Genomic DNA, 72089 nt, shown 5'->3' with positions numbered 1-72089 from the left:
GCTGTGATGGCAGATCTCTGATGTTGATTTAATCCATAATACACATGCCATGGCAGTCCTTAACATACGACTAATCAACATTATATCACTAGCATTAATGTTTTTATTGTTATAGCTTAACAGACTGCAGCTAACGTTTGCTAGCTATCTAACCTATTATAATAATGTCATTCCATTATTGCGCAGTGTTGCCATATGGCAACACAGACATTTTCTCGATTTACCAAAAACTAATTTCATAAAAACTTTTTTGAGTGGTGAATATGTCATCATACCTTACCTGAGATAATGTTAACATTTTTTTTTGTGAATGTGACATGGGCAGGTCCTTGTTTGTTACTGACGTTTTAGTTTGCTTTCAGCAACTACCGACAAGAGACAGCAGTCTGTCAGATATCGCGTCACAGAAAAAAAATGCATGTCATGTGACTTAACCAAAGCACATCATTGGCTAAATTAAGGTCTTCTCTTACCAATAAAAAAAAAAAAAACTAGAATGTTCTCTTAAAGAGACGGTGGCAAGGAAATGAACATAAAGAGTATGTTGCCATATGGCAACACTATGCCATAGAGGGTTAATAGTTAATAACAAATGAGATTTCGTTGATATTTTGACCACTCAAATAGGAAATGTCCCAGGTTTCCATTTCAGAAATCTGGTCACCTTAGCATGTACGCGAAATAAATAAAAAAAAAAAAAAACAAAAAAAAACAAGCAATTTTGTGGTGGGAAATAATAATTTTAAAGTTGAGGCAGTAATGGATATTTTGTTCATAAGTGCACTTTCTTTGCATATTTTGTTGTATGCATTGTACTTTGTTGGCATGAAAAACACATATAATGTTAATAAAATGATCAAATGCATTCAGTGGCACTCATAATTTCTCTTATTTTCACCAGAAAATAAATTTGGCTAGTGGAAATTCTGATTGGCTGGTAACTTTAGAAAGTTACCAGCCACAATGGCTGGTGATCAAAAAAGTTAATTTAGAACCCTGGTTCTAAGGTGTACAATTATTTTCAAGGAAACAAACAGCTAAAGTAGTTCTAGTCAGGTCTTGACCGCATTGCAGTTCCATATCACTTCGGCAAATGATTTCAGTTATTTCAATAGGTCCTTACAGCCTACAACCACAAAAGAAACAAAACCCACAACACCGACCAAGCAACTAAATACAGTAAACAACAGGATACAAACGTCAAATTATTGTCATGGTTTTTGCCACAAAATACATTTTATTGTGTCCTGAAATTCTCTAAGCTGCTCTCTCTCTCTCTTTCACACACACAGAAACATTTTGTCAGCGCTGCTCTGACGAATTAATCAGTAAAATAGTTAACTTATAAGCTACATGATATTTCTCACCAGCGAGGTAATAACTGTGTGGATCTTGAGATAAACTTATAGATTCAATATTTAGTAGAGACACTGCTGCTGTGAACGTGTGAGTGAGAGCGCTGCTGTGGTGAGAGTGAATCTTTTTTCTCTTTTATTCCTGCTTTTCCTAGCTGTTTTTTCATAAGTGTTTTAGTATTGGTTGTTTTAACGTGTTGGTATAATTTTGTAGAGGAATAATTATTGTGTGAGGCATATAGTGAGAGGACGCCGTAGGCCGGCGTTTGCCGGGTTATTATGGCGGCGCCGGTGGCGCCTGGTCAAAGTTTTGACCACCTTTCACGCCGGCATGGCATTAAAGTTGTGCCGGTTTTTAATTGTTCGGTTGAAGATTGTGCTTTGGCTGTTGGGAAGGCTGTTGGTTATGATAGTATTGTGTCTGCCTCCCGAATGAATAGCGCTGTAGTTATTTTTTTGGATGCTATAGAGAAAGTGAATAGTGTGGTGCAAAGTGGAGTTGTGATCCAAGATACACTGGTTTCTGTTGTACCGCTAAATCAACCAGCGAAAAGAATAATCCTCTCCAATGTCCCACCTTTTATTAAGGATGAGTTGCTAGTAGCAGAGTTGTCTCGGCATGGCAAGATCATGTCGCAAATGAAAAAAATACCACTCGGTTGTAAGTCTCCATTGCTCAAACATGTTGTTTGTTTTAGACGGCAAGTGTATATGGTTTTAAACAAGGCCGATGATGAATTGAATGTGGCGTTCAAATTTCGAATCGACGGATTTGATTATGTAATTTTTGTATCTTCTGACACAATGAAGTGTTTTGAGTGTGGCAAAGAAGGTCACACCAAACGAGCGTGCCCTGTGAGGGTTGAGGATAATACAGAGGCTGGTGTGATGACAAATGAAAATGCCGGTAGTAACAATGTGGAGCAGACTATTGTTAACGTTACGATGAATGCGCAAAAGCAGCGCGGAGATGGTGAAAACAGTAAGAGTGTTGACGTTGGAGAGGTTGAGGGTGAGGATATGGAGGTTGTTTCAGGAGTTACAGAAAATGAGGATGAAAGTGAAACTGATGTGACTACTGATACTGTTATAGCTGTAGCTGAATGTATTGTGGCTGAGGAGAAAAAAAGTATTGAGTTTGAAAAAGATGAGGCTTTATTTAAAGCTCCTTCTAGTAAGAGGAAACGTGTTAGGAAATCCCCAAGAAAAATAACTGATGAAATGGTGATGAATAAACAAGCTTGCAAGAGTGATGAGACTGAACATAGTACAATGGATGATTCTGATAGTGAAGCTGTAGATGATAACAATGAGAAAGGCCAACAAAGCTATTATTTTGCAAAAGTGAGAAGTTTTCTACAAAAGACAAAGAATATGAAGAATGTCCAGGTTGTAGATTATTTTCAAGACCGGAAAGCATTCATTGATTCAGTTGTGATGTTGATGAGGGGAGAAGGTGAAGAACAATTCACTGTACAGGAGATATATAGACTGAAGAAATTTGTTTCTAAAGTGAAGTTGGAATTAAAGAATGAAGATGGATTTGAAACTACATAGGATTCTTTTTTTCAAGTGACTGTGTGTTTTTATATGTTGTTTAAAACTATTTAATCAAATGAGTGCAATAAAAGTGGGCACCCTTAATTTGAATGGTGCCAGAGATATTCAAAAAAGAGCACTATTATTTGAGTTAATTACTCAGAGAAATATTGATGTAACATTTATACAGGAAACACACAGTGATTGCTTGAATGAAATTGACTGGAGGAAAGAATGGAAAGGGGAAGTGTACCTCTCACATTTGAGCTCCATTAAAGGCGGAGTGGCCATTCTTTTTGCGCAAAGGTTTTTGCCAATTTCATGTGAAATAAAGCAAATTATACCTGGTAGGTTATTATTTTTACGAGCAAAATTTGAAAATTTTAATTTTGTTTTTCTAAATATATATGCTCCTACCAACAGTACTGAAAGAATTGCCTTTTTTAAAAATGTCAGTGGTTTTTTACAAAGTTGTAATTCAGATGATTATCTTTTTGTGGGGGGGGATTTTAACTGCACGGAAAATGATGCTCTTGATAGGAATCATTTGGAACCTCATGCTGCTTCAAGTTGTGTAATACGTGAATTGACTGAAACCCACAGTCTGTGTGATGTGTGGAGAGAATTGAACAGCAACAATAGGCAGTATACATGGACACATTCCAGAGATAATGTTATTTCAATGGCCAGACTTGATAGGTTTTATTGTTTTAGATATCATTTTAATATTGTTAAAAAGTGTTCAATTATGCCAGTTGGGTTTTCGGATCACTGTTTGGTTTTATGTGAAGTGTTTATAGCAAATGTTAAAATAAAGAGTGCTTATTGGCATTTTAATGCATCTTTGTTGGGTGACATGAATTTTAGGAATGTGTTTTGTAATTTTTTGGAAATTTTCAAAAATAGGAAAAATTGTTTTAGTGATTTAAGACAATGGTGGGATTGTGGGAAAGTGGAAATTAAAGCATTATGTCAACAGTACGCTTTCAATGTCTCTAGGGATATTACGCACTCAATGAGGAAACTTGAATCTGAGATTATTGACTTGCAAAAGTTGGTTGAAGTTACTGGGGAACAACAATGTCTTGATGCTCTTAAATCCAAGAAGTCATTTCTTACAGACCTGCTGGGTATAAAGACACAAGGGGCTCTGGTTAGATCACGTTATCAGATGCTCACACAAATGGATGCCCCATCAAGGTTTTTTTTTGGCTTAGAACGGAAAAATGGGCAGAGTCGATTTATTCACTCTATTCGAACAGAGAATGGGCAGGAATTGAAAGAGCCCACAAGTATTAGGAAAAGGGCTGTACAATTCTATGCTAAGTTATATAGTAGTGAATATAAACAGAATGATGAGTTATCTGCCAAATTTTATGATGGCTTGACAAAAATTACCTCTTACGGAGCAGGAGCTTTTTAATGCTTTGAAAGATATGAAAACTGGTAAAGCACCAGGTATTGATGGCCTCTCCATTGAGTTTTATAAGGCTTTTTGGGGTGTGATGGGCAAAGACCTTTTGGATGTTTTAAATGAAAGTTTGACTGTGGGTTCCCTCCCTCTAAGTTGTAGGAGGGCAGTGGTCACCTTACTGCCAAAGAAAGGTGACTTGCAGGAAATTAAGAATTGGCGACCTGTGAGTTTACTTTGTACAGATTTAAAAATTTTCTCTAAGGCTTTGGCTAATAGATTAAAAGATGTTATGGGACAAGTGGTTCATTCTGACCAGACCTATTGTATACCCGGAAGGTCGATTATGGATAATATTAATCTTATCAGAGATATTTTGGATGTCTCTGATTACCTTGATCTTGATATAGGGTTTATTTCAATTGATCAAGAAAAAGCTTTTGATCGAATAGAGCATCAATATCTTTGGAACACACTTGATTCTTTTGGCTTTGGGTCTAATTTTAGTGGAATGATTAAAGTATTGTACACAGACATTGAGAGCGTACTGAAGATCAATGGTGGTTTGAGTGCCCCTTTTAAAATTGGTAGAGGTATAAGGCAGGGATGTGCTCTCTCTGGAATGTTGTATTCCTTGGCAATAGAACCAATGTTAAATAAGTTGCGTTCCTGTATTCAAGGATTTAATTTAACGAATTACAGTGTTCAACATCAAATGTCTGCCTATGCGGATGATGTCATGATTTTAATCAATGGAAAAGATGATGTTATTAATTTGTCAGCAACTGTTAATGAATTTGGTGCAATTTCTGCTGCAAGAGTGAATTGGGAGAAAAGTGATGCACTGATTAAAGGTAAATGGAAGAATGGTTTACCGATTTTACCTGGTGGGTTGAAATGGAAAAGGGGAGGTCTTAAGTATTTGGGTGTGCATCTTGGAGATGAATCTGTGCAGCAGAAAAACTGGGATGGGATTATAGAAAAAATGGAAGGCAGACTAAAGAAATGGAAATGGATTCACTCCCAGTTATCTTTTAGAGGGAGAGTACTAATTCTGAATAACTTAATAGCCTCAACTATGTGGCATAAGCTCTCTTGTGTGGAACCCCCCACAGGACTATTATCACGTTTACAAACAATTTTAGTGGACTTCTTCTGGGACAAGCTGCACTGGGTCCCTCAAAGTATGCTTTTCTTGCCAGTGGAGGAGGGAGGACAAGGTTTGATGTCTCTGTCAAGCAGATATGCAACGTTTAGGTTACAGTTCATTCAGAAGTTTTTAACAGGCTCTGTGGATGTGATGTGGAGAGAAGTTGCGAAAAGCATTCTTCACAGAGTGGATGGACTTGGACTAGATTCTGCTTTGTTTTTAATGGATACCAAAAAGCTACGTTTGAGTGGACTATCTTCATTCTATCATGGATTGTTTAAAGTGTGGGGATCTTTCATCATTAAAAGACCAGAAAATACTACTTCTCTGTTCTGGTTGTTAGAAGAGCCTCTAGTTAAGGGGGCTCGTTTGGACATTACAGATCAAGTGCCAAATCTGTCTCAGAGATTGTGTGACACTCAGACTGTAAAACTTGGTCACATGATTAAAGTGGCCGGATCTGAGTTGAAAAACATTGTGGCTGTGGCATCTTTATTGGGACAAAAGTCCTTGCGACAAACCTCAACAATCATGGAGTTATGGAAAAAGAAACTGACAGTAGAGGAATTGTCATTTCTTAAAAGTTTTGAGGAAGGACATTTGCTTCCTGATTTGAGAGACCCTTTTCCTGAGCATTGGATTACACCAGATTTAAAGGAGATGTCTGGTATTTTGTTAAACTTGGATGGGCTTCAGGACTTATTATTAAAAGAAGTAAATGGAAAAGTGATTTATAAATGTTTTGTTAAGATATTGTACAAGTCCTCACTGTGTGATAAAACTGATAATGTTTGGAGGGAGAAATTTGACATTGGAAATGACGTTAAACCTTTTTGGAGGGTTTTATACAAACCACCATTGATGAAAAAATCAGGAGACCTTCAATGGAGGATCCTGAAGGGGGCTGTTGCTGTTAATGCTTTTGTTTCAATTATTAACTGCAATGTTAATGAAGGTTGTGTTTTTTGTGGGTTAAGAGAAACAATTTTTCATTGTTTTCTTGAATGTATTAGGCTTAAGCCTCTTTTTGTATTGTTAAAACAATTGTTTTTAGGCTTTAAGGAAAGTTTTACCCCTAAGGCTTTCATTTATGGGGCTGGATATACCCGCAATCAAAGATTTAAATGGCAGTTGATTAATTTTATGGTTGGCCAGGCAAAAATGGCCATATATATTTCAAGGAAAAACAAGATTAAAAGTATACATGGCCAAGATTGTGTATTGTTGTTTAAGGCATTTATTAGGTCTAGGATCTCAGTTGAGTTTAAATATTATAAAGAGATGCAGGATTTGGATACTTTTGTATTGCAGTGGTGTTTTAATGAGGTTTTTTGTACTGTGTTTGAGGGGGGGTTAATTTTTAGTCTTTTGTTGTGCTGATTGTTTTTGGTTTGTTTCTTTGTTATTGATGTAATAAAAGTGTGGGTTAAAAATCAAAATCTCTCTCTCTCTCTCTCAGCTGCATTAATAACTGTATCAACTGTATTATTCTGCTATCAATGGCTCAAGCCTCCATTACAAGTTCTGAAATGATGTTTTGGAATTATCAATGGAGGCTTGGGATGAGATGTGCTAGAAATTAGTCCCACAAACAAGACACGGGTGTGAATTATATAAGAATTCAACACCCCGTCATCAATTATTCCTTACTTAAAGGGGCTCTATGTAGGAATGACATTGGTCGAAACAGGTACTGCAGTCCAAATTCAAAATATTGTTTGCCCGCCCCCTCTTTCAAAAACACGGGTTGCCAGCTTGAGGACACGCAACAAGAGGGAGCGCGATTGACAATGAAAGCTGAGGAGACTTACACACTGTAAGCTGATGAGTTGATTTGTCTGTGTTTTAATATGCTGTCCTTCATAGAGATATTTAGATGGATGCAGAGGCTTTTTAGCTCAGGTAGAATCTGCAATTCTCTGACCCTGTTTGTTTGCTGATTTCCATGGCTGCAATACGCAGTGTTTTCCGCCAACTGGCAACCTGTGATGCCGAAATACAATTGGATAAACTGGCACACAGCACACAGTTTCACACAGACCAGAACAAAGACAGACATTCCGATACGGAACGCACATTTCAAAGTAGAATATCTGGCTGTAGCATTGTTTTTCTGAGAAACAAGTAGGTGAACTTAGCATGTTTCCTAAATATCTGCAAACATATTGGGTATTTTTATACTTTATTAAAGTGAAAATCTTACATATAGCCCCTTTAATTAATAGCCAAAATAAAGTGAAATATATAGCCTTAAATTCCTGTAAAGTGAACTTCCTGTAAAATTCCTGTACAGAAGTTTCACCTTTTGCATCAAAGTATCAATACTTATATTATCAACACCTGTTCATTTCCCTGCCATGCAAAAGAGCTTAAAATCTCTCGTTTGAAGGATTCTGGAAAAATATTTACAATGTTTAAAGCTGGCAATGGTTGATGTTATTTGGTTGGAGTTAGCATTGCCTGAGAAGAACCTCAAAGTTCCAGCAGCTAAAGAGGATGTGACACCAGCAAACAGTTCCCTTTTTGCTCTTTTCCTGGAGGCATGGCCATCAGGTGTCCACCTCCATAAACACTGATGCATAAACCACTGCTTCCTAGAAGAAAACTCTGCTTCAATCCTCTTTATGTCAAGTTGGGGCAACAGCCCCATTTATTTTCTTACCACTCTATTTCTCTTTATTTTTGTATGCCTACCTCACTTTCTTTTCCACGTTTGGTAGCAAGTAGTCTAAAAACTAGGTGTATAACAAGATCTAAGTCTACGAGATCTTGCGATATCAAAACGTGACGACATTTCTCATCGAGGTGAAAAGTTGTCTCGCAATATGAGCATGACAGAGGTGAGTTTGTGGCAAAACCTTTTACAGAGCTTGCATTGTGTTGTTCTCTTTTACTGCATATTCATACTCAGCAAGTAAAACTGAAGTGACATTGCTTTATTTAGAGTACATGTGTGCAGGTTATGCGTTTCTTCCAGCATCTCAGAGCGGCTCAATATTGACACGAGAGCTTAGTGAAGATCAGTTCTTGCAATATTTGAACCTTTTTTTTAACCAGCTTACAGTATATCTTTAACACCATAGTATGCCACGCACCTCAGTTCAGACAGAGCACTTTATTGTTAAAACACTTTACCTTTTTTCCTCACATTCTCTATCAAAGTTTCCAGCCACTTCATTTTAAGAGGTCTTGCCGGAGCTTTTGTTCTTACGTTAACCAATTAGAGTATTAGTCATGGCTCATATTCCAGCTCTGCTCGGAACAGGCACAGGAAGCAGCTGAAGTGCCAATTCAGCCACGTATTACTGGAGCTAAATGATTGGTCAGTGGAGACAGATGAAGATGAATGTCTTCCTTAGGCAAGATTGAAAGTAAAGAGATTGTATTTCATATCAATACAATAGTGCTAGTCTGACCTGCCCTTTGCTCGGCAACATGGGTGATTTCATTTAACAAGCAAAGGACATAGAAATGGAAGAATGACACTTAAAGGGTTAGTTCTCCCAAAAATGAAAATTGTGTCATTAATTACTCACCCTCACTCAACCTGTCATTCTAAACCTGTAAGACTTCCGTTCATCTTCGGAACACAAATCTTTTTGATTTTCTGTCCCTCCATAGACAGCTACGTAACTGAAACTTTGACGCTTCGTAAAGTTCATACAGAGATCGTAAAACTAATGCATACGAATCGAGTGGTTTAGTCCAAATTTTCTGAAGAGACTTGATTGCTTCAGATGATGAACAGATTGAATTTAGGCTTTTATTCACATATAAACATTGATCAGCGAACAAGAACAGAAGCTCAACCAAACCTGCTTGACCTGCAAAGACAATTTGAAGTTTGTCGTAAAAGAAATCACACTGCAGGACTGTGCGCCAAATCTTCTGACACTGCCAGAATTTCGTTGGAGGAAAAATGTCCATCATTAATCGGCTGTCGGTGAACACGTCAAACTAGTGATCAAAGACTACAGCTTTTAGCCTAGGATTACAGGAATCTTTTAGGATTCTCAAAATTTGTCTCAGACGACCAAATCGTGGCCAGTGTGCACCCGGCTGAACACGAGAATGAACCTGATTGGTTCTTGAGGAAGATCAAACGTGCTGCGTAATATGAGTACGAACCTCACTGGTTCTTGCCCGCCATGCAAACATGTTTGAGCTTCCGTTGGTTTACCACAACTCGTGTGTGTTGATGAATGTTAATGTGAATCATCATATAAAGCAATTGTATCTCTTTTGGACTAAACAGCTGAATTCACATGGATTAGTTTTACGATCTCTTGATGAACTTTTTGAAGCGTCAAAGTTTCAGTTGCGTAGTTGGAGTGACAGAAAGCTCTTAGATTTCATCAAAAAGATCTTCATTTGTGTTCCAGAGGTGAATAAAAGTCTTACGGGTTTGGAATGACATGAGGGTCAGTAATGAATGACAGAATTTTCATTTTTGGGTGAATTATCCTTTTAAATCCTTTAGTATGTGACTTCTGTAAACTTAAATTATTAAAAGTATCTAATTAAACAGGACTGGATGTACAACTTTCCCTTACTTTCCACAAAGATATAGTGGGCAGACAGTAAGAAAATAAGACAAATTAGAGCATTTAAATAAGATAGCTGAGATGTCTAAAGTCTATGGTAGTATCCCATAAAGGAGATTCTTTATTATCTAATAAGGTTTAAGAGCACTCAGTAACTGAGTACGGAGAGGCACAATGCTCATTAAACCTCTGAACCCTTTAGCATGAAATAGGAGTGCAAAAGTCAGTCCACATTTTCGGAAGTATGGGCCACATCCGTTTTGTCTACATGAAAATCTATTGATGTAAAAAGCATCCAAGGCTGCTATATGCTGTTTGGCATGTGGGTAATAGATGTACTTGCATAGCTCAATTGATTTTTGAAAGCACTGAAAGAAACAAAAAGCATTTGCCTGTTCTCACATTAGGCTTCAACAACAAGCAGAAAATGGAAGGAAGTTCTCTGGAGCTTGTTCCAGCATGCCTTTAAAATGTTCTTACCTTGTTTGGCCCATATCTATGTCTCTTGGCAGTGTCTAAAAGTGTTTATCTCACTGGAAATTCTGTGTTATTGAAGAGGATGCCAGTTTTCTTTTCACCCAGACTGGAATGACGTGCCTGCTGTGCAACTGACACGCCAGGACATGTTTCAGGTGTGTGAGTAACGGTCTCATCTGCCGCTAGACCACTTGTGGAGAGCAAGAGGACACATAAAGAGGACAAACTAATGCTGCTACACTGGTCCCTTTGGAGCCTGTCTGCTTTTCAGACTGAAGGACAGTCCTTTACACAGAAAAAAAATTAAATAAATAGAGAAAGGACAGGCGTGCCTCAGATGTGTCATGCATTATCATGCAATGGTTGAGCTAAACAATAGTGTTGAGCTTTCACACGGACTGGGTTTCAGTTTGTAGCTTTATACCGAAAATACAATTATTATTGTTTTTTTTGTTTTTTGTTTTTTTTTTTTTTTTTTTTTTGGGGGGGGGGGGGGGGGGGGTGATTATCAGGAATTAGTTATTATTAATTATTATAAATGTAATCATCAAATTTAAATGATGATCAGGGCACCATTTATGTCCAAATGGTAATTCATTTACACAAAATCCAAAACTCAAACTGGAACATAAATTGGCTAGATTCAGTCAGTTTTACTGAATAGACACTGTGGACCTTGCATCAAGCCTGAAGGACATTCAGCACACTAGATCTGATAACTAAATTTGGTCGTGTAAACACAGCAATGACTGCTTGTGCTGCACGGTACATCATAGGTAAACACTCACTTGCTAACAAGTTGACTACATTTCTGGATAACTAAACGACTAGTACATCCAACTTCTACATTTTCTTCAAATTCTTAATGGATTATCGCCTAGAAAGTTTGCATAAAAGCTGTCACTTTTATAGCTGATAAGCTATCACTCATCTTGATCATAAGCTATCACTCATCTTAATTAACTGTAATCTTACAGAGTTCTGATAATCGATTAAGCTGTACCATAAATACTGATTTGAGTGTGCACATCTCAGCACTGGACAAAAACTCTGCCGTTTTGAGTTATGAGGGGATTCTAACTTAAAGGGGGGGGAGGGGTGTAATGCTATTTCATGCATTCTGACTTATTTACACTGTTAAAGAATTGGAATCTCATGCTAAACATGGCCAAAGTTTCAAAACATGAGTTGGACATATAACTGTGCCAAAAATACTCTTCCGATTCCTCACAAACTTCAGACTTTTTTTTCGTGTATGTCATTTTATGTTGTAATAAAGGGCAGAAGTCCTTGTTGTCCTGGAAGAGCGAGCACACATTGACCAGAGTGAGAGAGCAAGAGCACGCCTATCAACTCGTGTCGTTCACCTTTATGGAATTTGTCGGCAGCCCTGCACAGGACTTGAGAGAGAGAGAGAATCGCCTACGGCCGCCGCACCTGGACCCATCCTATCAGTTCACTGCCCTTCCTTCACGTTTCCCTGGCACGACGAGCACAACAGGTCCCCTGCTTATTTGGCTTCGCTACACAAAAGCTGCGCGTGCTCGTCACTCTTTAGCTCCGCTCACACTGCACGCCTCCAGGAGCTCGGCTGTTTCCGGAAAGAGTCGTTACAGTGTATGTATCTGTTATAAGTATGATAAAACTAAAGGCTTTTTGGAGATATGAAGGATGCACTACTACTCTACAGGTACTCAAGATTAACAAACTGTATGCGATACCCTCCCTTTTAAACATGTCTGATTGGTCATTGCGTTCAAGAAATTATCAGATATTTTTGTGATTGGCTAATGGCTACATTGTTCAATGCTGCAAAAATACATTGTAAATAGAAAAACCTATTTATATTAGTTTCAACACTCTCAAGATCATGATCACCAAATCTGTTTATGTTTATCAGTTTATGATGAGAGTATTCACGAGAGTGCAGAATTCAGAGTTCAGTTCACGCACTGAATAAAATTCTGGTGTTCCAGCGATTACTAATCTTAACGTCTCTGATTGGCTATTGTAATTATAAGCTCAACAGAATTATGAGTGAGTATGCGAATGATTGAACGCATAAATATATGATGCAACATGAGCAGATCTAAATTTAATGCCACAATCAGCACTTTTCATTTCATTTTCATTTTCATTTTATTACTAGATTTAGTTTAAATGTGAAAGTGCATTTTTGGCCCAAAGTCCCCATTAATTTTTTACCCAAGGCCAGGGGAAGGCTAAGCCTATGGATGAGCATATGAGCATGCAACTTTCTGAGGCTTTTTTTCACTTATCATTAGAAAATGTTTTGATAATACAAAAGAAAAGTGATAAGGGAATGGATTTAGTTGTACATAAAAAAAAAAAGAAGCCAGATGCTTCAATTTCTAAATAATATCTAGTCAACGACAATCCTATATCATTTAGTAAAGTCACTTGATTTAATGAATGCTTACAATATTAAAAACCTCCAACTCAAAACCATAACAGGTAAAACATTATTAGCCACAGCTATTGGTCTTTGAGTTGGAACTGTTTTCATAGGGTTAGAATATGAAAGGAAAAAGGAAAAGAAGTAATGGAGATGTTAAAGACATCGCTGACAGCAGGTTTGTCCTCATCCTGGCACCCTCAACAGTGTCTTTGTTTTTCTGTGACACCAATGCAGTCAACCCAGACTGTCTCTTTGGCTATGGGTTCTTGAGTAATTAAAGTTTAAACTATACTTGTCAAGCTGTATGACGCTTATTGTGACTGACAGAAGACCACTAGAACAAATTGCTCTAGCAGGGTGACTTTGTTTCAGATCCAAACTGAGGCTTGGCTAAACCCCCCTCCTATCCAGAGACCCCTGCTTTCAGTCTCTCTGCTGCAGAGAGCTAATCCATCCAGGGAGAATGCTGTGAAATGTCTCTTGTCATTCCTCTCAGTGCTGCAGTAACACTGCATGCCTGTTAACTCACATTGCAGTGGAGAGAACCATTTGTGTCCCTATACCAGATAGACATCACAAGCATCATTGCACCATTCTAATTGAGGTTCCTTTTTCTAAATTAGGTTTAAATGAAAACCAGTCATTTTATTTATTCATTTGAAGAAAATGTGGATTGGAACTTGCCCATGCAAAACAATGCTAATGTTTAGTGGGGGTTTTCAGGGTGTTTCTTTGTGGTTGGTAATTATTTTAGTGTATTGCTGTATGGTTACTACAGTGTTCTGAATTGCTAACGTCATTTACTGACCATCCTGGCCATTTGCATATGCACTGCATATTCATTTCACGCATGAATTGGCATTTCTGAGTCCAGGCCTTAAATTCAAAAAAGAAAAAGTCTGTAAAGAAAGTCTTTGGGATGTGCTGAAGTAGACTTAGAGCGCACACCTCTTGCATTATCAATACAAGATCTTGCATCACTTTTTGGTCAATATCTTGTATTGACAATGCAAGAGGTGAGCACTCTGTAAAGTCTCCTCCAGCACATCCCAAAGACTTTTAATCAATAGAGGTGCCAATTCATGTGTGAAAATGATTCTTCATGCTCCCTCCCAACCATTCTTTCATAATTTGAGCCTGATGAATCTTGGCTTTGTCATCCTGGAATATGGCCATCATGTGTCTTTCTACATGGTTGTTTAAATGATTAGTTCACTTCAGAATTCAAATTTCCTGATCATTTACTCAACCCCATGTCATCCAAGATGTTTATTTTTTTCTTTCTTCAGTCGAAAAGAAAGGAAGGTTTTTGAGGAAAACATTCCAGGATTTTTCTCCATATAGTGGACTTCACTGGGGTTCAACGGGTTGAAGGTCCAAATGTCAGTTTCAGTGCAGCTTCAAAGAGCTCTACATGATCCCAGACGAGGAATAAGAGTCTCATCTAGAGAAACCATCGGCCATTTTCTTAAAAACATAAAAATGTATATACTTTTTAAGCACAAATGCTCATCTTGCACTGCTCTGCGATGCGCCACGCATTATGTAATCACGTTGGAAAGATCACGTGTGACGTAGACACAAATACCAATCCAGTGTCTACAAAGTGAACATGCAGAGACTAAGTCAAACGGCCATTACAAAAAAAAAAAAAAAAAAAAAAGTTAAAACAACAATGTCAGATGATTTTGAAGTTGGAGGAAAAAAATGAGATGGAGTTTTTCGCCCTACCGCGATATTCCCACCTACGTCATTTCTCTAGATGAGACTCTTATTCCTCGTCTGGGATCATGTAGAGCTCTTTGGAGCTGCACTGAAACTGACATTTGGACCTTCAACCCATTGAACCCCGGTGAAGTCCACTATATGGAGAAAAATCCTGGAATGTTTTCCTCAAAAACCTTCATTTCTTTTCGGCTGAACAAAGAAAGACATAAACATTTTGGATGACATGGAGGTGAGTAAATGATCAGGAAATTTTCATTCTGAAGTGAACTAATCCTTTAAGAAATGAAAAGGTACTCACTCAATCAGTTAGGGTTAGAAAAACTGTTGCCAAAAAATATAACATGCTAGAAGAAGAAGAATCACATCAATAATGATCAAGTCATTGTATTTGCAAATAAGTCCAAACAGCAACTTTTTTGGGGGGGCTGGGCAGTGTATATATTGTTCCATTAAACACTTTTGATGAGACACAGTGTCATAAACCCCTCAAAAACTGCAATGACAACAATTATTTTTACAGTTTTATTCAAAGTGCCTTGTGTCCTCTTTCCATGATTACTAATATTTAACAATACATTTAAATGACCTTGTAAACTGTGTATAGGTTTTTAACTATACACAGATCATGATCACCAAATCTGTTTATGTTTATCAGTTTATGATGAGAGTATTCACGAGAGTGCAGAATTCAGAGTTCAGTTCACGCACTGAATAAAATTCTGGTGTTCCAGCGATTACTAATCTTAACGTCTCTGATTGGCTATTGTAATTATAAGCTCAACAGAATTATGAGTGAGTATGCGAATGATTGAACGCATAAATATATGATGCAACATGAGCAGATCTAAATTTAATGCCACAATCAGCACTTTTCATTTCATTTTCATTTTCATTTTATTACTAGATTTAGTTTAAATGTGAAAGTGCATTTTTGGCCCAAAGTCCCCATTAATTTTTTACCCAAGGCCAGGGGAAGGCTAAGCCTATGGATGAGCATATGAGCATGCAACTTTCTGAGGCTTTTTTTCACTTATCATTAGAAAATGTTTTGATAATACAAAAGAAAAGTGATAAGGGAATGGATTTAGTTGTACATAAAAAAAAAAGAAGCCAGATGCTTCAATTTCTAAATAATATCTAGTCAACGACAATCCTATATCATTTAGTAAAGTCACTTGATTTAATGAATGCTTACAATATTAAAAACCTCCAACTCAAAACCATAACAGGTAAAACATTATTAGCCACAGCTATTGGTCTTTGAGTTGGAACTGTTTTCATAGGGTTAGAATATGAAAGGAAAAAGGAAAAGAAGTAATGGAGATGTTAAAGACATCGCTGACAGCAGGTTTGTCCTCATCCTGGCACCCTCAACAGTGTCTTTGTTTTTCTGTGACACCAATGCAGTCAACCCAGACTGTCTCTTTGGCTATGGGTTCTTGAGTAATTAAAGTTTAAACTATACTTGTCAAGCTGTATGACGCTTATTGTGACTGACAGAAGACCACTAGAACAAATTGCTCTAGCAGGGTGACTTTGTTTCAGATCCAAACTGAGGCTTGGCTAAACCCCCCTCCTATCCAGAGACCCCTGCTTTCAGTCTCTCTGCTGCAGAGAGCTAATCCATCCAGGGAGAATGCTGTGAAATGTCTCTTGTCATTCCTCTCAGTGCTGCAGTAACACTGCATGCCTGTTAACTCACATTGCAGTGGAGAGAACCATTTGTGTCCCTATACCAGATAGACATCACAAGCATCATTGCACCATTCTAATTGAGGTTCCTTTTTCTAAATTAGGTTTAAATGAAAACCAGTCATTTTATTTATTCATTTGAAGAAAATGTGGATTGGAACTTGCCCATGCAAAACAATGCTAATGTTTAGTGGGGGTTTTCAGGGTGTTTCTTTGTGGTTGGTAATTATTTTAGTGTATTGCTGTATGGTTACTACAGTGTTCTGAATTGCTAACGTCATTTACTGACCATCCTGGCCATTTGCATATGCACTGCATATTCATTTCACGCATGAATTGGCATTTCTGAGTCCAGGCCTTAAATTCAAAAAAGAAAAAGTCTGTAAAGAAAGTCTTTGGGATGTGCTGAAGTAGACTTAGAGCGCACACCTCTTGCATTATCAATACAAGATCTTGCATCACTTTTTGGTCAATATCTTGTATTGACAATGCAAGAGGTGAGCACTCTGTAAAGTCTCCTCCAGCACATCCCAAAGACTTTTAATCAATAGAGGTGCCAATTCATGTGTGAAAATGATTCTTCATGCTCCCTCCCAACCATTCTTTCATAATTTGAGCCTGATGAATCTTGGCTTTGTCATCCTGGAATATGGCCATCATGTGTCTTTCTACATGGTTGTTTAAATGATTAGTTCACTTCAGAATTCAAATTTCCTGATCATTTACTCAACCCCATGTCATCCAAGATGTTTATTTTTTTTCTTTCTTCAGTCGAAAAGAAAGGAAGGTTTTTGAGGAAAACATTCCAGGATTTTTCTCCATATAGTGGACTTCACTGGGGTTCAACGGGTTGAAGGTCCAAATGTCAGTTTCAGTGCAGCTTCAAAGAGCTCTACATGATCCCAGACGAGGAATAAGAGTCTCATCTAGAGAAACCATCGGCCATTTTCTTAAAAACATAAAAATGTATATACTTTTTAAGCACAAATGCTCATCTTGCACTGCTCTGCGATGCGCCACGCATTATGTAATCACGTTGGAAAGATCACGTGTGACGTAGACACAAATACCAATCCAGTGTCTACAAAGTGAACATGCAGAGACTAAGTCAAACGGCCATTACAAAAAAAAAAAAAAAAAAAAAAAGTTAAAACAACAATGTCAGATGATTTTGAAGTTGGAGGAAAAAAATGAGATGGAGTTTTTCGCCCTACCGCGATATTCCCACCTACGTCATTTCTCTAGATGAGACTCTTATTCCTCGTCTGGGATCATGTAGAGCTCTTTGGAGCTGCACTGAAACTGACATTTGGACCTTCAACCCATTGAACCCCGGTGAAGTCCACTATATGGAGAAAAATCCTGGAATGTTTTCCTCAAAAACCTTCATTTCTTTTCGGCTGAACAAAGAAAGACATAAACATTTTGGATGACATGGAGGTGAGTAAATGATCAGGAAATTTTCATTCTGAAGTGAACTAATCCTTTAAGAAATGAAAAGGTACTCACTCAATCAGTTAGGGTTAGAAAAACTGTTGCCAAAAAATATAACATGCTAGAAGAAGAAGAATCACATCAATAATGATCAAGTCATTGTATTTGCAAATAAGCCCAAACAGCAACTTTTTTGGGGGGGCTGGGCAGTGTATATATTGTTCCATTAAACACTTTTGATGAGACACAGTGTCATAAACCCCTCAAAAACTGCAATGACAACAATTATTTTTACAGTTTTATTCAAAGTGCCTTGTGTCCTCTTTCCATGATTACTAATATTTAACAATACATTTAAATGACCTTGTAAACTGTGTATAGGTTTTTAACTGGGTCATGGTTTTCCCACACCATTGGGCTATTTTGAAAATGCAGTTGTGGGAAAAAAAATACAGCACAGCAGGTTGCATTTTTGGGGCTACTTTTATACCATGGTCTACATTTATTTCTTTATTGTTTTAAGTCAGCGTTAGGCTGAAACGTTTTCTGGGCCCTGGCAGCCCTTCGTGGTACTGTGTATATATTGACTATATTGTAATTGCACCTCTGATTATGGGTTTTCCTAGTAATAGTGATACTTGCCTTAGCAAACACCACTAATTAGCTAACTGCACACCCACACTTTTTCTGTATTGCATATTAAACAGAGTGTGAAATCTTCTTTCTTCCCCAACCCCACACTTGACTAATGGAAAATTTTAATCTCAACTCACTTGACAATCTGTTTCATGTGATGAGCCAAATGTAGATGAAGTGGAAAAATAACGAAATGTATTACTGTGAGGCAGCAGAGAGCTAAGAGGCTTGTGGAGACTGGCTACTCTAATTGTCTTTGCTGAGAGGAGATGAGACAGGAACAAGACGATGACTTCAGTGAGGATGTATTTAGTGTTGCTCCTTGGCCCACAAATCTCACATTTTACCAGTCCCCTTCATGAAATAATCAGGTGTCCAATGTCGGATGCACCTGCATATAAGTGATTCAGCATAGAGGACATTTTGCATTAAAGTACAAGACTAAGATTGCCAGCCATCCTGTATAATACATAATCATCTGGGGATTAGAGTTGCATTCCATGTAAAATTAATATGGGACACAGTTTGTCCTGTATTTTAGCTTTTAACACCCAGAGAACTTTAAAATTATTTATTGAATTTGAATAAGCTTTGCATACAAAATCGCAGATTAGGAAAACAAATCATGAAAGATACCAGGATGTCACTGGGTGTTGTTACCTAGATGTTATTTGTGCACAGTTTTCTAGAGTAATAATTTGCCTAGGCATGTGTGTAATGCAGTGTGTCCTAACCCTGTTCCTGGAGGCACACCAACAGTGGAAATTTTTATTTCTAGTCTCGGAGTCTCCACTAACAAGCTCATTTACTTACTATAGGGTTTGGTTCCAGGTTAGTTGCTTTGCAATCATGCATAATTTACTGTTATTACTATAGTTTGTACATGTAACATGTAACTATGTCACATTTAATATATATAATATATATAAAATGGTAACATTTTTTTCTCTCTCTGTTGAAGTTGACAACCCTGGAACAGACAGACAACAGCTGGTAAAACAAGAGAACTGTGGACTCATCTCTGAGTGTTGATTTGCTGTCCCTGCTCTCATTTGATATTGAAAGCCAGGCGCTTGTCTATCTGTACACATTTAGGGTGTTTTCATTTGATGGATGTGAAAGCTGTGGTCTGAAAACAGGTACTTCAGCGAGCCTCACACAAGACAATCTGGGTGGCAGTTCATACTCTGATAAGATTCACGATTGTTATAATAGTAATCTGTCCTAACTTAAGACAAGTGAATTGCTGTTGATGTTGTATAATGTTGCACTTTTAGGGCCTTATAATACACCCGGTGCAATGCAACGCCAGGCACGACGAAAGTTTAATTTTCACATCCAGCACCATGTTGTTTAAAGGCATAGCTGTGGGCAGAGCACACGCACAGTACATCATCACATTATCCCTAGATAACTTTTGATTCACTATACGTTTGTGTTGTTTACATTATATGCACTTTACGAGCCGATTGCCAACAAAACATAGACATTTGATGCAGTTTTACTCACCACCTGCACTTCAGACTCATGACCGGGATCTTTTATCATGGGGCCGCTTCCATCTTAAAGTTTCAAACGATCTTGAGTTGAACTGGGCCTTGTTTAAAAAACATTAGTCACCGAAATGCTGGGAACAACAAATCCATTGCTGCCGCGGAAAAACAAACTGCATCCATTGTTCCCTTAACGCTGTGCAGTACTGCCTACGACTTCCGCAACCGAACGAAGCACATTGATGGGTGTGCTCTTGCTCTCGCTTTGGTTGATGTGTGCGCCGTTCTTCCAGGAGAAATGCCCATACAAGGAATTCCGCCCTTTGTGATGTCATACAGGGCCATACTAAAAAAAAAAATTCTGCTAAAAAATTTTGATTTTCTGAAAATTAAACAAACCCTGAAAGAGTGTATTTGGCACAGAAATACTCATACGTCCAACTCGCCATGTTTAGCATGAGAATCCAAATCTTTAACAGTGTAAATAAGTCAGAATGCATGAAATAACATTAGACATACCCTTTAAATACCTCCATTTAAATCAGGCACATTGTCGGTGACAATGTGTTTGTGTCATTGACCAACAAAAACCTGCTCTAAAGTCAATGGTGCAATATTTTTTGTTGCCAAATATGCCAAATATTAAAAATAAAAGGATTACAATGTAAAAGATTATTATTGTTGACATAAAAATGCCTACATGTCATAAGGGATAGTCATTGCAAGTATCAGAATTATGTATTTGCAGTAATGACGAGTGAAACTGGCTAATTATTTGACCAGTCGTGGTAATAAACACATGTATTTAAACTGACTCGTCAGGTTGAGGGTGTTTATATTCTGCCATGTAAATAGTGAATCCATCATGGTTCAAGCGCATCTTTTAAAGGAAATGGGAGGTGAGACTCTCATTGATTTATTGCATGTTACACCCAAAACACACATTACTCATTAAGAGACTATGTATAACTCTTTTGGACCAATTTTTTCTGTTGTTAAACTAGCAAAAGTGGATTCAGACACAACCTAAGTGCACCTGCACCATGAGTTTAGATCGTTAAAATAGGACCCTTATACTTCACATAATATTTACAGTATAAAGGTATTTTTTCATATTCTTATTACTCTTAAATTAATTGATTTTGGAGAGCAGCTTGCATTCGGTGCAAGTATAGTTATCTGACGATAAATCCGAATGGATTCAAAGTACTGCAGTAACTCAGTGAAGCTGGTGACTTGCTAGAGTAGCAAAGTCAATCAGTTGATTTTGTACATTATTGTTGTTGTGAAATTAAGACACATAATGATTGTCATCACAACTGCAAAGTTTATGTTGATTACAGCCTTGAGCTCCAATAAAGAGTGAATCCACCACCGAATGCTGTTTTGTGTGATACAATTACAGATTAACTGGATTCTGCTGAAGGTTAATTTTATTACTATCAGTATTTAAGGTTTTTTAAACCTCAAGTTAGGCTGAAATAAAAGTGTACACTACTGATAAACATAACACTCTCACTAGAACTACCATAAAATTTAGTTATACCACAATTTCTCCTGCCATTACACTACAGAGTATTCTCAAATGCTCTAGGGAACAATTCTTCCACACAATTAGCATAATGTGAGACACTGTGAATGAGAAGCATCACAGTGTTGGACTCCGTGTCTCATAAACTTGCATAACAGTTTTCCTCTATTTTTTCCCTGAAGGCTAAAATTCAAGTTTGCACCCACTATTTATCATCTATGATGATGGACTTTCACTAAATGTCACGACTGTCATGTTCCTTCCAGAGATGCACATGTAAAAAGAACAAGGCCATTGATCCATCCTATAACTTTGAACATTCAGTATCAAATGGGAAGTCACTGTACCAGTCTATTGCAATTTTTACACACTGTTCAGAAAAATGGGTTTTAATTTAATTGTTTTTTTTTTTTTTTTCACTCTCAGTGGAGTTTTATGCTTCTCAGCTCTGCAGTAACTATGGTTACCTTGTCTGCGAGATATTCTGATATGCCCTCTTTTTTTCCCCAGCACATTAGCAGTTCCCTTTTCTCTCACTCTCACTCCTTAATAATGAGCAGTCCTCACGTCTGGCGGTCAAATTTTTGATGAAATTATCATTCTGTAAAAAGTAACCCATTATTCAGATGATGATGGGACATAACTGTGGTTCTGGTTTACAAATAAATACAGACATAATGGCTCCATGAAAGAGGAAAAATAAATAAATGCATATTATAAAGTGAAGCCAAGATGAGAACGATCCATATTTGTTTTTCTTTTCAGTTCAGTGCAGCCTTGTCAAGCTGTAGAGAGCTGGAGTGGGCGAACAAACTTGTTGTAATCTTAACTTGTAGGCGCTGCATTAACTTATGCACACCAATATATTTTTACTGAATAATTTTACACCTCAGACTTCTTGGTGATAATTGCTGCAAATGTATTTTTGACTTTGAAATTGAAATGTCACAGAAATACAGTAAAGCATTGTTGCTGACGCATTTCTTTTCTCTTCAACTGACAGTGAAAAATGTTTGTCACAATTTCCGTTCTGCATAATTGCAGCCTCTTTAATGAAAAATAGAAGATATTCAGCAGAATTCTTGAAAACAGTATTAACTGTCTAAATCCCTCAATTTACCTTAATTAAACCTCAATTTAAAATGACATAAATGCATGTATAATGATTTAGATATAAATAAATTGGGGGGGATCAGTACTCGGGTGATGGTGACCTCTGGCAGTGATTGGAGGGAGCCACAGAGACTTGAATTGTGACAGAGCCCCCACCCTGCGAGCGGCTCCTGATGCGAGGATGAAATCGACGCCGGGGCCTTCTGGGTGAGATACGGTAACTGGATGGCAGTGATAGATGAAAGGAGACAAGTGTAATTTAAAATTAAACCAAAGACGAAGATCCCGTGTAGAAAGCCAGACCCATTGCCCTGGGTGGTAGCTGGGATGGGGGAGGCATGAGTGGTCCACTTGTTCCTTTAAGCGTCTTACTGGCCTTTGCAAATGGACATGTGCTTCATTCCACACATGCTTGCTGCGTTGTAGCAAGTTATCTACAGCTGGGAGTTCAGTGGGTTCAGTACCTTGTCACATAGGCTGGTCAGAACGTAAGTCAGGTTCTGGGGACAGTGTGGTGGCGACGAATCGGTAACCTGGGCCTCAGTGATTTCAGTCATGATATCCCATTGCTATGATGAGCGTTGGGGAAATAATGGGTTTGTTAGAAAGGGGGTCAGTAGAGGTTTCAAACTGCCTGGACAGCGCATCTGCCTTGATATTCTAGGAACTGGGTCGATAGGTGCACTTGAAACATGTAAAGAATAATGCCCACCTAGCCTCTCTTGGGTAGAGTCGTTTCGCTGAGCGCAGATATTCCAGATTACAGTGATCAGTTAGCACCAGGAAAGGAAGTTTAGCGCCTTCTAGCCAATGACGCCATTCCTCGAAGGCTGCCTTCATGGCAAGGAGTTCTCGATTGCCCATATCATAATTCTGTTCAGCTGGGTTGAGTTTTTGGGAATAAAATGCACAGGGGTAGAGTTTGGTGGGATTACCGTGTCTCTGTGAAAGAACAGCTCAAATGCCCGTGCTTAAAGCATCCATTTCAAAAGTGAATTCCCTCTCTGGATCAGGGTGGTGCAGTATGGGTGCTGCCTTGAAACATTCTTTAACCCTCTGGAGTCTGAGGCTGATTTTGGGCCTGGAGAAGTGTTGACATGCCCTGACATTTGTGCTTTTTTCAGTTGTTCATAAACATATTAATGGAAAAAGTGTCATTACACTGTATTCAGCACAAACTAGGCTACAATAATATGTGAGGAACATGTATGTACATGTTTGTGTTTTTGAAGGAATAACTTTTATGCGTGGTTATTGAAAAAAACAAAAAACTTAAGTCACTGAAATAAGGACAAAAATAATATATGTGTTCACAAGACTTCTGGGTATTTGAGATTGTAGACTAGAGTTTTTGCTTCAAAATTATGTAAAAATTATCCTGCCTATTCGTTCATATAAAACAATGGAGAGATTTAAAATTTGTAAGACACTTTTTGTCAAGGAACACAGTATGCGTGGAGGCGTGAATCATCATGAATAATCCTGTAATTCACACCTGAGAAGTAAAAAGAATGGCATAATGAGTTGTAATGACCTGCATAAATAATGAGCTCTTTCAGTCAGGTAGGCTGTGAAAAAACCCTCTGTGATCATGTCTCAAGCTCATCATGGTGTATATCAAACATACAGAAAAAAACAGCAATACTGTGAAATATTATTACAATTTAAAATAATTTTATTATATTATATTCTTTAAAATATAATGTATTTCTGTGATGCAAAATGTCTGAACAATTATGTTACCTCTATGGCATTTCATATAGGCTTTTAGCTTAAAAGCATGCACATTTGGAGAAATATTGATGGATTCTCATATGTTTATGTCAATTTTATATACAGAGGAATAATATTTATTCTGTATTTATTGTCATTACTATGTCATTACTCCAGCTGCATACCTATGCAGCCGGAGGGCGCTCTGTACACCTTTAGTCCACAAATGCTTCCCAAAGAAGAACAGGCCATGTGACAAACTAACAGAGGCCAGAGATCACTAACTATGGCTATGCAAAACACTTTTGAAGACAATAAATACACGATTGAGACGATGTATTTATGTATTGCCTCAGAATTTGCATCTGAATAGCGCTCATTCCGTGGGCATGGCTGCATTAGCGGATAATGAGCTGAATCATGGATTTCTGACATATTTATTTAAAACCTGACATTTCAACGTTTCTTTAGACATAAGTCTATTTTTTTGTGATTAGTATTCACTAAGTTACAGTTTATTTTCTAAGAACTATCAGATTGGACTTTGTTCAGAGGGAGATGACAGATCATGTTAGTTTTCTTTATATTGCAAAAAGCACAGAATTTTGTTTTACTCTGAGTGTACACAAATAAAAGAAGACATTCAACAGATTAAAATGGTGTATAACTCTAAATTGTATGTGCAACATTGACAGAGTATTTTGAGTCTCTTTCACACTGGTAAGAAAAAAAAAAAAACAAGGTGGTATCGCTGGCAATACCTCAGACTTCAGAGTGTTAAGCAGTTTGAAGGAGTTGATAGCTGCCATGGTAGATGACTTCCCCCCTTCCTAAGTATGGTGTTCAGAGGAGCTGCAATGGTACTGAAGCCTCTAATGAAACGTCTGTAAAAATTGCCAAAACTAAGAAATCGTAGGAGCTCCTTAACCATGGTTGGCTGGTGCCAATTCAGAACTTCCTGTACCTTGGAATCATCCATGGCGACCCCCTCTGAGCTGATGATGTAACCCAGGAACGAGACAGAAGTCTTAAAATTCGAACTTCTCCGCTTTGGCATAGAGCTGATGTTTGATCAAACGTTGCAGCACAGAGCAAACATGTCTTTCATGGTCCTTAAGAGAGTTAGAGTATATGAGTATGTCATCAATGTAAACAATGATCCACCGGTTCAGCATGTCTCCGAAAACATCATTAATGAAGGCCTGGAACACAGAAGGACTATTGGCCAGTCCAAACGGCATTACCAAGTATTCATAGTGGCCAGTGGTCATGGAGAAGGCGGTCTTCCATTCGCCCCCCTCACGGATGCGGATCGGATTGTAAGCACTGCGTAGGTCGAGCTTGGTGAAGTATTTGGCAGAGCGGAGTTATTCAAGAGCTGCAGGTACAGAGGCTAGCAGGGTAACCAAACTTGACACTAATTTTATTGAGTCCACGATAGTCAATACAGGGACGTTGACCACCATCTTTCTTACTCACGAAGAAGAAGCCAGCTGATGCTGGAGAAGTGGATGGCCGCATGAATCGCTTGGACAATTCTTCTTTGATATATGCTTTCATGGTTTCATGGATTCAGGTTGGGAAAGAGGGAATATTCAGACTCTAGGGGGCGTGGTTCCTGGTAGAAGTTCTATGGCACAGTCGTTATTGCGATGAGGGGGTAATTGGCAGCCGTGTGTCTGTGGGACCAGCGGTGTCATGGTTGGGAGAGACGGGCTGCATGAAGTGGAGCAAACAATGATCTGACCAGTGTGTTATCTGTCCTTCTGCCCAGCAGATTCGTGGGTTGTGCTTCTGTAGCCAGGGGAGGCCGAGGATGAGAGGTAAATGTAGGTGCTACCACCTGCCACCTACATTTAAGCTTGTGACTAACTCCATATTTGGTCCAGACATAATCAGTGTACAATTCTGAGAACACATTTTAACATCCTAAATCCTATTTATATTCTGTACCTTTTTGAATAAAATCATAAAATTTTATGCAAAGCATAAGGCATTTCCATCACACGAAAAGATGCAACACTCGTTTAGTTGACTGTGTATGTTGCTTTGCATAAAATTAAACGATATACAGAACAATAATGAATTTTTAGATTAAACAAAATGTACACAAAACTGTATTTTAGCAAAGACATGCACCAATTTGACAGAGCCGCACTGCTCTCTCCTGAAGAGGGTTAAAAAATACACAATAAATAACTCAAAATCAATAACACAAAAACTACCCAAACACTGGGTTGTTACGTCTGACTCGGCATCTGGGTAACAAAAAACTACCCAAACACTGGGTTATTACGTCTGACCCGGCATCAAGGTAACACAAAAACTACCCAAACACTGGCTTGTTACATCTGACCCGGCATCTGGGTAACAAAAAAACTACCCAAACACTGGGTTGTTATGTCTGATCCAGGAGCTGAGTAACACAAAAACTACCCAAACACTGGGTTATTACGTCTGACCCGGCATCAGGGTACCAAAAAAACTACCCAAACACTGGGTTGTTACGTCTGACCCGGCATCTGGGTAACAAAAAACTACCCAAACACTGGGTTGTTGTGTCTGATCCAGGAGCTGGGTAACACAAAAACTACCCAAAACACTGGGTTATTACGTCTGACCCGGCATCAGGGTAACAAAAAAACTACCCAAACACTGGGTTGTTACCTCTGACCCGGCATCTGGGTAACACAAAAACTACCCAAACACTAATAAAACAACCCCCCAAAAAATATCCAAAAGGCTCAACCCAGGACTTAGTTAGAAAAAGTAAGCAACCTACACTAAACTTATCCTAACCATAAAGCTATAAAGTTATGTAGAGTGGAAAGTTTCTATTATATTGCATATTTTAATCCAATCAACAGTGATTTCAGACTGCAACTGGGTTATGTTCATCATTCCACTCTTATATCACTGGGCAGTCTGTCTCTGTTAGAACTTCATTCACACTGTACAGCACAGAGCAGGTAAAAGAACAGGAAGGCTCATATACCACCACACAAATCCTTCACAGATCTTGATGGTTTGACATTAAAACAACACCAAAGCCTATTACCATTCCAATTCTTCCAAATTCAGAGGTTTATTGTCATTTTGTGACCTTTCTAAATGTGCAATATTACTGGTAAATAGTGATCCTATCTTGAGATCTTCAGCTTTGATATTTCTTATTTTTGTAATCTCAGCTTAAACATTTTCCTTAGAGAGAGGTGTCTTTCTAAAGGCCAAACTTTCTCAATAGGATTTCCTTCTCATGTGGTACTAACAGCTATCAGCTTGTGTGTACTCAAACAAAATAAAGATTTTTGATGCAGCCCCAGTGGATTCTACAGCGTTAAAGGTCATTGTGAAAACAGTCATCAGCCTTTTATTGTGTAGCACAAACAATATTCCACCTGCAGTTCAGTACATCAAGGAATCTTAGGCTGTTAAACTGTCAAATTCTGTTAGTACACTTCTGGAGTGTTGTGACATATAATTGTATAATTGCAAGTGCAGAGACACGAATCAGTTGGTAATTGGCACTTGTTTTGTGAAAAACAATATACCCTAATGCATTTGGTAGGGTATTTCTTTGGAGCCCCTAAAGGAATATGGTGGTGATGAGAGGAAAAAAAAAAAATTATATATTATATTATATATATATATATATATATATATATATATATATATATATATATATATATATATATATATATATATATATATATATATATCAATGATTTTGCATTTTCATGCAAATGTTTTGCATTCCTACAAGAAACTCTGTGTTCGCTCGCAAAACCTTTTGAGTGCTTTGTGAGGGAACGCAAAGTTTCTCAAGGAAACACAAAACATTTGCGAGAGAACACAAAAGCATTGACAAATAATTGTTCCTCCATCAGACCCTCAGTTTCTCCCCTGAGGTTACACCTCGGGCCTGCTGGGAGCAACCTTCTCCTGGGCGTGGAGCCTGTGGCTCCACCTTCAGCCTCTGAATGTTCCACTCGATCTCGACCTGCCTTATGCCTGCACTCCTTCCTCCCTCTACTCCAGCTTCGACCATCCGGGCTCCCTCAGACCATCGGCTCCACCTGGGTCGGACGTCACTGCTCTCCCGCCCTCCGCCCTCCTTTGGCTTTGACTAGCTCTGCCCTTCCTCAGATTCCATTTCGGGGGGTCGTCACAGTGTCTCCGTCATGGCCGCCTGGGTCTTCAATGTTGCTTCACCTCCTCGGCTCTTCGTCTGTGTGGTGGGCTCCAATTCCATCACAGTCGTCACCTCAGATCGTCCCCATGGTGGTGTCTGAAATCAATCCACCATGGCTCCTCCCTCCAGCTCCTCTGTCCAGTCCTGGCTGTGGCCGGGGTCTCTTCTATCTGCTTGCCCCTGCTCAAAACTTTCAATTATACTATTCCACCACCTGCACCACCCTGTATATTTGTTGTTTTCTCTCTCCTGGATATCCGTCCTCCTCCAGAGCCCCCTCCTTCATCCATCTGTCGGTGCGAGGTCGTACCTTCCGGGAGGGGAGCATACTGTCACACTCGCACACTTTTTGGACATTTTTTTTTTTTTTTTCAGTCTGCACCATTTTCCCTTAGTTGGTGGTTAAATTATATATAGAAAGCGATCAAAGAACACTCCCTTTACAATCACTGGAGCTCCAGATTCATCGAATCTCTTAGTTAAATCACGATTGCACTGTTAGTTATGATGAAAGCATTCGTTAGTGTGCAGAAACTGAGTTGCTATGGTGGGATCACTGCTTTCATGCACTGTGTCTGTGATCGGCTACAATGGTAATCACTGCAACCTTTCATGCCACGATCGAAATATGGTAAAAACATGCTAAACGTTTTTTTGAGTTTGAGTGTTGAGTTTTTTAGAGTGTCTAGCCAATCACAGCAGTGGGTGTTTATACACTAAAGTCTCACAGCAGACACGCTCCTTGAAAAAGAGCGTTCAAATTAGAGGGCTAAATTGTCTTTTGTTTCTAAATTATGACCATTTTTTTATTTAAAAAGCATATTAACATTGTAAATGAACCCCAGGAAACATTACAAACATTACAAAACATAATAATTTCTTTCTGTTCATCACTGTCAGGTCTCGTCTATTTGGATGTGTTGTATGCTACTCTCATTTTGTGGATTTGCCTGTGGATTTATTAAAGACTACCTTATTGCCTTTCATCTTTGTGTGCATTCTAACAACACAACCCGTGACAATGGCTTCCTAAGTATAAGCCTATGGGATTTCCCCACTGCTTAATCATCCACCAGGTGTAAAATTATAAGTCTGAACAATTAGAAAAGCAATAAGACATCTTTCCTCAACAAACCAATTTAAAGGATGGTTCGTGTTCACAGAATTATCTGAATAAATCAATAACCCTAAGTATGAGCAATAGTGATTGTGATACAACTGATATCTCTGCCCAAATGATCTAACATGACTAAAGTCAGTCCAATCTCTTTTGCGATCAGCCAAAATATATGACATGAATGAAGTAGCATGATGCCTTCATTAGCCCTTCAAGACCAAGGACAGAAATGCAACACAGATAATGCTTATTTTCACTGTAATAGCATGGATAAGAAAGACAATGAACACTCTATAGAGGACACATGGCCAGATTTAATTTAAAATCTAATCTGCTTTCTAATAATCTCATCTCAGTGGTAGTATTATGAAACAAACTCCCAAGTCATTTAGGTTTGAAATGGAGATAAGCCCATGCAGCATTTGAATGATACTTTACATATTTTAATGCTTTGGCAGGATTACTCAGGGATAGCACAGTCAAAAGGTGTAAAACCTGAGGTGCAAACCCAGTGGTCCCCCCTAAAATAACAATCAGTTCTCAAACTGCCGATAGAGAATTAAGGACTACATGATGAATAATTCAAGCTTGCGAATATCATGGTTAGGAGGAGGACTTGTTTTTCAAGTATTACTCATCGGGACACAATCTGGTAGAATCAGACTTGCACACACTGATTGTCAAGCAGGTTACCACTGTGTGTCCCAAATCTCGAAAATAACAAGCCACATGCTCGGAGCATCTTAGCGGACAATTGCAGTTTTTTTTTTTTTTTTTAATAGGGTCAGCAACAGGGAATGAAATGTGATTATTAACAAGGACATTACGCATGGATGGCCTAACAAGCCTCTAAAATTTGCCCGAGGTCCTGAGTATTCAGCCTGTCAGAGATTACTATGATAGGGCCTCAATTTTGATGGTTCGGGTGACACATACTCCACAGTCGGTTGCAAAACTTGTAGAGGTTTTTCTTAACTAATGTCCCTGTGGGCCAAGATCGATTTAAACTCGGTTAGAAATTTTGTCAGACTTCAGATGTCGTCGACACAACATCAGTGTGACATATGCTGTCAAATCACTGAAAGATAGATTCAAGAGCAGTCGGCTGGCTCATGCTGCGCACCTTCTTCAAAAGCGTCTGGGAACGACATAGCTGTTTCACGTTTGGACGGATTCACCAATGACAACGATCATGTGTGTTTCATGTTTATTCTGACACCTTCAGTTCCACTTATGCTCACAAAATCTTTTTTTTTTTTTTTTTACTTTTTCACTATCAGTGTTTTTTTTTTTTTTTAAAGTTGCCAGTGTAGCATCTGATTATACAAACACAATTGTAAAAGGCAATCACCCATGCAGGCCCCGTAAGGTCTGGCTCCCCCACTGAGCGCTATCACCCCATCTGCACCATTTGCTCTTTACACACATTTCAAAGACACTTAGGAGAAAGGCCACTAGAACCAGACATTGTCTATAAACTGGACTCTTTGCCATTAATTCATTGACAACCTCGTCTAAATGAATGAACATGCATTTCCCCTATACATCTTGTGTATTATTACTGTTTGTACGTTGTTCGTTCGTTCGTATGTTGTATAATGTTATGCATGCCTGAAAGTTAGAACTATGAGATAATGTATTTTATTTATTCCCAGGCAAATTAACCCACTTTCAAACAAAGGAAATCCCCCGCCAGAGAATTGCACCTTTCTCATTGGTCAAGCCATAACTCGAAGGTGTTCAGACAGTCAAAAAATCACACTTAGTTAGTTCTTCTGGCTCTTTGTTCTTGTTCCTGTTGATACTACGTGCGGGCCACCCAGCCCGAGTCGGGTTGGTAGGCCTCCATTTCACTTCAAGCCATGCACAAGCCTGGACCTGACTACAACGTAGCCCAGGAGACAATGGGCCTACAGATCCAGTTCTGGCTGCATCTATAATTCAGATTTTTAATGCCCATATCCGCTTACATATATTTATATATAATCTATTTTTAATCTCTATAATAAAAATGTATAATTCAGATTTTGATCTCCATATACTTTTTTCCCAGTGCTAGCACGCTGGGTTTTTCTCCTAGGGGGTTTTTTCCATCCCTGGGAGTCAGCCGACATTGGCTTAATGTAGCACCATCTTTTATATGTTACATATTACCACGCTTGGTTGTACAGCTTATTTTTAACCACTTCCCTTTTTTCTGTGCTTCTAATATGTAAAGCTGCTTTGAAACAATTACCAATTGTAAAAGCGCTATATAAATAAATTTGACTTGACTTGACAACTGCAGCGACCACAAAAGAGTCAAATTAACAGCGAAAAGTTCTTAATTTTCTTCATCAACGCTGAAGATATTGATTACAACTTCCACTCTAGCGGACCGAACCATCAAGGATTCCTCCTGAGCCTGCAGATCCGGACAGCTAAGGCATTTTCAAGTATCGTTTGAACACTAAATGGCAATTTAGTATTAAGATTGTGAACCCCTTTTAACAAAGGTGCTTTATAGTATTGAAACTGATGGTTCATCCAGCAATTGTTAGTTTACCCTTTCCATTGTTTCATTCCCCTGTTATGACACGGTTCAAATTCATTTTCCACTCTCTCACTGCGTGAATGGTATGTTTGCATTTTTTAGTTTAGTTATGTGTTTGTGATTTAGTTAAATAAAAATTGTGTGCACACTCTTGTTAGTTGATTCTGGTCTGCTTATAAAACCAATGTCCCTGAAAACGATTCGATCACAGCTATGTGCTAAGAAAGCGATGATTTTTTCTGTGGCCATGGAAAATATCCTTTCTATAAGAGTTGATAGACGATCAATATTGAGTGTTTGCTGGTTATGACTAATTATTAATATTTCCCCTTTTGAGCTAATAAATATTGTTACACCAACCAGCGGCAGCATTTTTCATTAATTTCACAAAAGTTTCATAGCCCCCCAGAATATTTTGTTGTATGAATATCTGAACATGCAATATATCAAAAGAAAGAACAGAGCCTCTGCTTAAAAAAAAAAAAAATCTAGCTTCATGCATCCTTTTGTTTATCAACATTTGAATGTGGGTAATTTTCATTACAAAAGCCACATTTTAAACAAAAAGCTGAGAAAATCCCATTTTTGTCAAAGACTATGTCCGTATTTTGATGATGATCAAAACACAGATGGAGTACATCGAGTCCATCAACTCGCCCAAAGCTTCACAGTCCTTTACCTCGTCCTGGGTCAACATTTCATTCAGTAATGTAAGGCAGTTTTGATTTATATGCTGTTTAATGTTGATGATCGCATTATTTTACATATGCCTCTGCTTATGTATGCTATCGCTTGTTTCTGCTTCTTCTTCACCTGTGTTTTAATCAGGAGATTCAGTGCTCTTTCAGAAGAGATGTAATAGCACCAGGGAAAAAAAATAAATAAATAATTTTATTCAACAATATCAATATCGATTTCAAAACATTGCTTCATGAAGCTTCGACGCTTTAATTTCAATGGTTCACATGACTTTGGTGCACAAAAAGTATTCTCGTCGCTTCAAAACATTAAGGTTGAACCACTGTAGTCACATGAACTGTTTTAAATATGTCTTTAGTAGCTTTCTGGGCATTGCAAGTGTTAATTGTCTTGCTGTCAATGCAGGCCTTACTGAGCCATCAGATTTTATCAAAAATATCTTAATTTGTATTCCGAAGATGAACAAAGGTCTTACAGGTGTAGAACGACATGAGGGTGAGTAATTAATGACAGAAGTTTAATTTTTGTGTGAACTAACCCTTTTAACAGTAATAACAGTAAAAATGCTTTTTGTGACATCAAAATAAAACTGATTAAAAAAAATGATCCCACTTTATTGGTATTTAAACAGTATATTTATAACATTTGTAAAGTTATTCTTGTACATACAGGCACTATATTAAGTAGTACATAAAGCAGTGAATGAAAACGTCTGAAACATCTGTGTATTTGACAAGTATTGCATCTAATCTTCTTCATCTGTCACTACAGGAACCAGAAAGTGTTTGACTTGACAGCTGCTTTTTCATGCAAAGCTGCAAATCTCGCTGATCTATAATATCCAGCTGCAGCTGAAATTAAACACACCTATTATTTTCTGCATTTCTTCAAACTTACCTCTGAAGGGGTCATGAAATGGAATACGAGGTTACCCTACAATAAAAACAGTTGCATACCTCAAAACTAACTCCCCAATTCACAGTATGATTTTTTTTGTTTCCCACCCTAATGAAATACCATGATTTGCATTATTTGCCATAAACATGCATATGCATATAGATGCTCTTCAAGTGGGCATGAAAGGGAAGTTGCGATAATCTTTTCTTCCTTATCGTATATATATGAGTGAAGAAGCAAAAATGTAGGGTGGGACTTGATTTTGTCCATCAGGGACTGATTGGATTATTGTCATTTGCTGTAGCTGTGATCGCATCAAGATAGAGAAGACATGTGATTGCAAAAGGGAGGGAAAGTTATTTTGATTAAAGATCACAAGGGCACTAAAAAAGATAAATGATTTATAATAAATACTGCAATATTCCATAGAAAATAAGAAGTGTCAATTTTGATTTCATGGTGACTTTAAAGTGGAAATTAAGCCATCAATAAAAGTTAACATTATTTAGTGAATGGATTTTCACTCTAATCAGTTATTATATAACAAACACAATGAATGTAACATTTTAGAGGCTTTTGGTTTTCTATTAAGTTCGACACCATCTTGCAGTATTGTGTCACGGTGCACACAAGAACAAGATGTTAGGATCCAGTTGCAGCATTTATTAAAGGGTAATCCAAGGTCAAAATCCATAGAACAGTCCACAAAAAACAGAAAGCCAGAGGTAACAACAAACCACAACCAAGGACAGAAACAACTGAGTATAAATAGACAGACACTAATGATGAACACAAAACAGCTGGGTGCAATGACAATGAGATAATGAGTCCAGGGAAGTGAGTTATGGGTAATGTAGTCCAAGGGGTGAAAACAAGAGTCCAGGATGGAGTGCCCTCTAGTGGCTGACTAGGGCACTCTCACTAGTGATCATGACATATTGCAAGTATTGTAAATTACAGGGTTGGTTGGCTCCATTGGATTAACGAAGATTATTGTATTTTTTAATTCTGATCTTTGATTTTTCTGTGCATTTGCTGTAATCATTACTAGTAAGTAATACATAAACTCCTAATATCTGTCAGTTCCAGGCAATTCCGGGCTGATAAAAAATAGGTGAAAAAAATAATTCAGGAGTCCAGCAGTCAAGTTGGTTACAAAAAAATGACAGGATTAGGGATAACGTTTGGATATTTTACAATGTAAGGAGTCATCTTTGGCAAATGTGGAATCACAGTAAGACTCTTTTGTCCTTTGCTTTATCACTTTAAAACTCATTTTTACATCCCGGAGCAATGTAATATTGGCTGCCCTTTTGTCTTCCGATGCCCTGTGGCTTTCCAGTTTCCATCTTTCTCTGTCTCTGTCTTCATCTTTCACTCCTCCACTGTCTGTCTTTAACTGTCTCTCTCAAGACAACCAATCCTTTGAGACGGTGGTGCCCTTGCTACAAAAGCAATAACAAAATATTGTTTGTTGTTGTTGTTTATATTAAATGGTTACAGTTATCGTGTTTGTTATATAGTTTTTAAATTAGAGTGGAAATCTATTTCATAATGTTAACTTGACTGACTGCTTCATTAAACTTTAACAACTCATGTCAGCATCAGCCACAAGAGTGATGCTGCTGTCGAGTAAGACCGTCTGAAGTTGTTTTGTCCTTGAATGTAGACAAACTGCATCTGCAAAAAACTGTTAAGGGTATTTTATTTTGTTTCTCATGTAACTTGCAATGAAAGTGTTAATATCTAAGAATTACTCTGGGAAAATGTTTGCAGCTCAAAAGAAAATTGAAGAGGTGGTTACACATGGAAATTGGTCTGCACTTTAGTGCTGCATTAACTGGCTTCAACAATTTGATGCTGAGAGAGAGTAAAAAAAAGTTTTGTATATTTTCCAGGTTATTACAATGTTACTTGCACAACACAAATATCTACAGTTTTTGTGAATAAGGCACATTGTGTATAAGCGTGTTTGTCCTAAAAAGAATGATAATGAGTTCATTTTAAAATGCATGACACAGCACCATGCCAGCGGCAATAGTGTCCGGTCAAGTTGGACCGGGAGTGGTCAGTGAATAATGCAGTATAATGTATGATAATGTATCTTTATATCAAAACATTGTGTGCTTGGGACTGATGATCATAAATAAAGGACATATATTACACATATTTTAAATGACCTGTGTCCAGAACTGGAATTTTAATCTATCTAGCTCATTGAACTAGCACCAGCCAGCAATACTATCTATACACACACATATGAGCATAAAATAGGTCACTGAAAGCTCAAACAGACTTTTCACATGACTCAGTTATCTTTACATGTGTCTGCCACAAGCACGCATATGCCACACTCCAAGAAACCAATCTAGAGCAGCTCTACTCATACCGCCACAAATCACATTAACATCAGACTTGTGTTGATAACACTGAGGAGCTTATACTTTCTGATAATGGCCCTCAATGGAAGGTATTATGTCTCTTATTCCCTATCAGGGGCTTAGGTGCAAATCACGTCTAGTCATTAGTGCAAGTGGATTTCATTTCTATAGATGCATGATAGAGATATTCAGACATTGTCAAACTATATGTGCAGTTGTTGCACTGTGCCATAATGTGTTCAGCTGAACACTGAGTTATATGAATCTTGTGTTCCATCCAGAAAAAAGAGAGAGACAGAGCATGCATGCAGAGACAGGTGATTGAAGCCGGCTTCCTCGAGTGGGTTAGATGAAATGTGATTGGCATGGCCTGGAATTTTCCATCTGCGTCAGAAATGCTCAGATTCTCTCATCTGAGGTCGATGTGCTTCAGATGTATTTGTGGCTGCTGGTTTGGACTGAAGAGTATTTTCAATGCTCCAGTTTTAATTTTATCTAATGAGTGAGTTTTACCATAAATATGAGAAAGGTGAAAGAAGAGGAACTGAGCTCATTAAGTACTTGATGGATTTATATTATATTATATTATATTATATTATATTATATTATATTATATTATATTATATTATATTATATTATATTATATTATATTATATTATATTATATTATATTATATTATATTATATTATATTATATTATATTATATTATATTACACTCTAAAAAATGCTGGGTTAAAAACAACCCAAGTTGGGTTGAAAATGTACAAACCCAGCAATTGGGTTGTTTTAACCCAGTGGTTGGGTTAAATGTTTGCCAAACGTGCTGGGTAGTTTTATTTAACTCAACTGTTGTATAAAAATTACTGTATTGCTTGCTTAAAATGAACCCAAAATATGCTGGAAATTAACACTTATTAATATGTTTAATAAATGAGCATTTATTAATAAGATAATTAATAATAAACAATAAACATTTATTAAATTGCTTATTAATAAATGTACACCTTTTGATTATTATTGTTGCCTCTAGTAATTATGTGTCTCATTTTTAATTTCTCACCTATTTTGGATTCATTTTAAGCAGCCATATAGTCATTTTTAATCAGTAGTTGGGTTAAATAAAACTACCCAGCAGGTTGGGCAAACATTTAACCCAACCACTGGGTTAAAACAACCCAATTGCTGGGTTTGTCCATTTTCAACCCAACTTGGGTTGGTTTTAACCAAACATTTTTTAGAGTGTATATTATATTATATTATATTATATTATATTATATTATATTATATTATATTATATTATATTATATTATATTATATTATATTATATTATATTATATTATATTATATTATATTATATTATATTATATTATATTATATTATATTATATTATATTCATTGATCTTTACACAAACTATTTAGTCAAGATGAGTTTTCCTCCTTTATTTTTATAAGCATTATGTAATTTCCTCTCTGCTAGAGCCACCAAACGGAATTTCAAAAATAAACATTTACTGGCGGTCCAAAATACCTGGATTCCCATTCATCTCAATGACAGTTACTCAGCTGGCACGCACATTTTAATACATCTGACAGGCACTTTTAATCAAAAGTGACTTACACGGCATTCAAGGCATACGTATTATTGTTCATGTATTCCCTGGAATCAAACAATGACTGTTTGAGCCACAGTCTTAAGCCTTTCACCAATCCTGAGCAGTCCTTTTCATGCTTTGATAAAATGAAGCAGCTGCAATTTACATAATGCTTGCAAAAAAACATTGTTTCACCACTACTTTTAAATGACTGTCAATGGAGAAAGAAACAATGATATGATACATATACATGCATCTGCCACCAGGGGCTAATTGGATGTTTTCATTTAGCTCCATTCCAAACTTAAAATATTGGTTGAGCCTATGCTGCTGTGTTGGGTTGTTAAAGGATTAGTTCACTTCAGAAATAAAATCTCCTGATAATTTACTCTGCCCCATGTTATCCAAGATGTTCATGTCTTTCTTTCTTCAGTGGAAAAGAAATTAAGGTTTTAGAGGAAAACATTCCAGGATTTTTCTTCACTGTGGTTCAACAGGTTGAAGGTCCAAATGTCAGTTTCAGTGCAGCTTCAAAGAGCTCTACATGATCCCAGACGAGGAATAAGGGTCTTATTTAGCAAAACGATCTGTCATTTTCTAAAAAATAAAAAAATAAATAAATGTATATACTTTTTAAGCACAAATGCTCATCTTGCAGTGCTCTGCGATGTGACACGCATTACGTAATCACGTTGGAAAGGTCACAAGTGACGTAGGCGGAAGTACCGCGGTACAGCATTTTCTCCTCCAACTTCAAAATCGTCTGACATCTTTGTTTTACCTTTTTCTTTTCTTTGCACGTTCACTTTGTAGACACTGGATCGGCTATTGACCTCCCATTGATTACTTAATGCGTGGAGCATCACAGAGCAGTGCAAGACGAGCATTTGTGGTTGAAAAGTATATAATTTTTATTTATTTTTTCGAAAATGGCCGATCTTTTCTCTAGATAAGACTCTTATTCCTCGTCTGGGATCATGTAGAGCTCTTTGAAGCTGCACTGAAACTGACATTTGGACCTTCAACCCGTTGAACCCCAGTGAAGTCCACTATATGGAGAAAAATCCTGGAATGTTTTCCTCAAAAACCTTCATTTCTTTTCGACTGAAAAAAGAAAGACATAAACATCTTGGATGACATGAGGGTGAGTAAATTATCAGGACATTTGAACTAATCCTTTAAGGTTTTCATTGTTTACACTTTTCGAGGGAATCAACCAACAAATAGCTGTCTTATAGCTATCTCCTAAGCTACTCATAGAAACTGGGATAGGAGAAAGTTTTAGTATTGAAAAAATGACACACTTTGCCTTCAACAACAATCCAATGCTGCAAAATGTTTAAGTGAAGAAACACACTCTTTGACACGTGTCTCTTTTTGCAAGATAAGACGCAACAGCCACGTCTGTGCTTTCTGAACCGTGGGTGAGAAAGAGTTGAGTTAGTGGTCGCTGAGCAGACGGAGGGGATTCAGACTTCATGCCACGGCCCATCACAGCTGTGAATTGGTGCTGTAAGGTTCATTTGTGCTTGGCAAAATCCATAATGTTTTCCATGGGCACAGCTGGGCAAGTGTGTTACAGGAATATGTGTTTTGAGAGAACCATAGTACCCCCTGCTGGTAAAAAAAAGAGTATATTTTCCCTCAATTTGTCTTGATTTCCAACTCTTACAACAAACATCCATATGCATGGATCATCTTTGCACAAGGTCACCACCCACACTGTTCCCACCACTCTCTACTGCCTACAACGCATGGCAAGCACTATCAACTGTTTATTTTTATTCACATTTTCCCTCATCTAAGAGATATTAAACCAATAAATATAATAATTGAGTGTGCAGTGATGATTTGAGAAAGATTACGTTGTCATTTTGATCACATTAACAAAATGTAGCAATCTGTCGAAAAATAAAACTAATGAATATCTTGTAATGCTTGATGTTCTTTTCAAGAACTACAGTGCGTCACAAGGTGTTCTGGGTGTTTTTTCTGCAAGCTACTATGTTGTTGATAGGGGTTTCTGAGTGGTTGCTCAAAAGGCACACAAAAGAACCATTACAATTGATTTATTTAATAATAACTATTTGCACTTTAAATTCCCTACAAAATGCACAACAAATGTTCTTAAATGACGTGTTCTGAAAGGGGCTGTTTACACGACATAATTTTCATCTAAAAATTGGAAACATTTTGGGGGCCTGAAAACACAAACATTCAAAATTCAAGTTTTTGAAAACGATACTGTTATCGTCTCTGTGTAAACTACAAAAACACAAATTTGTGAAAACGGAGACGTCATGCGCATGCTTATTACATGTTTTGTCTACTGGCGCATAGTGTTTCTTTACAAAATGACATCGCCATCTACTGGCCTGGCAGCAAAATGCAGCATTTTTAATTTTTTTTGCTGACACTTGTGAACGGGGATTGATTTGACAGCATTGTTGTCTGTATGCGAAAAACTGCAAGAAAAAAAAAAACGTTTTTAGTACATTGTTGTCGTGTAAGAATGAACATAAGAGTCTTAATTTTTCTCCAAACAACTGAGCCATTGAGGACGCAGTGGATTAGTTTTATTTTTGAAGGTAATGTGCCGCAAAATCTACCGAAATTTGTTTATGTCTGCACAAATCATTTCACTCCAGACTTGCTTTGTGAACGAGGGGCAATACAAGGCAGGCTTTGCTAAAAAGTTGGTAATCAAAGATGGATCTGTTCATGATCCAGCTTCATCTCCGGAAGAAGTGTCACACTGTTTATTTTTTTATGATTTTTGAGCAAATCTCCATTTCATTTGAAATTAGCCAGTTCTACAACGAATGCAGCTAAAGTCATTGTCTTAGAGACCATATGTCTGTCGTCTATTTTAAACCTTGTTTATTTACCGTATAACCACACTTTTGTAAAGAAAAAAAAAAAAAAAAGGGTGTAAAAGGTGATTGTCTTGAAAAACGTTTTCTGTAAAGACAAGACACTAAAAACGCTGTTTATTTGCAAAGGCCAGCACATTTTTCCACTATCCATTCAGAAACGTCCAGTTTCATTCTAAAAGTTGTAACTTCTTCCTGAGTCTCTCCATCAGTGTCGACTCCGGTTTGAACAATGTAAGGCTGAACACCGTCCTCATTTTGGCTGCGTGAGATTCTCCAGCTTTGTTGTAGTTGAGCTGTTAAAGCTCCGCCCTCTTCTGGAAAGGGGGCGGGAGCTGCAGCTCATTTGCATTTAAAGGGACACACACAAAAACGGCGTGTTTTTGCTCACACCCAAATAGAGGCAAATGAGACTTGTGAAGAGGGCATACTAGGTCCCCTTTAAACAATATTAACATACAGAAAATTGAATGTATTCGTTAATTATGAAATTAACAGTAACTAAGATTACTTATTGCTTTAGAATTATTTTTAACAAATGGAATCTTATGGTAATGTGTCACTGCTTTTTTGAATGATAAATGTCTATTATTGTCATTAGTTTTAAGAAAGAATAAAGTGTCAATGGGCTCTCACCTATAAGTGAGAATGAGTCAAAGTAAGAAAACTGCTTTAGGATTGCAACGAATACTGACTGAACATGGATGCAACTCTACAGCTCTTAAGTTCAACCGTAATGCCTTTGTGAATTAAACATGACACATTACGATTTGCATTGACTGTTATGCTGAAAGCCATAGTGAATGTAACATTCATTCACTCATTGTTCACTGCAGCAGTTTGTTAAAACTTAAGATGTTTAGACCTTTGCCCATTCAACTCTAAAGCTCTGAGTTAGTCATCCTTGGCATGCTAAGACACCGAGGCTCTGACTATCTATTTTACATAATAGTGATATCTGAATGTGCCGGTTAAGTCCTACAGTTTCCTGTTCTTTAAGAAAGACTTTACTTTCAAACATTAAGAGGTTAAATAATAGCAACATCTGCAATGTAGTCAGATCAATTGTATTGGAGTCAGATAAATGATTGAATTATTCACATCATCCTGGCCATCCATCAAGGGTGCTCCATGCATCCCTGCAACCAAGCAGTTTGGAAAATGGATAGACACATTCTCCTTCAACACAGACAGGATTCTTATAATTAAGTTTACAGCCATTATTACTAAATGATTGACTTCTGTTTCCGATTCATACACACCAGAGAGAGAGAGAGAAACTTTACTTTGCAGTTACATGTACTCACTACTCTAATAATTTAGGCATATTTACAAGCACCTAACCCTATACATGTTGTTAATTAATATTACTCAGTACTTAGTTGTATAATTACACTCTGATAAGGACACCTTACAATAAAGTGTAATCAAAAGGAGTAAATAAGAACCATAGTTTGCGGCCAATACTTCAGTATTGCAGTTTCAGATGTGAGTCTTATCTAAAGTAGCATGCAGGTGTGCAGCCCTCAGCATCGCTTCAGTGTGAGTGAATCTGCAGTGTGGATAATGTGTTCATAACCTTCACAAACTGCTCACAGTGAGCGACTCTCACAATCCTACCAAAGTATTTCTGCTGTATATAGTAAGTATACTGTGCACAATATGAACACTTTCTGTATGCATGAAATACTCAAATGACCATATGACTCACTGTTTGCACAAATGCACAGTAAACAAACAGAGCACACTGAACTTAATCACTCACATATATTGCATATTTTTTAACACATTTTTCTGACTCATTATTTGATCAGGCTGTCAGATGTGTTTACACAAAATTGAGATGGGTTTATTTTCGCTTGGCAGATACTTTTATCCAAAGCGACTTGTGCACTGAAGCTATACATTTTATCAAACATGAATTAAACATGCAACATAACAAGGTCAAGTATGTACTATACTGCAGTTTGAAATGTTAAACACAGCACAATGCACATATACAGTCACACACGCACATTATATTAGTGCTGCCAAAATTAGTGAATTCATGCATGTGAATAATTATTTCAGTTTAATGTGTTAAACATATTTAAAGATCCCCTAGAACTTCTTTTTAAAAAATGTAATATAAGTCTAAGGTGTCCCCTGAATGTGTCTGTGAAGTTTCAGCTCAAAATACCCCATAGATTTTTTTTTTTTTATTATTCATTTTTTAACTGCCTATTTTGGGGCATCATTAAATATGCACTGATATATAGGTTGCGGCCCCTTTAATTCTCGTGCTCCCCCGCCCCCGGAGCTCGCGCATGCCTTAAACAGCATAAACAAAGTTCACACAGCTAATATAACCCTCAAAATGGATCTTTACAAGATGTTCGTCATGCATGCTGCATGCATGGATTGGATCATGTGAGTATAGTATTTATTTGGATGTTTACATTTGATTCTGAATGAGTTTGATAGTGCTCCGTGGCTAAAGCTAACATTACACACTGTTGGAGAGATTTATAAAGAATGAAGTTGTGTTTATGAATTATACAGACTGCAAGTGTTTAAAAATGAAAATAGCGACGGCTCTTGTCTCCGTGAATACAGTAATAAATGATGGTAACTTTAACCACATTTAACAGTACATTAGCAACATGCTAACGAAACATTTAGAAAGACAATTTACAAATATCACAAAAAATATCATGATATCATGGATCGTGTGAGTTATTATCACTCCATCTGCCATTTTTCGCTGTTGTTCTTGCTTGCTTACCTAGTCTGATGATTCAGCTGTGCACAGATCCAGACGTTAATACTGACTGCCCTTGTGTAATGCCTTGAACATGAGCTGGCATATGCAAATATTGGGGGCGTACATATTAATGATTCCGACTGTAACGTAACAGTTGGTGTTATGTTGAGATTCACCTGTTCTTCGGAGGTCAAATGAGATTTACATAAGGAGGAGGAAACAATGGAGTTTGAGACTCACTGTATGTCATTTCCATGTACTGAACTATTGTTATTCAACTATGCCAAGATAAATTCAATTTTTAATTCTAGGGCACCTTTAACGTAGAAACCATTTTTTTTTCTGTCATAATTTGGCTAACATTACATTATATGATAATGCTCTTATTTCACACAAATGCTTTTAAACCATTAAACGTGACAGGACAAATGAGAACGTGCTGTCTGTGAAGGTTGTGTCATGTGACACACACGACTCGTGCACAGAAAAACGTGCGCCAGTATGGAGTTCTCTTTTGCTCTTCAAAGAACAATAACACACAGAATTATGCCAAAATGGCATAATATTGTGCAAGGAGATGTAAAAACAAGTCTTTATTAATCTATAATCTGACACTGGAATCATAGCTGTGTATGAAAACAATTTAAAATCTTGCTGTTTTACTGCCTCTAGTGTTCATTTCTGTTGGAAACTGCAGTAATGTGTACGTATTTTGCGACTTACAAAACTGTTTCCACAAGTAGGCCAACATCTTTCCATCAGACCTGGGGTGCGTTTCCCGAAAGCATCGTTGGTGAACCATGGTCGTAAGTCCCATTGAACTCTATTGGTAACGACGGAACTTGCGACCATAGTTCGCTTTGGGAAACGCACCCCAGGTTGACATATATATCCACTCTAAATATTCACAGTGAAACTTCATTACAAACAATAGCATCTCTACAATCATCAAAGCATAAAGTAAAATAATACATGATCAATGGACAAATATATACATTAGTTTGGTTGCCTTCAGTTGGATTGAAATAGTGTATTTATTAGAACTAGCTTCCCTTTTTCTTTTTTCTTTTCTTTTTCTTTAGCATATTTAAAAACTGCAAAGCTGACCAAATGCATTTCAACTGCCATCAGGACGAAAATTTAATTTTGGTCCATGTTGTTTTGTTATGTCATCAGCACATTTCTCTGGACACAGGCCCTTTCACATGTGCTTCGTTGCTCCCTAATGCATTACACACTATGCAGCAAAGCGTCAAGCTTTAGCATTACTTCCAGTTCTGAAGAGCATGCAGGTCAATCATTTCAAGGCAATGCTCCAAATTTAAACAAGCTGTCCCAGCTTGCCACTGACCTTTTAAAGCATAACAGCAGTCAAATTATGATGTGCAAAGATATAAACAATACAGAAGAGACATCATTCCAGTGCGCATGCAAGTACATTGAGTTCTACTACAACATAAGCTATCATCAAATGCATAACGAATTAATTTATTTCTTTCTGTGATGTATCACAGCAATAAGCAGGACTTTTTCTGCTCAAATACACATAAACCTCTTTGGTTTTCTTGCACTATTTTGTCTTCTTAATGTGTACACCATGTCCTCTCATGAGACTTAGACCCGTAAAAAAAAAAAAAAAAAAAAAATCGCCATTCCTTTACGCTTCCTTTACGTTTTTTTTTTTTTGTTTGTTTGTTTTTTTTTTATGTGAAGGTTAAAGCAGTGCATGAAAGGTGTGTTGAAGCCCTGATGTAAGTCATGTGACAGGACCTTCACACAGCGAGACATCTGTTATACTTGGTGGTCTCTGGAGTGCAGAACAAGAGGCAGCTAGAATATGAATTTCATATCTGCAATGCAGCTACAATATTTTCCTCACCTCGAGAATATGAACTGTTCCAGTGGATTTGCATTGCAGACTGAGAGACAACATTAATATTCATAACTATGTTTGGAAATTTTGGAGTTATAAAACCAGACTTATCAGCAGTAAGGAGACAGTAAATAGAAATCAAGTATTGAAATGGTTCCAAAAAATTAAGCCTAAGTAAAATAACACAAACTGCCAAACAATTGATATAATTAATTAAGTGAATTACATGATATATTAATCACAACTGATCATGGGTCCACTTTATATTAGGCATCTTTAGTACAAATTAAACATTTATTACAATGTACTTACATTTAATATACTGCATGTTATTACAAATGGATTTACCCTACCCTGAAAATATAAGTGATTCCTACTTGTGCAACAGCAGTGTACTGTTTGATGTATACAATGTCTTGTTCATTTCATGATATTCAAATGTGTTTCACAATACTGAGAACAAAACGAAAGGTGTCCTCAAAAAGATTCCTCCAGATTAATTAAAACGAGAGAGTGACAGTGACTTCCAACAGTAGCAGTCACAGTTTCATCAGGTTGGTTCCCTTGTAGCTTACACGAAACAACATGATCTCAAACTGTCAGAATGCCAAACAGTAAGCAGCATCAAAGCAACATCTCACTTAATCACTCCACCCAACCGACTAAAAGAAGTAGCACATCAGTAATCAACATAATGTAATTACAATCCCCAGCGATCACCCTCCATGATTAACAGCCCAATTCAATGTGGCTTGATTGTTTGGGCAGAACATTGATTATTGTGTTGTGCAAGTGACTGACAACCACTTTCAGAAGCTCACAGCATTAATCACAAGTTAATTGCACTGGAAAATATAGATTCTGTTAAGTCTTCCATTAGCAGGAGGTTTAATAAGACTCCAACCTCTAACTTCTTTCTACTTGCGAAATAAAGATGAGGCTCTATCATCGAGGTTCAGCCTCACTGCCATAATTATGAAGGTGTGCTTTATTTTTGCAAGCATCTTTAATGTCTACCATTGGCCCAAACTGGACAAATTAAATGTCTACACTTAATAAACCTCAATAAACTCCCAATGTACTGCTTTTTAATAGTTAGTAAGGTCGTTTTTGTAGCATTTAAGTTTAGGTATTGGGATTAAGGGATGTAGAATATAATCATGTGCTTTATAAGTACTAACAGCCAAATTCCAACACAGCAAAATCAACTCTGCTCAGAGTTCATATGGTCCCTCTCTAAATAGTGTTAAAGTTATACTAAGGCATAGTTAAAGTTAATGAGATAATTAAGCGATTAAGTAAGTGATGATTGAGAGTTAGTGATGAACACCTGCTGTCAACAAGCAGAATCACTGAAGAAAATAGAAACACAAGAACTACAACTGACTTCAATTACAGTCTTAGATGAAATCAGCTGAAGATAAAATACATTATATCTCTCAATATCTCAGCAGAGGAGGATTGTCTTTTCTTCAGTGATTCTGCTTGGTAACAGAATTTAATTAATCACTTAACTTTAACTCTGCTTTAACACTATTTAGAGAGGGACCATATGTACTCCGAGCAGAGGTTATTTAACTCTGGTGATTTTGCTGTGTAGTAATATGCAAGCTAATAGGCAACAAGTTAAAAGTGAACCCTAAAATAAAGTGTTACCAAAGTTTTTACTGTCAAATTTTCTTTTTTATGTGTTTGGCTTTCTTATTTCATGGTTTGGTTCTGATGCAACCAACTACATATATTGAAGCTGAAAGACACCTCATGTTCCCAGTGACATTTCAAAGTGTTTGTGGCTGTTCTCATGGAATGACCTTTTCCCTCTGAGCAGAGAGTTATTTCGCTTTGCTCCCCAAGGCTTACCTCATCTTTTTCAAGCACAATTCACTCCTGGATATAAGAAATGACATGTCACCCTTTTGAAGAAAAATGAGAGCTGTCAGAGTAATCACAGGGATCCTGTTCTTTTAAATTGCGGTTTAAAGCATGCATTCGTGCATAGACGTTCAATGAATAAAACAATGTTTAATAAATAAATCAACGTTGGGTGAGTCAAACTGTTGGATGACTCATCCACAATGAGTCAAATAACACATTAAGTAAGTGCAACAGGGCTGCGCATGCAATGAATTGGTAAACCTGTGTTTTCATACTTGAGTAAAGTATGACAGAATGTCAAATTATTATCTATTTGTGATGTATAAAGCTACGAATGTGCTTTTTGTCTTGTGTTGGTGTTTGCAGTCCCCCCATTCACAAAGGAGAAAGGTCTTTGGATGGCTCAAAGCCGAGGTGTAACTTATCATCATCATCCCCAGATATCAGGACGCATAATATATAAGCTGGCCCATAAATTCTACTTATTCTGTGAGTTCAAGGCTGATTGAATTTGCCTTGTTCATTATCCGTTTTCATCTGCTTGCTTGGCACTTTCTGACCAAATGCATCACAGTGAAGACGAATGACCTGAAAATAAATTAGCAGCAGCATATGATCTAGGCATGAATGCCTCGGTTTCAGTAATTCTATAAATATTTTAGCTAGGGATGTTCCGAGCAAATCTCAAGGATTGGTATCGGCACCTATTATGCCCCTTTTTACAAGATGTAATATTGGTCTTGGGTGTCCCCAGAATGTATTTGCGAAGTTTCAGCACAAAATACCCTACAGTTAATGTATTATAACTATTTGAAAATGTCATTTTTGGGGCCTGTTTTAAAAAGAGCTGTTTTGGTGTGTACCACCTTAAATATAAATGAGCTGCATATCCCCGCCCTGCCTTTGGATGAGGGCGTAACTTGCATACCTATGGCAATAAACAGTCAGTAGAAGCAGAATGGCTGAGAGTGAGAGACCCGCTGTTTTGTATGGCATTCAGCCGTACATGTTTGAACCGGAATCAGACCCAGATGATGAAGAGACTCCGGCAGAAGAAACACAATTGAGAATGGAGCAGGACGTCTCTGAATGGTTATTTGATACATTTATGTACTTATAAAGTTTTAATCGCGTCCCCTTTGCAATTATGGATGTGCAACACACACACACACACACTGTGATAACGTTCGCGCAATTTTTTGAAACTACAAACACAAATACTATGATAACGTTTGCTAAGTACGTTAGATACACACTATACAAACAAGGTTTAAGTTATATACACAGACATTCTACGATGACGACAACAACTTTAGACGCATTTGTTATTGAATTGGCTGACATCGACTGAAATGACTATTTGCTCAAAAAACATTAAATACACTTACTTCTTCTGGAGGTGACGTTGGATCGCAAACAGTAGGCAACGATCCACACTTGAGGATTAATTTTGAAGCAAGACCTGCTTTGAATTGACCCTCGTTCTCAAAACAGTCAGTCAAAAATGATTCATCCACTGCGTTTTCAGTGGCTCTGATGTCGGAAGTAAGTGAAAACTACTATGTTCATTATTACATCCCACAACAGAACACTTATGTTTCTTAGGAGACATTACCGGCTGTCGTTGAAACAATGGAGGATGGATGACAGATCACCGACGGCGGGATCTATGCCAAAACCAGATTGTCAATCAAACCACGTGGGTGGGTCTTAGCGCAATTCTACGTCACAGTGAGAGCAATCTTAGAACAGGGCGTTCTGAGACAGTGCTTATGAATTATTGAGATTGTAAAAAAAAACACTGGGTGGATTTTTCTCATTCTAGGGTGGTTTTGCTCACACACTGCCAACACACATTTATGGTCAAACACCATGTAAAAGTGAATTTTGCATAATAGGTGCCCTTTAAAAGGTAAAGAAGAAGCTCAACTGTGTGTGCATGATGCATGAGAACCAATGAGGTCTGTTCTAGCTCATCACACACGCATTAAAGCTCTTGTGTTTAGCATATTTGATGCACATTTTTGCATCAAATCACTCGAAAGTAATTTGTTTACTGTTTATTTTTATCTGCCGTGCAGTGACGTCAGACCATCTGAGGCACTCAGGGCTTAACATTTTTTGCTCAACAGCCACTGTGGCTAATGGTTTTCTAAAGTTACTAGCCACTCAGCATTTTCACTGGCCACAATTTTGACATTGGGAAATGGGGAAACACTGCCATATAGATATTTTTAATATCATCTCATAATATGGCAGCAGGTATATTAGGCTGCTGTCACTTTAAGACCTGACGCATGGATCCATTATACTATTACGTTTTCTTTCTCAACTGTTTACGTCCACTTCAAACATGACTGACAGTGTTTACGTGAATACTTGCCAAGACCGGCATTTTTTTGTGTGTATTTGACTGTTTAAGCGCAATAAGAAGTGAAGAAGAACTCAATTTAGAACCGAGTGGCAGCTTTATGAGTTCACACTTTGGGTGTGAGCATATGCACAATATGTGCGATCCTAGGCTGAAATTCAAGCCCTGTAACACAAACAATATTCATCCGGAGCAAATGAAGTGAGTGAGTGAGGGGAGGCCGGTTTGTGTGTCAGAGAAATGAGAGAGAGAGAAAGAACAACTGGTATTGTGCATCTATTCTGCAGAAAATGAGTACTGGAAGCATTTCAGATATTTCAGTATCAATATGTATAGAAAAATCTATATTTCTGACAACACTACAATGCACCTAGTTTATTATTTCAGATTCTTTTTTAAAAGACTACAATTGAAAAATGTATATATTATATATAAAATTCAACCCGCCAAAGTTGCTAGTAGGAGTGACTGCGTCACACACCACTGCTGAAATACACCCACATTTGGCATATAAATATATTTACTATATTAGTGTTGTTATTAATTGTAATTACCCCTTTTTGTTTTACATTTGTGCCCCATCCCTGTACAGTTTGGATTAATTTTAAAGGCCTGCTGAAGTGTCTTGGAACGTGCGGCATTATTCAATTTGTTGATGTAATTTCAACTGAAACAGGAAGATATATTGAACAGCCCCGCCTCTTTTTTAAATTAGCCAATAGTGTTCCCTTTATATCACAGCTTGGCCAGAGCCTTTAAACTCAGTAAAACATCTGTTTCCTTCTAATATCTAACCGTTTATCCTCCTAATCTCCACTATATCACTTTAAACTAACATATTCATACTAAAAGCTAAAAAACCAACACGATCACATGAGAATGCGTATCAATAGTACGAGTTTGTAATCTCGTAGAATATATACGCCAAAATGAGTTTTGGCGTGCTTATGGTAAGCAGTTTTTCGCATGCATATGATACGCACTTTATGGCGTGTATATGATACGCTTTTGGTTAGGATGGGGGTGGGGGGTTCGTACGTATAATAGGCCATAAAGTGCGTATCATATGCATGTGAAAAACTGCTTACCATAAGCACACCAAAACTCATTTTGGCATATATATTCTACGAGATTACAAACTCGTACTATTGATACGCATTTTCGCGTGATGGGGCTCAAAAAACTTACATTTTGATTTCAGGGGGACTTTAATAACTTTAATGTACTTGAAGTGCACCAAGAACTATAGGAAAAAACAAATGGATCAGGACTCTGTCATTCATTATTCAATGACTCGAATCAGAAAAAAAAAAAACTTGATCGGGACCTCCCTAATTGTAGCAATAACTAAAACTCTAACCTGCCACTGTATATATGATCATTCTTTTTGTGTTTTATTTTTCATGAGAAAGATGAAAGTTTGTGACAGCAAAAGCCTCAACACCAAACACAGTATCTCAACAAATCTCACAGTATCTTTCAGAATTCAGTGGTGCAGGCATTCTCTCTGTGATTGTGCAGAATACAGCACATCATTTATGAAAATGGAAAGGTTGGCGCTGCAATGAAACTCTCAGAATGGCCACACAGTGCCAGCGGCCACAGTTCAGTCTTCCTTATTGGCTACAGAGTCAGGAGCGAGACATCAATAGGCAATGTTTTCCCCTTTAAGTTATTCACCAAGCTGAGCCACCCATGCTTCCTTTGTTGCTAAAGTTGATGAGCTTGAAGTGGCCTCAGCTGTGAGTGATTTTCTTTCTTTGTCAGTCTGCCATGTGTTTTGTCAGAACCACTGTCCTTGGTGCTGAAATTTCTGCTCTGTGAGGTTGGAACAATGATGAAAATAACACTGAAGGCTCAATCAAACGCTACATCAAAGAAAGGCCTATAATATCTGGACAGAGTTGTCGGTTGTATTCCCATTCAACTCAATGGCAGTTGCTCAGCTGGAGCAGGACACCTAAAAGGTAAAATGCTTTAAATATGCTGTCTTTACTCAATTGCAATTCAATTCAGCAAGGGTGAATTTTAGAGCCATAATGAAAATGCCAAATGACAAATAACTCTGGAGCTGCAGGACATCATGGCAATGCTCCATTTAACACTTTGGGGCTTCCAAAAAAACAGTCAGGCACTGGTAAAAATCTACCACAATGTAATGTTTTATTCACAATTTCAGTGTTGCTTGCAAAGGATTTATTCCATTACTACACTCTAAAATATGCTGGGTTAAAAACAACATAAGTTGGGTTAAAAATGGACAAAACCAGTGATTAGGTTGTTATAACCCAGTGACTGGGTTAAATGTTTGATCAACCTGCTGGGCAGTTTTATTTAACCCAACTACTGATAAAACATTACTATAAAACAAACCCAAAATAGTTTGGAGATTAAAAATCATGCATAATTACTAGAGGCAACAATAATAATCAAGGTGCACTCTAAAAAAAAATGCAAGTTTGGTTGAAAATGCACAAACCAATTAAGCAATTAGGTTTCTTTAACCCAGTGAATGTTTTTTTTTAACCCAGTGGTTGGGTTAAATGTTTACCCAACCTGCTGGGTAGTTTTATTTAACTCAACTATTGTTTAAAAATAGGTTTAATAAATGAACATGTATTAATAAGTTTAATGCATAATAATTAAACAATAAACATTAATGACATTTCTTATTAATAAAGGTTCAACATTTGATTATTATTGTTGCCTCTAGTAATTATGTGTCTGACATAACCATTCATTGGTTCATTTTATGCCAGTTATTGGGTTAATTTTAACCCAGCATTATTTAGATTGTATATTCAGATCATTTTGAATGAGGAAAGATGTTGTTTGCAGCTAGATAGTATCGTGCTAACCAGACCAACTCTGATCCTTTTGAATTATTGAGCACTTTGTTATTGTTATTACGTACCTGTCTCTTCTTATTCTTTATTCATAGAGTTTTCTCACTATTCAAATATGCTGCAAATTATACTGGGTTATAAAAAAAAAAAAAAAAAAAAAAAAAAAAAAAAAAAGAATGTGAATCTCATTTCCTTCTTCTATATAACAGATGTGAAAGACTGAGATAAACACAATCTAAGTTCTTCCTCAATTCCCCAGGCTATTTACACTACCTGCAGGTGAGAATGCAGTTCAGAGACGCTTGAGCTGTACTCTGATATTACTTTCACAAGCTTGCAAAAAAACAACTTGGTGTCAAACGTTCTCTGTATGAATGTGTACCTGTTCTTAGCAGATCCTTTCTTATTAAAGGATTAGTTCATCATCACCAAGTCATAATTTACTCAACCTCGAATTATTTCAAAACTCTAAACCTAACCTTCAAAAAGGACATAAGTACCATAAAAATATCATGTAATGTCTTCCATACAGTATAACTTATGCACTAAATTCCAAGTCTTCTGCAGCCATATAAAAGTTTATGGTAGTAAATAGTAATAGGCGATCAGCAGTGATGCAGTTTTCAAAAGGTGATTTGTCACATGGTATTTCCGGCTTAAAAGGGTCACATTTTAAATTTTTAGTATGTAATGTTGCTGTTTAAGTATGAAAAAGCTCTGCAAAGTTCCTTTTCTATAAGTTTATTTTCTATATCAGTGTCACTGTTTCTGAACTCCCTGAAATGCTGCCGGGAACAAATACATCACAATATTCCTCATTTAAATACTTCCCGCCCAAAGCATATGCAAAAAAGGCCTGGTTGAATTAGTTAGTAGTGTGTTGATCATGGACATGGTAACATTTCTGAAACACGCTCAAAGCAACCAATCACAACACTCTGTTCTAGCTGCCCAATCAGAGCGCATTGCAATTTTCAGAAGGAGGAGCCTCATAGAGACAAGGACTAAACAGAGCGCTACAGACAGACTGCAAACAAAATCCCAGAACTGGGTGTCCATAAGTAAAGATGCTGTTAAAACGAGTTGGAAAACTAACAGATAGATTTCCTTCTATTCTTCACCTCGGTTGTCACCAAAGATGAGTGAAGAAAACAAGTACTGCATGATTGCAGTAGAATGCATCAGTGTTTTCCTTTTGCTGAAGATGTTTTGTCACTCATTTAAACTTGTTCACACATCAAATATCTTGAGATTTGCAATCCCTGTTGCAATTGCCTCCTTGAATTGGAGTGAAACTGCTGGGCTAAAGGCATTATAGTGGTGTTTGATGAGCACGATTAGGGGACAAGGATGGTGAAATTTCAGCTGGAGCTCTTTGTGTGAAGAGATGGATGAGCAAGCAGCAGTCGAGCTGGAGTAAACAGTTTGATGGGGAATTAAGGGCTCTTGGAGGCCAGGCCATATGCGACATTGAGGTCAATCAAATCCTAAGATGATGCTTATTTTATCCAAAAAATAATACAGCATGATGCTTACAAATATTAATGCCAAGAGAGAGAAAAAACTTTAATTCACAGCCAGTTTGTACCGTATAAGTGCACAAGTGCGTGCTTTATGAAGCCATATAAGTAGGTCAATTATATTCTATGATTATATTATACATAGATGTAATTAAATTGCTGACTGAGATTGTAAACATCAGTGGTAGTGCTCATTGGTTAGCAGTGTAAGCTAGGAACGTTTTTGGACAGATTCTATTGGATACTGGCCGTCATTCAGTGTAATATTTTTGTTGCAATCATTGTTTTTGTCTCGTGACAATATTCTTTGTGAATATATAATAATTTTCATTAATTTGAGTAATTTCTGCTCTGATTAAATTAACATTTTATTTGACAAATGTGAAACTATACTATATAGTATATATATATATACTAAAACTATATATCGATAATGATAAAAAATTGTGTTGTGAAAGTACAGCCTGTTTATGTAGGTCTAAGTACATTAACAGAGTAACTTTTACATGAACAAAACCTTTTTTTCGTTTTTGTATGTTTAGACAGATACTGAAATATACAATATGGACATATTGACCATATCCTAAATGTAAACATTATTACATTTTTACTATAAAAACATAAAACATTTACAAATAATTTATCTCATGAATATATTTACATAGTTACATATTTGCCGTTTTATACGGTAATGCATAAAACGTAACGTCGCAATCAGTGACGAAACACAAAAAGACAAAATAAGCATTTGATATCACTGACCTTTGTCAAATCTTTGTTGTAACACTTTTTGAGGTGGAGGTTTTTGAATTTGTAACGAGTGCATGATTTGATGTTTACGGTCGCTTCTCACACAACGCAATCATATGGATTCTGTATATTTGGATTATAGCATATGAACAAAATGGATTATTTTATAGCCAACTGTGTTAAATAAATGCAATGGAAAACAATCTCAATTATCATAAATACATTGGTATCGACAGATTAATGTAAGTTATTCATACATATATAATTTACTTTTTAGATGCTATTGATATTGTATATGCAAACACAAGTACATGTACATGTAATAGAAGCACACTTTACATAAAAAACATGATCAACAAACATTATCCGTGTCACGTTCAATCTAAATAGACAAAGAATTGGTTCGAGAAGTCTTGGTTCTTTCTTAGAAGGATGTAGAGGCCAGTGCGAGTTGAGCTTGAGGTGACTGGCAGACTTCCATTTCGATTTGTCAGAGAGGAATCCAAAGGTCATGCAGAGAGAGAAAAACAATAAGACGGTCACATGAGAGTCATCAGTATAGTTAGTGAAGCCAGGCAATGCAAGGAATAATCTAGTGCGAAGAAGGATACAAAACAGGAGAAACCTGATCTCGAAATGACATTGCATGACAACTTGGAAATAAATGCTCTATACTGAAGCTTTCACGGTCTGAAACTACAAACAAAATCATTTGTATGGATTTGCTTGAGGCGCTTGCTGATATTTTTGTTAATAACAGAGATCAGGGGTCTGAAGCCTCATTGACAGGGGTCAAGCTTTTTAATTTAAAAACATATTTTGCCTGTTGTTTTATTTGAAAGCTTAAATGAATGTTATGGCTGTCACCTCTTTCATTTCCAGTGCACAGTCTCATAAGGGTAAGGTTTATGATTTGTATTGAGTGAAGATCCTCAGCAGTGGACGCTGGCTCCCATAGGACACACCATAAAAATAAAAAAATATGCAATTGAAATAGGTGACTGACTGTCAGGGGTGGCTGTGAAACAAGATGCCAGAGGGAAAATAAAAGAAGTATAGCTAGAGCATAACACTGATATATTGAAAAATATTAAGTATTGCTAAATGGAAAATTTGGGAAAATTACGCTTCTGCAACTTTCACGTGCGCACGAGAAAAAGTAAAAAGTGCTCAAAATGTGGCTTTCGTTAGGGAAGTGCATTTCATTTTTCAAGGACTTATGTCCATTTTAACGTATTTAACTTTGTGGCATCCGAGAATCGCACTGGGAAATGGGCTCATAATGCCACGTTTAATGGTTCATGAAAAAACATTGGTACAGTAAAAATGATGAAACTTTGTATTTCGTTTGGGCAGTAGGCCATATTTATATTTTCCCATGTAAAAATACTGGAACTGTAAAATGTAGGTGTACTAAAATTTCATATTTCACAAGATCAAACAGCCCTTTATTAAACCACTTTGTGGGATTTAACGCATCCTTACAGGTGGCAGAGAAATGCTTGTTTTCTTCATTCAGGTCTAACAGCGCTTATTGCGAGCAGAGCCATTGACATAAAGGACTTTAGATATAAAGGAAGGCACATGTTTAATTAAAACAAATAATTAGTTGGAATTATCCTAGACAATCTGGTCTAAGAAAGCCAGATTTTGAGCAAATACAGTTCATGTGCATCCATACTCTGGTTTTCTTCATAGGCAGTGAGGCACAAATTAAATAGGTTATAGTATACACAAACCGGGAATTGTAACGCATGCGCACGACATAAGTTTCCCGTGAGCACGAGAAAGTATCTCATGAGCACACAAAACTCTGTCATTTTTTTTTATTTTTGCAAAGGTCCCTTTAGGGGCTCCGTAGAAAATTCTACATTTTGCAGCATTTTGTTATTTCTAAAATATTTTTTTTACATTGCTGCTGTTTATGGAAAATCTTAAGTTTTAGCCCTACTAGAATATACTAGATGCTTAGCTTCCAAATGTTTATTATTATTATTATTATTATTGTTGTTGTTGTTGTTGCTGTTATTCAAAGAGCTTTTATTCTGTGGATGCTTGTAAAGTACTTTTGGTTACTGGTGGATCCAATATTGTTTTCATGCATTTTATTCATATTTCATGATAAATTTTTAATCATTTATGGCTTATGATGTATCAATATTATCTTTGATTTCATATATTCATGTAATCCTACTTCATATATTAATTCTACACATTTATAGTTATTTTTCTTTATATTTTCATCTTCTCAAGATATTATTGTTTGAGAATTTGCTTGCAATATTCAATAGTTTTTCAAGTGTGACAGGTTATGTTGACACGTTTGTGGTTATAAATTGGACGACCGCCAAGTACTGCAGAAGCGATGGTGTTTTCAGAATTTGTTGCTCATCTGAACTTGATGTTCCTTTGTATCAAAATATGTCTGTTTCCATCTCTGCAGACATGAGACAATGCAAGATCTGCAATATTCTCTTAAAGGTGTCAAAACAACACCTCGTATTTTCATCTATCTTTGACATTTGACCAGCCACTCTGACCTAGCTGTTACACCAACTATGACATAATGGATAAGTCTGTTTGACTATTTCTTATTAGACCAAAACATAAGTTTAAGAGGGCATAAATTGTATTGCTTTTTACTTTGCTTTTTGCCTCTCTTCTGCTTATTCTACTTCTGCTTCATCTATTCTTCCTCTCTTTCATTCTGCAAATATCTTCTATACTCTGATCTTCACTCTTCATCTGTTAGATACAATACTCTGGATTTTATTAAATTATGATTTGCTTGATTAATTTGTTTTTTTTTTTCCTATAATTTTTACTTAATAAATGTATTATTCCTTATTCGAATTTGATCTCTGACATAATCATTGCTGGACTGTTTGGATCTCATTGGATCAGTTTTTTCATCAGCTGCACTTTATTTTAAATCACTCCCATTATAAAGCTTGGAAGAGATAGGGTATTTTTAAATATATCTCTGATTGTGTTCATCTGATATAGTCATATACACCTAGGATGGCTTGAGGGTGAGTAAATCATGGGATAATTTTCATCTTTTGGTGAACTATCCCTTTAAGGTGTCTGTATTACAGTGTAATTACACATTTAAGTACTGAGTGATAACATTTAACTACATGCACTTACTTTAGGGTTAGGATTAGGGTTTGGTTTGGGGTTAGTTGCATGATATTTATAGTTATTACTACATTAACTACATGTGGAACAAGGACACTGCATAATAAACTGTATATAACAAATGAAGTGTTGCCATAATTCATATCACACAGCAACTCAGAAAGAATCAAAGCATCTATGAGAAGAGAAGAAAAAAAGAAAAAAAGTGGTGCATTGACCTTGAGATCTAGGGTTATGCTAAACTATTTCCCTTTTTTTATCAACTTTAAAAATATCAGTCTTGCTGGAGAGGTTCAACGCTGTGGGACTGTGTGCTCAGTACAGCAGATCTAATGCAGAACACCAACTCCCAGCAGATTAGAACTGAAAGCAGTGTACTTTATGCAGCTCTGCACTTCGTAGAAACACTGTATAATTATATGTAAATTATTTCAGCAGCGCACCCCCTTGAGTGGTGCGTTACCTTAACTTTTATTGATGACCTGTGTACGGAGATTAGATAGATAGATAGATAGATAGATAGATAGATAGATAGATAGATAGATAGATAGATAGATAGATAGATAGATAGATAGATAGATAGATAGATAGATAGATAGATAGATAGATAGATAGATAGATAGATAGATAGATAGATAGATAGATAGATAGATAGATAGATAGATAGATAGATAGATAGATAGATAGATAGATAGCAGTCTGTATAGGCAGGAGTCACTTATAATGCTCACTAGGCTTTGAAAAGATGCTTATTGTTAGGTTGAATCCAGTGGTGTACAGCAGCAAAAGAAAATCCTTATATTTGCTTGCCATCCATCTCTGTGTGCACATTCAAACTGCATTGACAAAGCCCAGTAGAGGGCCTGGAAATTCAATTCTCCATGTATCAAGAGCCTCAAAATGATTACAGGTTATAACAGCAGGAACAGTGAGGGAGATGTAGGAGAGATGTGTGAAGATATGTTGCTTGTCACGAATTCCTCTTTGTTTTCAAAATATATTACCATTATAAGTAACTAAAATGGCTTTCATTTTCAAAGGGTTTATCCAAACATGTCAAGTAATTTTGGTTTTGAAATTAAATTAGTTTTCTGTTCTACTTTCATAAGCATAAGGTTGCATAAAGCACACGCTGTGTTACATATTCAGTGCACTTTGATTGGCATTTCCATTACAAACAATTCCATATTTCCATTTTCATTGCAAACATTCACGTTTTTTGGCGGATGCTTTCTTACAAAACAAATGCATATTTTGTTTGCAGTCGTGTTTGTGGGTCACACAAGGTGAGGTTTTAGCGCCAAAGGTGATGAAAAAGTTTTAAAAGATAAAATTGTAACATATGTATTAAACAAAGTAAATTCAGCAAATTAGTGTTGGGAAACTGTACAACTGTAGAACAATGAAACTTTTCATAAAAGTCCATGAAAATGAAACTAAACAGAGCTTAACTGTAACATGAACAGATTTACAGTATCACAATATCTCAGAAATTATACTCTTTTGGATGTCAGCCAACACTTTCGTTGCCTCTGCATATTAAGATGGAATAGGAATACTATTATACCAAACAATTACACGCTTCTCCTCGATGCACAGTGGACACAACAACATTAGGCCTACAACTTTTATAAACTGTAAAATCACTTAGTCCATGACTGTTCTTGTAGATTATTATCCTGATAATAGATGTTCTGTATTGCCATGGCTCTCTTGGGGAAATTTCATTCAATATTCTGCCAGTCTTGCCACTGTGTAAAGAAGGAATGGAGAAAGATTTTGAAGCTTATTCTGTGTAAATTACTGTCAAACATTTCAGTATTGTGATTTTTTTGGGGGATGAAATATAACCTGGGAATGTTCATGGCAGGTTTTGTGAGACTCAAACTGGAAGGTCATCCTTACTCTTAGGAGTATGACACAATCAAAAAACACCAGCCATGTCCATCAATATTTCAATCCACTCTTCACTCCTGAATCTCTGCAGTCTGCATAGCGATGGGAACAGACCGCTGTGGTACAAAAGCACTACTGAACACATGGGAAAGCAATATGTCAGCATGTTTATTCATTGACTATTGTTAAACCCTTTATCCTGTCTAAGCCGGTCCTTACAGTGAAAGATCTGGATTTGTGCTGCTCTCTTTTTCTGACAATAGACATTCTAACTGGGGACGTTTGTCAATATAACATCAGCACAATGCCTTAGTGTCAGGTTAAATTCAATGTACTGTGAGATACAGAAGTACAGGAAAATGGCTTCATTTTAAGATTTGTTTGTTTGATTTTACTTTTACTCATAGTTCTTAAGCGCAACAAGATTATGTTAAATTAACATTTAAAGGCTTCAACTGCTCTCAGACATTGAATTATTTTGTTGTATGCATCAATGTCAAAATCTCAGCAACTGACAGAGAAATCCATCATATTTTGCTGCTAAGTCAGGACCCATTTACTTTGAACCCATGTGGCAACAGTACTGCACAACACACTCTCTTGCCAATTTGTAACTATTATATGTGTACAAAGAAAGGTTGATGCACCAGGGACCTTATTATAGCACTTAGTCAGATTTTTATGACATGTCCCCTTTAAGAATTTGTTCCCTCATTACTATTTTTTAAATTAAATTAAATCATGTTATCAAAATTATATATATATATATATATATATATATATATATATATATATATATATATATATATATATATATATATATATATATATATATATATATTTTTTGATAACATGATTTAATTTAATTTAAAAAATAGTAATGAGGGAACAAATTCTTAAAGGGGTCATAAAAATCTGACTTTTTCCATGTTTAAGTGCTATAATCAGGTCCCTGGTGCATCAACCTTTCTTTGTGAGAAAGGACAACCCAGTAACTTTGTTTTGGTAAGCCTTTCTCTGCAAGCATGTGAAAAAACAAGCCACTCAGATCAATTTATCCACTAACCATTCAGAAACGTCCAGTTTCATTCTAAAAGTTGTAACTTTTTCCTGAGTCTCTCCATCAGTGTCGACTCCGGTTTGAACAATGTAAGGCTGAACACCGTTACTGACAATCCTCATTTTGGCTGCGTGAGATTCTCCAGCTTTGTTGTTGTTGAGCTGTTAAAGCTCCGCCCTCTTCTGGAAAGGGGGCGGGGAGCAGCAGCTCATTTGCATTTAAGGGGACAGACACAAAAAACAGCATGTTTTTGCTCACACCCAAATAGGGGCAAATTAGAAAAGCTATAATAAATGATCTGTGGGGGATTATGAGCTGACACATTCTGGGGACTTCAGAGACTTATATTACATCTTGTAAAAGGGCATTATAGCTCCCCTATAATTCATGACCATGATATCTCTTTTTCCCTCCCTTTCTCTTCTTCCAGGATGTCACATGTGGTGTTCCATACTAACTCGATCATCAAATTCACAGATAATGTAATCGTGGTCTGACTGATCACCAGTGATGAGAAGACAGCCTGCAGAGAACAAAAACATTGTGCATCGGTGTACTGAGAAAAATCGCACTCAAAAGGAGCTCATTTCAGGCTTTTGGAAGCACAGAGCTACAGAAAACACCCTCATTTACATCTGTGTGAACTAGAAGTGTCAGCAGTTTCAAGATCATTAGCATACACCTCACAGGGGACCTCTCATGGACCCTCAACACCTCCTCCATGAAAAAAAAAAAAAAGAAAGAAACAGCAGCTCCTTTATTTTCTTCAAGGGAAATTAACGGGGTTGTTAATTGATGGTATTTGCTTCTGTTGAAGCCGTTAGCCTGCATTATTTCAACTTATTTTTTAAATGATGTTTAACAGTGGAATTCTTGGTGAAAAAATGTACATTACCCATGATGCTGTAGGGGAAATTCCACCAATCAGAGAATTGAAAAAAAGGCAAAACATGTTAAAAGAGCTCTTTAGCTCTGCCTTCTCTCATGAAGCACTACAAACATTGTAACCGAGTTGGTCTCCCCAGGCTCTCAAAATACTTATTTATTTGAATCTATATGCATTTATAAGACTTTTTTTAATTCCTAAGTGGAAAATGAAAGGAAAAAAATACTTTCAGAAGCAGCGCCGCTGAAAAAGTGGGTGGGCAATGTTGCACTAGCAGAGAGCAAATGGACGACTGCGCCACAGTCTGATACAACAGCTGCACATCAGTCTGAAAACCTGTGCAGGTCACAACATATAACTGTTATCTACAGTGCTCAGAGTAAATGAGTTTGAAAAGTAACATTTTAAACAATATCTCAATGAACAAAAAATGTTGACAAGACTAAGTTTTATATAACATCTGTTTAACTTATAACATGAAAGTAAGGTTAATAATATAACTTAGATTACACATTTTTCCATTTTACTCAAATTAGGGTGATTCAAAAATAAGTACACCCCACAACAAAAACTACTACATCTAGTACTTTGTATGGCCTCCATGATTTTTAATGACAGCTCCAAGTCTTCTAGGCATGGAATGAACAAGTTGGCAACATTTTGCAACATCAATCTTTTTACATTCTTCAAGAATGACCTCTTTTAGAGAGACTGGATGCTGGATGGAGAGTGATGCTCAACTTGTCTCTTAAGAATTCTCCATAGGTGTTCGATTGGGTTCAGATCAGTAGCCACTGAATCACTTTCACCTGTTCTTCTTCAGAAATCCCACAGTTGCCTTAGAAGTGTGTTTAGGATCATTGTCATGTTGGAAAAGTGCACGACGACCAAGGTCACAGAGTGATGGTAGCATCTTCTCTTTCAGTATAGATCAGTACATCTGTGAATTCATGATGCCATTAGTGAAATGACACCAGCAGCACTCATGCAGTCCCACATAAGGACACTGACACCACCATGTTTCACTGTAGGCACCATGTATTTTTCTTTGTATTCCTCCCCTTTGCGAAGCCATACAGTTTTGAAGCCATCAGTTCAAAAACATTTATCTTGGTCTCATCACTCCAGAGTATAAAGTCTCAGTAGTCTTCATCTTTGTCAGCATGGGCCCTGGCAAACTCTAGATGGGCTTTTTTGTGTCTGGACTTTAGGAGAGGCTTCTTTATTTGTGTCACGGGATATAGTTTGGCTTTCTACTTCTTTAGATAACTGCAGTGAACTTGCATGCCAATTTTCTTCAACCATTCTCATCAGAAGACGCTCCTGTCGAGGTGTTAACGTCCGTGGACAACCTGGACTTCTCTGTGAGATGGTTGAAGCTCCACCTTTTTAAAATTGTTGTACCACTTTTGCTACAGTATTCTGACTGATAAGTAAGGCTTTGCTGATCTTCTTGTAGCCTTCACCTTTCTGGTGTAAATAAATCTTGTGACATTTCTCTTCCATGTAGAGCCATTGCTGACAGCATGAAATGGGGTTTTAACACCCTTTTATAGTCTAACACCCCTTTATAGTTTTATTATTGTCTGCTGGATACCTGTGTAATGCATAATTAGACTCACCTGTGGTTGAATTCTTGTTAAATTAGACATTTGTAGTCTAAAATTTTGCTTTGCACCAGAGACTTTCAGTGGGGTGTACTCATTTTTGCATCACCCTAATTTGAGTAAAACTGAAAATTTTGTTCTCCAAGTTATTTTATTAACCTTACTTTCATGTTATAAGTTAAACAGATGTTATATAAGACTTAGTCTTGTTTTTTTGGAATTTGTTTTTGTGTTCAATGAGATATTGTTTAAAAAGTTACTTTTCAAAGGCGGTGTACTCATTTATGCTCAGCATGTACTGTCAACCAAAGAACTAAACTTTTGTTACCTTCTACGAGGTGTCCCAGGCTCACCCCAGCACCAACAGACTCAGAAACAACTTCTTTACCAGATGTCTCCCAGATGAACTCTAGTCCCACTGTTCTCTCCTGCCACAACATAAGACCACAACACCCACAATCCCTACAACAGAACACCAGAGAACAATCTGAACACTAACCAAAGCAGATAAGATTTCACAGAACATGCCCATCTTGGCATGTGCCTAATAACTTCTGTGTAGCTTCTACCAATGTACAAAAAATAGAGTGAACTTTGATTGGATGCATGGCCTTTGAGGTCAACAACACAAGATGAAAAAGAGATAAGTTTTTTTATATCTTCCCTTTTTAAAACCTATTTATTATGTTCTCTTGATTATACACAATGGCAAGACTTTCTTTAAAAGTACGAAATGAAGGCAATGAAATAAAGATCATAGGATATAATGATTGATGTCTTTCCTCATTTCTTTAAAATGATTTCCAATCAATTTAAAGTGAAGACTAGTTTAAATAAGGGATATCCAGAAAAAAAAAAAAAAAAAAAAAAACTTTTTTAGCTATTGAATGTTCATGGTCTGGTTTTACTAAAATGTTGAGAATGGTATATGTTATATAAAATATATATTTCATTGGTACCCATGGCAACAGTTCAGACTTCTTTGAAAACTTTGTGTTGAGACTTCGACAGGGCTAACTTTAGCTCTCACAAAAATTGGTAGAAGATCAAGAGCAGAACAGATGCTGGGGCTTCAGCAGTGGAAGGCTGATTTGAAGCATTGTCAGAGATGACAGCTTATTTTTCCTCATGACCAAAAAAAAAAGAAAGACACCCTCTTGTCTTGTCATCTCGGGTTCCCATGTTGAAAAACTGAAAAGTACATTACTTTCCTGAACACCAATTAACATTCCTGTTGTGCACCATAGAAATTGATCTCAGAAAAATTCCAGGAATTGAGATAACTATCTTAATTTAGTGATGCGTAATTAAAAATAATTGAAATTAAAAGAAAATCACATGACTCCGAAAATGTTTGACTTTAAAGGGGTCATGAAAAATCAACTTTTCCTTGAGCTTTTTATATTCAAAAGGTCATCGTACTGTAAGAATACTTCTTTGTTAGTCCAATTAAAGCTTTTATTGACACCAGACCCAGCGAACTGATCCTGGAATGTGCCTGTCTACGACAGTTGAAACTCCGCCTCCGCAGAAGAAATCAACGCTTACTCCATCATTGCAACGTTAATCCTGCCCACTGGTGTGTTCATGAGATGACGAGGAGAGAAGAGCGATACAGGACTAAAATAACATTAGCTTTCAATGGATCGCAATGCTAGGATTATGGTTATTTATTTCCAACAACGTGAATGTCTGAGTTGAGCTTTATTTATTTATATTCGCAATTTCACTGTGGATTCTTTGGTAAATCAATCGCATTTGGGCACAGGCTTCGCAAACAGACTTTTACGATATGGACTCGACAGTAATGCAACAACATGTCAGTAACTGTGTTCATTCTAATGCCTGATCTGATATTAATGATTCATGTACAGTCAGATGATCTTTGTCTGTGTGTCAGTAAATCAAACCAATGACTAAACGTTCAACTTCACCTTGTTTTTTTGTTTTGTTTTGTTTTGTTTTTTTAATAGGATGAAAATAACCTGTTATTTAAATGGTGATTATATTATATAAAGAAAGCCATCAAAGAACACTCCCCCAAATGCTGGAGCTGTCAATCAAGTTTATCAGTGACTGAGTTCTGAACTCACGCAAAAACACCCGTTATATTCAACGAATCTCTTAGTTACATCGAGTTTGCACTGTTAGTTATGATGAAAGAATTGGTTAGTGTGCAGAAATTGAATTGCAACAACATGTCTGTGATTGGCTACAATGTTCATCACTGCAACCTTTCATGCCACAATCTCAATATAATGCCATAGATTTAAGTGTAATGCAATAATTTTAATGATTAGTTAACCTTGAGAGCTGTAATAGTAAAAACATGCTAAAAGTTTTCGATAGAGTAATACTTAGCTATTTCAAATGGAAAGATGTTAGCCAATCACAGCAGTGGGCGTTTTCACACAAAGACACGCCCCTCACAGCATACACGTCCCTTAAAATAGAGCGTTCAGATAAGAGGGCTAAAATCACATTCATGCCTTTTAAAATGCCTTTTATTTCTGGATGGATGGATGGATGGATGGATGGATGGATGGATGGATGGATGGATGGATGGATGGATGGATGGATGGATGGATGGATGGATGGATGGATGGATGGATGGATGGATGGATGGATGGATGGATGGATGGATGGATTGGATGGATGGATGGATGGATGGATGGATGGATGGATGGATGGATGGAATGTTTTTCAACTGAGCAGTAATTTTGAGCCCAAAATAATCTTCCTTTCCACACGACTAGATATACTGATGCTGAATGTACATTAAGAAGAATTATTTACACTTCAAATATCACATCAAATCCTCATTTGGCTAGTGCTGATTATATTTTGATGTTACTCTGGAAAGTTTGGACATTTAGCATGCAAAGTCATGGAACTGAAAGTCCAATAGTTAAGGATTAATTTCACAAATTATGATTTGGAATATTATTATTGTTTAGGGGAGCAAATCAAGAGCCTGCTCATCATCAGCTGGTTAATACCATACCAATGGTAAAGCATGGCAGAAGTAGCGTTATGCTCACCAAGCCAAATACAGAGAAGTTCTTTAAGGACTTACAAACTAGGATGAGCTCATCTTCAGCATGGCAACCAGACAAAACACACACCAGGAACAATACTGGAGGGGCTTCAAGACCTGTAAACATCCCTGAGTCACGCAGCCTATTGGCCCAGACTTGAACTCTACAGCAAATTTGCAAAGAGACCTCAGGTTTGCAGTTCACATACTCTTCCAGAGCAATCTGAGTGAGCTTTAAGGGATTTGCAAGAAGGAATGGTAGAAGCTACTCAAACTCACTGAAGTCGGTAGCCTCAAATATACTATAATCCCTGCCAATGACAGTTTGACAGAGAGTCTAAATAATTATGCAAGCTTAAATGAGGCATTTGGTAATGCTACTGTTTTTGTCTTTATTCTTATAGGGTATTACGTGTGACAGTAAAAGGAAAAGTCTATAACTAAAAATAACTGTCTATACTGTATGACTCCTGACCACTGTGTCAAACATAATTGCTTTCATGAAGGGCTTTCTGTCTTTGCCTTTCTATGTGCAACGGCTTATAGCTGGATATCTGTCACAGAGAGCAGCTGCAAAATACCTGATTTCTCAAAGCTATTTTTTACAGACGCCTGAAAACCAATTATTTCTGTTTGGATTCCAATTAGTATGAGCTTACAGAGATTTTCATTCCTGTTTTTCTGGATTGACTTCTACTTCTTAGTGATTTGCTCCCATCTCGCTCTCTCTCTCCATCACTTTTCTCTCACACACAGGTGCCTAATAAGAGGCCATTCTTTAAAGCTTTGGTGCACAGGAGTTCAAATACACAGTCAGCCTTTAAATTATCAGACCCGAAGCAAGCAGCTGACAGTGTTTATTCTCATCATTAGTTGCCCCGCTCTGAGGATAGATGTGGTTTGTTTGCTTTTCTCTAGAGGGTTTTAGGAGGTTACATGCTGTGACATCAGCAATTGCCTCTGCTGCTTACTGAGTGTTTGTGACTTCTAAATGTCTGTGCCAGCTCAAATTTATGAAGGAATGCGAAACAGGAAGACTGATGTACCAGCTATTAAGTCAAAACATATTATTTTTTGTTTTGATGCAAATTTCTCAAACAATGCATATGCATATTATAAAAACAAGAATGTAAAATCTCAAAGTTGTATAAATAAATGATGTTTAAGGGTTGAAAACCACAAAGTAACCTTACTTTTCACACCACTTCTGATCCAGTCGTTTGAAAACTTTGTTTCATATGTGAAAACCATTATAGTAAAAAGTTAAACTATTTTCTCTTAAGGCGTTTGAAGTCAACATCAAACAGTATTTGAAACCCTTTTTGCTTCAATGATGTGACATATTTCCAGCGAAACAGGAAATTCAAGAAAAAATGTAGAGCTGGACTTGAATTATTTATCCATCAGGATATGATTGCATGGTGAAATGTTTCAGTATGACATATGATTGGAAGAGAGGGGTTTAACAATACGAAGCATTGGTGACATCAGTCTAAAATGAAATCAAAAAGTGATTACATTTCGATAAACGATTATGAAGACTAACATTTCTATGAAATAACAAAGATGAATCACTCACAAAAAGTCAGGTATTGTTCATTTGTGTACAGAAAAGGATGAAAGGGTAGCAAAAGGTAGTTTAAGGTAAGTTAGTTTTTCCCTTCCCTAGTTAGTAGATTGTTTTGTTTGTTTTCAGTGTTCCTGAGGTAAATCTGTTCTATGTTCTTTTTCATTAACTACACTTTCTTTTCTCCGCTTTAAGGCTGTTGTTAATGAGTTTTGTTGTGACTCTGGATCTGGAGACAGAAGAACATCTTCCCTAACTTTTTATTATTCATTCATACTGTACCATACCCTTAGATAATATGTAGGAATGTGAAAAAGTTTTTTATTAGTAAACCCTAGTGCAGAAAACTACTGCACACTTGGAACGAGGAAACAAGGAAGCATCCATTTGAGTAATGAGAAGCACCCCAGGACTCTTTCTTATTGACTTTAGTGTTGGATTGAAACTTGCTGGAAGAGTGTGGTGATTATTTTGTTATCATCACAAACTAGGAAATCAGAAATGAAATCTCTTTACTTCCGCACTGAAGCAATATTTTTCTGCAATTGTTGTAGTTTTATTGTCACATTGGGGTTGGCAAATTTTGAAGAATTTGAAGAGAGTTTAATAAAAAAAAAAATCTTATTCTTATTACATCTTATTCTTATTAAATCTAAAAAAAAAAAAAAAAAAAAAAAGAAATTAAGCTGCAGTCCATAACGTTTTTTGGTTAAAAATGATCCAAAATCAATTTTTGAGCAAGTACATAACCAGCCAGTTTTCAAAACTATCTTAGCTTGATTCATAACGGTAAGCTTGTTATAATGTTTTATAAAAAGATCGACTTGGTGGATTTCCGTGGGAAATTTGAGCATGCAGAAGTTGTCACGTCCGTAAACAGAAAGGAAGGAGTCCAGGCTAGTCGGTTTTATCACATGAGGACGCTGCTGGTAGCAGATCATTTATAGCCTTTTCTCAAAGCAGCTGAAATATTTAAACGTATCATTTTGATGGCGGATTATAATCCAGAAAGATCCAAATGACAATCATCAGTGACAACTGGAGATTCACCCGTAGTCAAAAAGCAAAAGACTTGGACTTTGGAGTGGCTACAGAAATTGAAATCTACAGGTAACGCTAATACACACTAAATACACAGTCACGCAATGCTGATGTTGTTAACATTAACAATTTGAGAACAAAGTATAACAGTATTAACAATTTGCACGGTTTGGCATGATCCGAGCAAAGCGATCGTTAGATTTAATCATCATTGGCAGCGCGATTTATTGTAGGACTAATGCTTTTTTCCTCAGTTGGTCAGAACAAAAGTGGCAGACATGTTACTTAATGTTCAGAAAATATTTTCCAGTGAAAGTTCTTATATTGGTCATGGTTTCAAGATGTAGAATCTGTGATTCTGAAGTACAGTATCCACACCGGTGCGGTGACTGACAGCAAGCGTTAGATTCATCTGCGCTGACGAGCTGTGCTGAGGCACAACGCATGTAAAGATAACTGTTCCGCATATGACTGCAATTGCAGGTTTCAAACAAGAGATGGCGACAAAGAGGAAAAATTGCAGACTGCAGCTTTAAGTTAGCAAAGAAAAATGTATTATATTTTGATTTAATTATTTAAAATGATTCAAAAGGGGGGTGTAAAGCTATTTAATGCACTCTGACTTATTTACAATGTTAAAGAGTTGCATTCTCATGCTAAACATGGCCAAAGTTTCAAAACCTGAGTTGGATGTATGATGGAGTATTTCTGTGCCAAATACACTACTTCTGGTTTCGGTACAGGATTCACCCTATGAAGGCTACATACATCATCGGTCTCGTTTAAGAAAAATAACAGTTAGATTGCAACGTAAGAAAGAAATGACAGTATTTTACACCTCACAATGAATATCAGTCAATTTTAATTCGGTTACTTTTCTTAAATATGAAATCCTTGATGACTTATGCAGCCTTCAAATGTGACCTCCGGAGGACACAGCCTCTGAAATGAGACGCAGCTCCTGTCAACAGAGGAGTGTGTTTTTGGTTGTGAGGGAAAGATTACCTCTTTTCAGCTTCCCAAAGAACCCAGCGTCAATTGGCAGCAATGGTGTTGTGCACGTATGTTTGTTTGTTCCCGGGATTTCGGTGTTGAATACTTTGTAAACAAGTCCCAGTTCGGCGCTGGATTTGCAGATCACGGGTGGTGAGTAAAGCTGCATCAGATGTCTGTGTTTTGCTGGCAATTGGCACACAAGTGCATATAATGTAAACAACGCAGAAGCTGCGTGCGCTCGTGACTCTTTAGCTCCGCCCACGGTTCTGAAGGCAGACACGCCTCCAGGATCTTTTCAGAAAGACTCAGTACAGCTTATTTATCTTTTATGAATATAATAAAACTAAAGACTTTTCAGAGATATGAAGGATGCATTGTTACTATATATGTACTCAAGATGAACAGAAACTGTGTGTGATCCTAAAAATACTATGGAAGTCAAAGGTGCCCCAGAACTGTTCAGTTTCCCACATTCTTCAAAATGTATTATTTTGTGTTCAACAGAACAAAGAAATTCAAAAAGGTTTGGAATAACATGAGGGTGAATAAATGATTACAGAATTTTCATTTTTGGGTGAACTATCCCTTTAAATGTGCTAAATCATTGTAACGAGTTATTTGTCCATAACTACTTAATTAAATGAAAATAAATTGAAAGTCCTGGTAAAAACATGAATTACTTTATGAAAGAAAAGATCTTCCTGCTTCCTGTATTTTTTCATGTCCTTTTCACTGCTTGGGAAGTTAATCCCCTTAGCTGTCTTTTCATCATTTCAAACAGTACTATTTCTGTAATCTGAATAAAAGACTAAATGTGGATAATATAACAGCACTAAGTAGTTTATAAAGTAATTAAAACAGCTTTTAAAACAGCTTTTGTTCAAGACAAAAAAAAAAAAAAAAAGCTGCATTTTCAAAGGTATCTTTCAAAAGACATTCAGTATCAAATCACGTTATCCATGGCGTAGTTTTAACAGTAAATATTTAACATTAAATAACTAAAAATAATAATTTAAACATCTCAAACACTCAAACATATATATCAAACACACTTATAAACAGTATGTATTTATATATGGTGGGTAAAATAAGTATTGAATACGTTTTTTTTTTTTTTATTGGGCCTATACAAAGTTCCAATACAGCAATTCACATACAATTTTGACCAGACTTTGGTATTAGCTCAAGAAATCAATACAAATAACAAAATCATAATACTACAATCCATAAAAAAAAAAAAAAAAAGTTGTGTAACAAAGTGAAATGACAAGTATTGAACACACTAAGAAAAAGCAGTACACTAAGGCAAGTCAAGAAACTTAGAGTAGTTCAACCTCCTACCTGTGCAGATGAGAATCAGTTGGGTTGGTGCATGTTGTTAGGTTAGAAAAAGGCTTACTGACCTCTGAACGCAATACTGAACATCTCATGATGGGTAGAGGCAAAGATATCTCCCAAGACTTTTACAACAAGAATTTTGCCATGCATAACAACGCTACTGGTTACAGATGGATTATCCACCTCCTAAATGTTCCTGTAAGCACCACTGGGGTCATTTTCCACAACTGAAAGGAGCACCATTCCACCATCAAATGGCCATGCAAAGGAGCTCCTTGCAAGATTTCTGATCAGGGAGTCAGAAGGTTAGTCAGAAGAGTAGCCCAAGAACCAAGGACCGCTCAGAAAGAGGTCCAGAAAGACTTGGAGGCAGCAGGTTCAGTTGTCAAGGAGAAAACACCTCCATGAACACTCACCACACACAGCTCCATTATTGAAGAAAAGGCATGTTGAAGCTCATTTGAAGCATTTACAACATTTGGAAAGGTTTGAACTACTGGGAGAATTTAGTGTGGTCAGATGAGACAAAAATCGAACTTTTGGCAACAATACCACATGCCATGTTTGGAGGAGAAATGGCTTTGCATATGTCCCTAAAAATACCCAACAGTGATGTTTTCAAGGTGGAAGCATCATGGTATGGGGCTGTTTCTCTTCTCATGGTACTGGCAGAATCAATATTATTGCAGGGAAGATGAATGGAGCAATGTACTGGGAATTCTTTAGATGAATTTGTTGCCATTCACCAGGATGATGAAGATGAGATTTTGGTGGACCTTCCACCAGGACAACAATCCAAAACACACTGCAAAATTGGTCCCAGAAGAAGAAAATAAAGTTGTTAGAATGTCCCAGTAAATCACCAGACCTAAACCCAACAGAGCATTTGTGGAAGGATCTGAAGATCAAAATCCACAAGAGGGACTCCCAGAATATTCAGGATTTAAAGTTTGGTCATACAGGATGCATCTTGAAGCTGTCATTGCAAAAAAGACTTTTCCATCAACTATTAAATGCAATTTC

Source organism: Chanodichthys erythropterus, chromosome 22, assembly GCF_024489055.1.
Source record: "Chanodichthys erythropterus isolate Z2021 chromosome 22, ASM2448905v1, whole genome shotgun sequence".
Taxonomy (NCBI): Eukaryota; Metazoa; Chordata; class Actinopteri; order Cypriniformes; family Xenocyprididae; genus Chanodichthys; species Chanodichthys erythropterus.
Note: the sequence above shows the minus strand (reverse complement) of the source record.